The 72,089-nt window shown below is 34.6% G+C and overlaps 4 protein-coding genes and 1 long non-coding RNA gene across 11 annotated transcripts; 2 read left to right on the top strand and 3 right to left on the bottom strand.

Moving 5' to 3' along the window:
• Positions 1–14,072: 14,072 nt before the first annotated feature.
• On the bottom strand, positions 14,073–17,735 carry LOC122309743 (O-glucosyltransferase rumi homolog). 2 transcript variants are annotated; one of them, XM_043123364.1, is made up of 7 exons: positions 17,296–17,733; positions 15,461–16,008; positions 15,137–15,329; positions 14,984–15,048; positions 14,640–14,850; positions 14,174–14,442; positions 14,073–14,140 (listed from the first exon to the last, which is right to left on the bottom strand). In XM_043123364.1, the coding sequence occupies exons 1-6, from the start codon at positions 17,551–17,553 to the stop codon at positions 14,185–14,187; spliced, it is 1,533 nt and encodes a 510-aa protein (XP_042979298.1). In that variant the 5' UTR covers positions 17,554–17,733; the 3' UTR covers positions 14,073–14,140; positions 14,174–14,184. The 2 variants fall into 2 exon arrangements, with proteins under 2 accessions (XP_042979298.1, XP_042979306.1); XM_043123372.1 differs by lacking the exon at positions 14,073–14,140 and having other exon boundaries at positions 14,252–14,426; positions 17,296–17,735.
• An 8,299-nt stretch (positions 17,736–26,034) lies between these two features.
• LOC122304545 lies at positions 26,035–26,579 on the top strand. The gene is made up of 2 exons (XM_043116826.1): positions 26,035–26,104; positions 26,149–26,579. Exons 1-2 carry the CDS (start codon positions 26,035–26,037, stop codon positions 26,577–26,579), a joined length of 501 nt encoding a protein of 166 aa, XP_042972760.1.
• A 9,004-nt stretch (positions 26,580–35,583) lies between these two features.
• LOC122301736 lies at positions 35,584–37,549 on the top strand. The gene is made up of 2 exons (XR_006240220.1): positions 35,584–35,824; positions 36,933–37,549. It is a non-coding gene; the product is annotated as an uncharacterized LOC122301736 (long non-coding RNA).
• Positions 37,550–38,573: 1,024 nt separating this feature from the next.
• On the bottom strand, positions 38,574–42,453 carry LOC122309739 (O-glucosyltransferase rumi homolog). Its single transcript, XM_043123350.1, has 6 exons — positions 41,463–42,453; positions 40,116–40,663; positions 39,783–39,975; positions 39,630–39,694; positions 39,278–39,488; positions 38,574–39,102 (listed from the first exon to the last, which is right to left on the bottom strand). Exons 1-6 carry the CDS (start codon positions 41,640–41,642, stop codon positions 38,845–38,847), a joined length of 1,455 nt encoding a protein of 484 aa, XP_042979284.1. The 5' UTR covers positions 41,643–42,453; the 3' UTR covers positions 38,574–38,844.
• Positions 42,454–43,064: 611 nt separating this feature from the next.
• Positions 43,065–52,778, bottom strand: LOC122309709 (O-glucosyltransferase rumi homolog). 6 transcript variants are annotated; one of them, XM_043123337.1, is made up of 8 exons: positions 52,389–52,773; positions 50,244–50,506; positions 50,143–50,156; positions 48,335–48,903; positions 47,843–48,035; positions 45,116–45,180; positions 44,747–44,957; positions 43,065–43,472 (listed from the first exon to the last, which is right to left on the bottom strand). In XM_043123337.1, the coding sequence occupies exons 2-8, from the start codon at positions 50,344–50,346 to the stop codon at positions 43,104–43,106; spliced, it is 1,524 nt and encodes a 507-aa protein (XP_042979271.1). In that variant the 5' UTR covers positions 50,347–50,506; positions 52,389–52,773; the 3' UTR covers positions 43,065–43,103. The 6 variants fall into 6 exon arrangements, with proteins under 6 accessions (XP_042979271.1, XP_042979254.1, XP_042979228.1 ...); XM_043123320.1 differs by lacking the exon at positions 50,244–50,506 and having other exon boundaries at positions 50,143–50,243; positions 52,574–52,778; XM_043123294.1 differs by having other exon boundaries at positions 50,143–50,506.
• Positions 52,779–72,089: the final 19,311 nt, after the last annotated feature.

Genomic DNA, 72,089 nt, shown 5'->3' with positions numbered 1-72,089 from the left:
TGCTATAAATAGTCATTTTTACGTATTCTATTGATGTGATTGATCAAATCAGTTATTTTAAATTCAAAAAATTGATGCTGTCAATCATATCAGTGTAATACATAAAAAATACGTAAAAGTGATTGGATATAGAGTTTTTGTATTTATGGTTGATTTTATTTTTCATTCATGTGAAATATATATTTATTTTTTTCAAATTCTTTCATGACTAAAAAACCAGTTGGGCCAATCAAATGTGCGGTTGAAAACATGAACAAGACTTTCGTGTCTTTGACGTGGATGGACACATATTTTTTTGTATTTTTTTTAATAGAAATAGATTTTATTTCATTAAATGAACTAAAGTTATAATTATGACTTATTAATAAAAAAATTTAAATTATAATTCAAACTACGCATATATTATAGGGCATCCTTATATATATAGTGATAGATGTTGTCTTAACTTTTTAATAACTCTTTCCTAACAAAAAAAAAAATACTCTGTATAAACAAAATTAAATAGTCCCCTCCATCCTTTCATAGAGGCGGGACAGCGCTGCTAGGACACCTAATTAATATCTTATTGATTAGGATAATGCATTTTCTATGATCATTTATGTTGACTATTCAGCCATGTATAGGTCCTGCCAAACTGGGTTCTCATTATTAATGCATTATATGTGACTTATTTTATTTAAACTTAACTTTATTGGAAAGAGATCAAAAGCATTAACGAAAGCTTAAATTTTTAATTTTACGTACACTTATCCCTACTATCTTATCTGATCACTCGCTAACAAAAAAATCACAAATAATTTGTGCCAACCACATCTGTATATATATATATATTTATATATATATATAGATGTGATTGGCCTAATTTGTGCCAACCATAAAAAATGACAAATAATCTTATCCCTGGTATCTTATCTGATCACGACCAAAAGGTTTCAGGCAGCTTTTCCAATGATCGAGACGCCGAACATGTTATTACTACTCTGTTTGGAAAACGAGAAAATAAGATTTGAAATCTTTTTGAATATTAATGTTTAATGCAAAAGAACAATACTTCTTTAATGATCAGTACTGCATGCGCATTGCGCACAGCACAAACATTATCAATAACTTGCAATACTTGTATTTGCTTCATACGAACTCAATTTATGGAGGTTAAATACAGATCAGAACATTAAATTCCCAAAAAAAAAAAAAAGGGGGCCGTTAGTTAATGTTTCAGCTTATTTTTTTGACTTTGTCAATATTTATTTTCCCACGTTACCACTTGTTTTCTTGACCAATTACTTTTCGCGAGGAGGTCCAGTAAGGAGGCCGGATCATAAAGAGGAGGCAAAGTGCATGGGATTGAATCACTTGGAGACTTCACCATGGTTTCCGCCATGAATTTCTCCCAGGTACCATTTGCGGGGCAAGCCATTATTTCTGAACAAAACTTCAATGCTCCCGGAGGTATGGGTTGTGTGAATTTCAAAAGCTTAGCATTTTCATTTAATAAATGAAACATCTAGTCGTACACATTGTCCATCTTTAGATCCTCTTTTATGAATTTGCTTGGTGGCTTCCCAATGGCTTGAGCCTGCAAAGTTCACAATTAAAACAAAAACAAAAACAAGAACAAAACAGATTTTTATTTATAGATCTATTTTTATGAATTTATATCTATATCAATTTTTGAATTTAGAAATCTTATCTTATAAATTTACTGTATTCATGAGATGTCAAATTAAGACAATTTTATGGGTTATATGATGGACAAGTATATCGTATCTGAAAAACTATATATTAAATTAATACAATTCTTCTACATACAAGCAATTTGTATACCAATTGCGCAATGAAAAATGATATGGCAAGGGCATTTGTGTAATTGTAAAAATTAGAAAATACAAACTGAAGAAGAAGAAGAACAAAAGAACTGAGCTACCATTTTCATCTTCTCTCCATCTCCCCTCTCCCAAATTCTACCCTATTTTCGCTATTTTTATCTCTGCTCAAATTGGTCGATCTCCTCTGCAACCCACCTCCTAAGAAAACCTAAATCAAGAGTTTTTCTTTATTCTATCTCTGTCAACAAAGTTTTCCAAAAACAAAAGATAAAAGAAAGTAGAAAGAAAAATCAAAAGATGATGGAATCTCCATTTCAGCCCAGATTCATCTTCGCATTCGTCGCCTCTGAAGTTTCATAGCCCATTTTTATTCGGAATGGTGTGAAGTAGAGCTAAAAGATGAAAAGACGAGAGGTTGAAGACGATAGGCAGAGTGCTCAAGTTGAAAAAAAGCTTAGTTGTATTATCTATCGTATACATGATTTGTACCACTATATATAGATACAAGAATGAAATAATGTAAGACAAAATGAATAAAGAATATCCTGCCAGTGCATACTAACAAACCTAACAGAATTGGAAATGCATGCTTTATTTTCCTTTACATTTGTTTGGTGGAACCGTAGGCGCCTGGGTGTGCAATTCTTCTTTCTGCAGTGAATTCAATAGCCCCCCACAAGATGGAGAGTAAATATTGATTACTCCTATCTTGAGCAACAATTGATTGAAGGTAGGACAGTGAATCGGCTTGGTAAGAAGGTCCGCCAACTAAGTAGAGGAGGGAACATGTGTCGTGGAGATTTGTCCAGTTGATATTTGATCTCAAACTAGATGACAGTCGAGCTCAATGTACTTTGTTTGCTCATGAAAGATAGGGTTCGTGGCAATGTGCAGAGCAGCTAAATTATCACAATATAAAGTAGTAGGCTTGGAAATGTTGATGCATAAATCATGAAGAAAATATCACAGCCATGTGAGTTCACAAGATTTTGCAGTCATTGCTCTATATTCAAACTCGGCAGATGATCTGGATATGGTGGTTTGTTTCTTGGACTTCCAAGAGATGAGTGAGTGACTGAAAAACACACAAAAACCAATAGTCGATCGGCATGTGTCAGGAAAATTTGCCTAGTTGGCATCTGAATATGCAATGAGTTACTTAACGAGCTGTTGAACCCAAGGTTTCAAGTTTCATGTGATTATAAATCTACACATGGATTTTGATGATAACAAATGAATTCAAAGAATAAAGGAGTTTCAAACTCAAGTTGTTCACACAATGGAATCAAGCACATCAAAGAACCAAGCATGAGCAAGAAGGAAACAAGTTCACATTAAAGTCATAGAGTAATGTTGTAAATCTCTTAAAATTTGAAATTAGGATTAATGCTCAAAATTAATATTTTATTATAAAGCATTAAAATACATTTTCCACATGTGCATGAATATTTTTGAAAATTAAATTTGAAAATTTTGAAAGATGATTGATTGTCATCTTTTACATGTACATGCATTGATTAAAGGGTTAAACTTTGAATATATTAAAGATGATTGATTGTCATCTTTCACATGTGCATGTTTTATTTGAATATTTTCAAAAGTGATTGATGCTTTTTTAGACTTATACAAAAGGTAGATGATTTTATTTGAAAAATTTGAAAAGTAAAGTGTGCTCATTTTGTCATATACAAAAAGTAAAAGATTAGGTTTGAATTTTTTGAAAAGGAAAGTGTGCTCATTTTGTCATATGCCAAAAGTTAAAGATTAGTTTTGATTTTTTTGAAAAAGCGAATGATGTTGTCTTTGACAATTGAAAAAGAAGAACATTTTATTTCAATTTTTTTGAAAAAATGAATGATGTTGTCTTTGACATGTGAATCTTTTTAAATTTGAATATGAAGTCTCATATGCCTATAAATAGATCATTTGAGAGCTTCACTTTCACAACACCAAGAGCATACAACATTCATTCAAATCTTTCATTCTCTTTTCTCTAAGCATTGAGCCTTAATCCTTGTTCATTTTGAGAAATATAGGTTGCGCTGTATTGTTCTTATTTCACTCATTGAGGAGTGTTTTCTGATAACCTACCCATTATCAGCTTTTGTATCAGAAAAAGGGTGTGTATAACCCTTGTGCGTGTAGAAAGTATTCTACACGGGGAATAGTTGAATCACCACGTGTAAGGTGATTGCAAGTGTAGAGGGTGTTCTACACGGATCCTTTGTAGCGGTGTTGTTCAAATATGTAATAGGTTTCTATCTCCACCTGAAAGAGGTTGAATAGTGAATTTGGGAATCCTCAAGGGGTAGCTTGAGGTGAGGACATAGGCAGTGGGGCCGAACCTCGTTAACATACTGAGTTTGCTTCTCTCTTACCCTTACTATTTATATTTATTGTTATTTCATATTTTGTTTATATTTTATATTATATATTTGATTTATAATTGTTATTTTTTTAATACAACTCAATTCACCCCCACTCTTGTGTTAGTCATCTGGGCAACACAAGCTAATGTTATTAGCCAGTAACTTAATCCAAACCTGAACACTTCTCCAAACAGTCAAGCCGTGTCATAATTTCCATTCATTCTAGCCTTGCATATTCTCTTCCATAGGCATCACGTAATTAGACAAGGAATTAAGCCGACTAGAGTACCTTTAAAATAAGATTTCTTAGCATAAACAAACTAGGTAGCTACTCTATTCTTCCAAGGTAAATTGCGCCTACATAGAATACCCAGAGCAATACTAGCATAAGACAAGATGTTTAGAGCCAAGGTCCCCATAGAAAAAATATGTTCATTGTTTTCTATGCATCTCCTATCTCAACAATCACGTGCAGAGCCAAGAGACACACCTTTGCTTTGAACATGAGCATCCATTGGCAAACAGTCAAACCAAATTTATCACAAACATATTGAAATATGTTTAGGTAGCAGTTGCTGCCAAAATCAATCATGCATGTTAATTCCTGACCTCTTTTTCTCACCACCTCCTATGCTGTGCTGGTTGAAAAAGTGCCATCAAAGAAAGGCTTTTACACATATATATTCAAACCTTGTTTACCATTAGGCGGCAGTTGTAATATTTCCTCAATGATCTCCTCACCAATCAACTTCCTAAGGATACCCTCATCCCAAAAGTTATTGGATCAACAATCTTTAGTACACAATCTGTTTTTAGCAATATCTTCAACTCTCACCAAAAGGGGCCCGGTGCCAACCATCAATCAAACCAAAAGGAAGCATTACCACCATGCACCAGGACTTTCACATTGTCCATAACTTTCGACAACATAGTTATAATCGATCTCCAAAGTCTAGAATCAGTCGGTCTCACAATGTGAGATGAAATATGACCATTTCTAAGGTATTTGGCATAGAAAAATTCAGACCATAGATTATTAGTAGACAAAATCCGAAAGGCAAACTTCATATGAAGTTATTTTTGGACCTCTTTAAGATCTCTCATGCCCAAACCTCATTCTTTAGTAGGCATGCAGATTTTATTCCACGAGCACAAATGATATTTTTTTTTTTACCATTAATCTCTCTCTAAAGAAAATTAGCTAACAAAGATTTAATGCGAGACAACAAGATTGAAGGCACACTCATCATAGACAATAAGTGGATTGGCATACTTGATAAAACATGCTTGACTAAAATCAATCTACCACCAAGCGAGGATTGGCATACTTGATAAAACATGCTTGACTAAAATCAATCTACCACCAAGCGATAACAACTTGAACTTCCAACTGTCAACTTTTTCCTCACTTTTTCAATCAACGGTTCAAAAACCTGGGTTGTCAATCTACCTGAGATCAATAGCGCATCCAAATAGGTGATAGGAAAATTTATTTCCTTAAAACCCGTAAGGCTCAACAAACTCCTCTTCCATAATGTTGGAATCAATTTAGAAGGAAATATAGTAGATTTGTCTCTGCTAATGTTTTGACTCGACCATTTCTCATAAATTTCAAGAGTGTGCATCAAATTTCTAAAAGACCTCTTACGCCCATTAGCAAAAATAAGAATGTTATCAGCACATAGTAAATGTGAAACCAAAGGAGCACCAATTGGATGATGAAATTTTACAATCCGTCATTCCTCAAAATTTTTCCTGAGTAGCCTCGTCAATACATCTTCCATAATGATGAACAAATAAGAGGAAAGAGGATCCCCTTAGTGCAGTCCCCGTGCAGATTGAAAATAACATTTAAAGGTTCCATTCATCATAACATAAAACCACTGAGTCGGCACACAATTTGCATTAAGCCGGCAAAAATTTTTAGAGAAACCAAATGCTCGAATCACATTCACCAAAAAATCCCAATTCACCCTATCAGATGCTTTGACCATATCAGTTTTCACCAATACATTACCACCAACAGTTTTTTTATGCAGCGAACGAACCATCTCCTGCTCAAGAATAACGTTCTCGAAGATACTTCGCCTAGAAATAAAAGCACCTTGTTCATGCGAGACCAACTTATCAAGAATACAAGTTAGCTGATTCACAATAATCTTTGGAAAGATTTTATAAGCCACAGAACACAAACTAATAGGATGAAATTTGTCTAAACTAGAGAGTTCTGACACTTTCAGTATAAGAATAATAAATGAAGAAGAATAAAACCTAGTTAGAGGATCACCCTTGAAAAAATCTCTTGTAGCCTTCATAACATCCTCCTTGATAATATCCTAGTGGGACATATAAAATTTTGATCCAAAACCATCAGAACACGGGCTACTATTCTTTGGGATAGAAAAAACAGATTACTTCACTTCCATTTCAGAAGGTGCCGCACATAATCAATGGTTCTCTTCATCTAAAATTTTCTTCTCAATAAGCATCAACAAATCACAAGGTTCCACCGTAGGCAAATCGGTAAGGAATTTACAAAAAAATTCCGTAGCCTCCTCATGGACTTCTTCAGCGTTATTCAACACTCTCCCAACAACAAGGACCAATTTATTAATAAGACCCTTAGTGCGTCTTTGATTAATGATCAAATGAAAAAACTGTGAGTTTTGATCTCCATCGGTTAACCACTTCTTCTTAGCAATTTGGCCTAGGCGAGAAGCTTCATTTTTTCCCATAATTCAATCTTAGTTTTAGTAGCCACAAAATCACCCTTAAGCTCCTAAGAGAAATTCGTTTGAAGTTGGTTTTCCAGCAAATCTAACCTCCCCTCTAGAGCTCAAAGATTAGAATCCACCATAACAAACACTTTTTTATTCCATGCATGAAGAGCTATCTTAGTTATTTCCAGCCGAATAGAAAGCTTTAAGAGCCCAGTCACCTCATCCTGCATAGGAAGAACCAGGCTGGTCCAAAAATACTACCATCGGATAGTGAAGATTTGCAACTCAGATACTTAAAATTAGCTGAAGGAAAAAAGGCTTGCAAAATACATTATTCATGAGCGCTCTATCCAATTTGGCCCAACTTCTGGATACTCCCCCATGCCCATTACACCAGGACATACTCTGACTAGAACTAGATAAATCCAAAAGGCCACAACGATCTATGCAGTCATTAAACTCCGATATCGAAATAAGAGGCTGAGGATTCCCAACAATTCTTTATGAATCCCTACGAATAATATTAAAATCACCCATTACTAATCATGGCTGATCCATGCCTGGCCTCTCTTCTAAATCATTCCATAACTCTCTTCTATCAACATATGAGCACTTGGCATAGACAAATGTAACAATAACACTATGAGGATCCCACTTAAACCACCCAATATCAGTTTCGGATGTACAAAGCATAACTTCAAAACTATTTGGGTTACTTCAAAACACCCACAACTTACCGCCCTAATTAGCATTAGAAACATAATGATTAAAATCCCTAAAACACCCAAGAGCGGCCATACGGTTTTCAACAACAAAAGGTTTCGAAATATCAAATAAAGAAACCTTAAATTTATTAAGAAGCTTCTTCAATCTTCCTATAGAACTGCCTAGCCCTCTAATATTCCAGAAAAATATTGTATCAATCATAAATTTAATTTTTGAGATAGGGTATGCACCTGTTGTGATTTCCTCACTGTCTTTTCCTCCTCCATCTTTGATTTACCATTAGTCGAACGACGATCCACATGTGATTCATATAATTTTTCTTTTCCCATCATCACAGTAATTTCGCCCTTTTCTTGATCAGATTCATAGGCCCACGCCCTTTTCCCCTGAAGTACATGCTTTCGAGACTCCTCCATGTCATTCGGTACCTTTTCATTTGGTACTTGCACCTAGGAAGATAGTCCATCTAGAGGATCCTGCTTTTCACTATCACACCACACTTCCTCGCAATCATCATCACTGTTTTCAACACTATTATCAAACACTTTCTTCCCATAATCCACTTGTGGATCAACATGAACCTCATCAGCTTTATTCTCAACCACTAGCTCTTCCACTGTAGCCTAAGTAACAAGCTCACCTATGACATGTTGGGCAACAATAACCTCAGGAATGTGCTTCATCACATGTGTTTCTTTTTCAACAACCTTATTTCCCTTGAGAATACCTTACGAATTACTGGTACTAGCATCAGGAATGCCCTTGGCACCCCCTTCTTCAAGAACTGCATTATCTGCAGACACCTCTTTATTATTTTGCAGTTGCCAAACCTTTTTTCCTTTCACACGTTCATCATCCTTCCGTTTCACTCCAACCCTACAAACAACTGAAGTATGCCCTTGTCGAGAGTATTTCAAACAATAAAAACTAGGCTATTCATATTTAGCTAGCTACCAAATACAGTGTATCGTGGATAAAACGATAGGGAAACCTCTCATCGGCTCCATGTTCAAGTCCACTTCCACACAAATTTGCACCCCAGAAGCATGAGTATGATTAATTGTCGCATTTTTTGTGCCAATATAACAACCAAATCGTGTTGCTATAATTTGTAAAAAAATCCGTCCTATAGAGGTGCATAGAGAGACTAGGCAAAAAAATCCATTGGGGAGCCAAAGGAGACTCCCGAGTAACATCAAAATCCTTGATCTATTTAAATAAACGAAAAACATTCCACTCCATTGTTCTACCTTCATGTGCCTAACCACGAATAAAATTTCACTCGTTCTTCATATAAATAAGAATACGATAGTCATCCATAAAATTGGCCGTCAGAATTTTCGTTAATCTCCATGTTTTCACAATAAATAGTCTAAACTTTATCAATAGACAGTCAAACCCTCATAAACTTCATCACCAACGCAAAATGAAATTCCTCCATAGCTTTAACCATCTTTGACTCTGAAAAAATGAATCCCAATTAACCATCTTTCTCCATCAAAAATCGGATGGGAATTCTAAAAGTCGAATTCTCCACTTTCTTTTGTAATGCCTGTGCATACGATTTCATGTCGTTCCCATTAGAACTAGCGTTCCCTGCCAACAGAGAGGCCATCAAAGGGGCCTAGGGCATTGTCCAATGCGAGCCCTAGCAGCCGAAATCAACCTAACAACCTAATTAAGGAAATCTCACAAAATGCGGACTTACCAATACCAGCAAAAAAAAAAGACCCAACGGAAATTGCCAAGTGAATCACCTAGTTCTTGAGAGTTCTTCTGGGAGGACCACACAATTATACATTCGTGTGATTGACTGAGTACTCTACAATTGAATTATATATGATTGATCTTTCTTTTGCATGTCTATGATTATGTTAGATTTCACGTTCATATTCATATGAATAAAGATTTAATTTAAAAATAAATTTAAATTTTGAAAATGTAAAAAAATTATTTAACTCGATAGAATTTGATTTTTAACAAGCAAGTAGAACATGAGGACATCATGCACTCATATGTCAAAGTTAACAAAATATCATTTACAGAGAAATGTTGTATTTATTAGAGATTTTATCATCTTCAATCATATTGATTAATTTTCATATTTTAAGTGACTCTCAGTTTAAATTGTTAATATAAATAATCACTTAAAATGCCACACACCAACTTAATTACATAATGCTACAAAAGAGTTGTAATGTGTTTAAACATAGACTACTTATGTATAAATTGTTTATATGTTTTGGGTTTAAAAAAAATGGCGAAGGAGCTTGACGATGACACCACGGCACTAGCCCCACGGAGGGATTACACGCCTCTCCAAAGTGGCATATTCTTGAGCCGAAAGTGAAGTTTGAAGGGCTGGCAATGAGAGTCCTCAAAATTGGTAATCCTGGCTACGTATGATTACCTAAAAAAGATAACAATATGGAGAAATTGAGAAATGGAGAAATAATACTTGGATGTACTTGGATTGATAATTTGGAGAAATGGAAAAAATTGATATAATAGGGAAATGGGGAAAATGAAACGCACATTTAGGTTACGTTAGAAGAACTCCAAAAATTACTTTATAGATTAATCCTTGAATGACATGCAAAGAAGAAGAAGAAATTTTTGAAAAGGTGGTGTTTGACGATATTTATGTTAGTTTGTATTTACACACAAGTCTCATAATAAAGGATGGACCTCGACTTCATTGTGTGTTGATCTTTCTCTCAATGTCTGGGTATGTTTGGACACTAGACATATCTTAAAATTATGTAAATAATAGTGAAATAGTTTGAGTAAGGATGTTTATGTGAGTTTTGTCAAAGTTTGTAGGTCCCATTTTAAGATATGTTTGAATGAATATATGAGTTAAGATTGTTTCAATTGTTTACAGGGATTGAAAAAGTGATTCTTGAACCCAACGTTTCAAGTATTATATAGCTCTATCTTCATTTATGGATTCTGATAACAAAATAGCTCAAGTATAAATAAATATCAATTTGTCCACATAATGAAGTCTTGAAGATAAGAGGCATCAACAAATTAAGCATAAGTAAAAAAAATGAATAAGCTTACAAATGAAGCTCTGAGAGTACTTTTTTTTCATCAATTTCAAAATGTGAGAAAAGGTTAAGGCTCAAAAATATTTTTAATATATTCATGAAAAATTATTTTGCATTTTCCACATGTCTATGATATGGTTAAAAGTTTAAATTTTGAATTTGGAAAAATGATTAATTGTCATTTTTCAACATATGTATTGCATGATTAAAAATTTAAAATTTGAAATTCTAAATTTGAAATTCGAAAGATGATTGGTTAGAATTTTCAAGTGTGCATGATATGCTTGAAATTTGAAATTTATAATATGATTAATTATCATTTTTCAAATGTGCCTGATATGTTCTTAAATTTAAAATTTGAAATATGATTAATTGTTATTTTTTACATGTGCATGGTATATTTAAAAGTTTGAAATTTACAAAAAAAAGTCTAATATGTTAATAATAGCTTAATGGACATATTCAAAATTACACAACTATAAACTTTACACCTCAACAACTATAAACTTTATACCGATATTCATCAAAGTTTCAATCTCTCTATTCTAACATTGAAAAGAACTTATGATTTCATTTTTAAATATGTACTCATATTAAAGTCATATATAAACTTGCATATTTGAAAAAAAAAATTAGAAAACCACCTAAATGGGGACACAAACTATTTGACTCCACACACTGTGATGTGGCAAACCCAGTCTAGGCACCATGTCAGGGCTCTCAGATTTGTCTCATATCACACTCTTTCCTGTTTCACTCTCTCTCTCTCTCTCTCTCTCTCTCTCTCTCTCTCTCTCTCTCTCTCTCTCTCTCTCTCTCTCTCTCTCTCTCTCTCTCTCTCTCTCTCATTTTAGGTTTCAAGCTTGAAACCCTTGCAGAGTCCCCTCCATTGCTTCTCTCACCCACTGCTAACTAATCTTTTTTCCCTCTTTCAATTTAAGAAATCCGGCCAGCTTGTCCCCATCCATGAGTCCCTCCTCTTGTGTGTTCCTTCCAAACTCTCCCTTCAACCACACAATGTTCATTTGCAATTTAGATCCACCTATAAATAATCTCTCAATAGTTACTTCCAGTAAATTGTTATATAAAAACATTCACAAGTTGTCTAACAACTAGGTTTTTCTTTTAATTTTTTGTATAAAAATATGGTAGAACTAAACATATATTAACTTTTTAATCATTGTATTCAATAATAATTGCAAAAAAATTGAAAGATAAAACATATGAGCTGGTTTGGATTCAGAGATAAGATAAGATATTTTAGATGAAAAATTCAAGTTGAATAAAATTTTGTTTAAATTTTTTTTAATATTATTATTATTTTGGAATTTGAAAAAGTTGAATTGGAATTTAAAAAGTTAAATTGTTTATTATATTTTGTATAGAAATTTGAAAAAATTGTAATGATGAAATTAGATGAGATAAAACATTTTCAAATCCAAATGTTTTTTATTTTTTGTAATTTAAAAACTTAAAGAGATGAATGAGTATTTTATATCAACTTTATGGTTATGCATAAAATACTACATTTTCCATGTGTAAATAACTTAATGGTCTTTACATTTTCATATATACGGCAAAGAGATGTCTACTATTGAGGTTAAATACATAAATTAAATATTTATAGAAATTATTTATATTCATATCATATTTTTGTTAAAAGTAGTCAATAAATTTATATTTTATACTTTTTTATACAAGATATAAAATGTTTGAATTGTATCAACTATCAAATATGATTTTTAATACTTTTTATCAATATTGAAATGTTCAATTCAAAATTATATTTAATCATCCAATTCATTGAATCGGTCTTTACTCGATTTCGAGCCCGATTCCCATTTTTTGAGCCTTGGGTTAAAATGGAAACCTAAAGCGCACTGGTCCTTCGGCTTCAAACACATCTTTATCCAATACTACTAGTTTTCCCAATTCATCAAGGGAAATGATATTCTCACCGAGGAATACTACCGATAGAACCTTCCGATTGTTTTATTTATTTATTTAATGGTTAAGGTTATGTCTTTTAACGAGTTTGTGATTTTTTTTTAAATTTTGAAGGGGTTTAAAAAGATGTTTGAAAAAGAAAAAAAAAAATACAGTACAAACTTTCGGTGGCTTTCGTGAGTAGGTTTATATTGACCATTCATCAAACACCTCACCCTGTCCCTGATCACCACCATAAACCGCCTATATATTGAACATGCATCAAGTTGACAAGAGATAAGCATGTTTTGTGGATCGAAAGTCCAAGTTGTTTCCTTTATGAAGGGGCAATGCCGCCTATCTAGCCCCTCGCAAGTTATCAAAACATGCAAAGTCAAATGGGCAGACCCAATTAGTAATTCCAAACCCAGGTTTCACGAATTGGCCTGCATGCACCTTTTAGGATCAATTGATCAAATCCAATAAGATCATTTATTCCTCTCTCAATCTCTCAGAAATAAGCATCACTCATGTTAGTGAAATGCATCAACTTTTGAGCTGTTTGGATCACTCTTGAATGCATGTGCAGTACTTCAATTACATCTAAACCAGCTAGGCCGACCCTATATTCACGTACACGAACTATCAACTACAGGAAAATTTAAATCGGGAAATTGTCCCCTAATGATTATTTTCATATATTTACCTACAAATCCAGCTAACACTGTACATGATTGACATAAGTTGCCCAAGCTTATTAAATGTCTTAGCACAGTTTCCTTTTTCTAGCCGGACTTTGGTTCGGACCAAGCTCAATGACATTTTGTCTACACCATTGATCAACTTAGGGAGTTTATATCCAAGTGATAATTACACTCAACCAACAAATTAATTGAATCATCATGCATAAATAAACGAGATAAAAGCTAATGCATTTTGTTTTGAACATTAGGTTTGTACATATAAAAGAAGATTAAATCATTAAAAAAACTGATGCCCTGAAAAACAAAATTATGATTCATTATCTTTTTAATTAGAGAAATGATATTTACAGTCGTGGTTGTGCAAGTGGTATGCAGTTGCTTTGAAAAAAATGAATTAATAATATGAGACCCACATAAAAAAAAATTAATTTTTTAATCGTGGACCCTACTCTATTTCAAAGTGATTGTGCGGTATTTGCAATTCCATAACTATATGTAGTATTGCTGTTTTAATTATTATCCTTTTACTATCTCTTTACGTGGTATTAATTGATTGGTAGATAATATGTAAAAGTATAATAAATCATTTTATAATTCTGCAATGCACAAATATTTTCCCTTCAACTATATGTAAAGGGTTTGACGCCGCAAACCGACTTTAGTCGGTTTGGGCCATTTCGGATCTGTCGGATTAAACAGGCCAGGCCCTTTTATGCACAGGCCTACATGCAAGCTTTAAAAGGCCAGATTTCCTGCTCCAACTTCCCCCGTCTTTGATTTTCTTCAAAATCTAGAGCCCCAAGAATAGTTTCAAGAATAGTTTCAAAATCTACAAGAATAGTTTCAGGAGTTGAATAATCTTAACTAGGAATTGTGCATGGAAGCGTAGCCTTAGGGGAAGTCACCATGGAGTCCATCATGAATTTTCTCCATAAACCATCCCCTGGACATGCCAATGTTGTTTCCGAACATACCTCAACTGCTCCTGGAGGAATTGTCGGTTGATATTTGAAGAGCTTTCCGTATTCACTTAGCAAGTGAAACATGTAATCATACACGAATTCCATTTTCAAATCCTCTTGAATGAATTTGCTAGCCGTTTCTGCAATAGATTGTGCCTGGGTAAAGTTGAAGCACAACTTTATAAGCATATAATGTTTGAAGGTAATACATGAACATTTTGAGAAGGTTCATAAAAAATCCATCTCCCATATAGCCAGCTTTTACTGCATTAATTTGAAAAGGCAGAAAACTAAACTGTTTAAGGAAATAAAACTGAACATGTCCTTGGGGTTTGTGAGAGAGGTTTACATACCTTGTCAGTGTGGTCATTGCCCCAGTCGACGGCAGACTTAATATCTGTGCACATATGTGAGGTTCTAATCGGCCAGTAGTGTGTCTTTGAAACCAAGCTTCGCGTGAAAAAGTCATAGTACTTGGGGTCAACTAGCAAGGTCATGGAATCGCATGCCAATATGTATTTCTCACTCACCGACCATGACACTCCTTCTATGTATATTTTATATCTTCACTTGTAATATATGCATACAACAACGTAGAGAGTCTCATCAATAAGATCACTTGGATTGCGTGGAAGTAAAACTCTCATATGGTAAGAAGATGAAGAACAAAGAAGTTGCCGATCGATGAGAAAATTACCTGTGGGTGCATTGATCTTCTAGATTGGAGTGCTTGAATCCTTCTTGACGTTCCACACCCCAGTCCTGAATAAAAAGAAAGAGTCAAATGTTCAAAATGAAGAATTTGTAAACAAAGAACAAATGAAAATACTAATAGATATGAGATTTTTACTTCTCCATAGAGGCGAGCATTCCATTCATGTTTCTTAGAAAGATTGCATTTCAAAAGTTCTCTTCTTCTTCGAGACACGTATGGGTTTCCTCTCCAATAAGCATAGGGTTCTCTATCCTTCCATTTGGTATTGTTGTTGCCTTCTTTTAAGGCCTCCCGCATACTCCTCCATGGCTTTATATTCACCTCAATCCTAGAACCACCACAAACCCAAAAAATAAGTCAAATGAATATAAAAAATAGCAATGAAATAGTAGGCTTTTTACATCCCCGACCATACCCATAAGACTAGGCTAAAGAAATGAGAAGTTCAGGATGCTTTACCAACCCCAGTAGGACCAATCAGGGAATACGATGTCGTATGATTTGTCATCTCCACAATAATGAAACACCGGCGGCAGATGCTTGACATGATTATGTTCTCTCTTTAAGATCGCCGGCATGTCTCCACACCAGAACATCAGGTCCAAGTCGGGTACTTTCCCTGGGTACAACCTCAGAAGCTGCACTATCCCCCATATCGTAAAAACATCCCTAGTTTCGTACGCATTTTGGTATATCTCAACATACACCTTTCCCTTCACAATCACCACCCTAAAATTTGCAAAATCTCTTGCTCTGTCCACCATGTCCCTCGTGATTCCCGTCGTCTTCCACGGCCGTAAATCTTCTTGGATCCACCGAGTGTACTGGGTACATGTCACTGCAGACGAATTGTCGGTCTGAGATGTCACGCTCTGGTTGGATGTTGGGCATGTTATTGCTGGGTCTCTATTGGAGCAATTGAATGGGAAGTCGATTTTGATAGCGGGCCTTGGAGAAGTACTTGGTGGAGGAGGAGCCCAACAGAAGTAATTGCCTGCTATATCATACTGACATATATAGAAGAAAGCAGACATTAGAATGGTGAGTTTAATGGATAGATCGACTTTAAATTCAAGTGCTTGAATCTGTTTATTTGTATTTCTCACAGTACTGTAGTTTTGATTATACCCATGAAAGAAACCAATTCGTCATTTTACCAATTTTCAAACCAGAAATATATATATTAGGCCAAAAGCTTGCTTTTGGTGAAGTGACTCGGTTTCCACCAAGAAAAGGGAAAACCACGTTCAAGTCGCACGTTTACTCCATGAAAATGTAACAAGTGCAGCAAGTAATCATTTCTGAAGAAGGTTGGTGGTAATTAGAGAGGAGGGAAAATCATTCTTTAGCTGTGGAATTTTTTTTAGAGCAACACCAACTCTCAAAAGCACAAGTTAGAAGTAAAAGATATAAAGTGGACAAAAACATATTAGTGTTCATAAGAAAGCAGACCCCACAGTATATCTATATTTTATATGTACAATGATACCTTCCAACTTGTTAATAACCTATAGTTAATAAAATTAAGATAATAAAATTATTTTACAATTTTATCAGTTTATAGTTAATAAAATTGATAAAATTGTTTCCTTTTTACTGTTTTATTTTAAATATGCTTTTAACATTTTTAATCATAAAAAACATAAAAAAAATACATATAATTTTATTAATAATCATTTCTTTAATTACTAAGTAAAAACATTAAATAAAAATAAATAAAATATTCTAACGGTAATTTTAAAAAATAATATTGAGGAAGTTAAGTAGTATTTTATTTTACAAAATTTATAAAAAGAAATTTACATAATTATTTTATTAATTTATTAAACTTTTTTTTATACATAAGTTGTGAACCGATGGTAAACCAGTTGCATGGCCGTCGTTATTCATTTTATGAGTTTTATATGCATGATTGCAACAGAATTATATATCAGTAAAAGATAAATACAAAACAGTTTGAAGACAGAGTCATCAACTCCCATTTCAGCCCAAAAATGAATGAAAAAGCCAGTCTTTGAAAGAAGATCATCAATAATTGTGGAAGAGTCGGAAAACCAGAGTGAATAATTAGGAGATATGAATTTCATGCAACATCTTCCAAACTCAAAAGCAGAAATTCATATATCCAACAAAACAAAACAGATAAATACACACACACAGATATATATACACACACACACACACACACCATCACGAGCTAATTAACTAATTATTAGCAGAAATATTGAAATAGACAAAAGAAAGAGAGAAAGAAAGATGGAGGAAGAAAATATAAAGGGCCATAAGAGACTTACAACATCATTCCAATAGATGAAGACGCTGATGCAGAGGCTGACAAAGAAGAAGGCGGAAACGATGGCAAGAACCCATCTTTTTCCGGGAGGGGTAGCAGAGAAAGGACCCGTACAACAGAAGCGAGCTCCTCCTCCTCCTCGCGAGCAAAAAGAGCGAACTGAATCAAGATAATCTCCCATCAAGTATTGAAAACTACATACCTTACTAATTCTTCTTATCTTCTTGACCGACAACGGGATTATTATTAATTTGCGCATGCCTATGTGACGAGGGAAAACTAATTGCTTTCTGTGAATGCTAGCTGCACTCTATAAGTCAACCTAGACGTACATGAGATGATAACAAGGATCGAATGTGTAGATATTTCTTGTTGCTAGAAAATTCTCTGTGTTTCTTTGTTTTTTCCCCCCGGCCGGCCGGCCGGTTTGTATTAATCCAACAAGAGGTCAATTTCTACCGTTAGGCATTAAGTACGCGTCTTTTTTTTTTTTTTTCCTTTTAAGTACAATTTTATATATCGTATCTTGGATACATATATAAAATAAAAATAATATTTAGACAGTGAACTGAGCTGAAATTTTAACATGAATTTAAATATATTTATATATTAAAATAAATTTAAATATATTTATAAAAGATTATAAAAGAAATGAGACACCTATTATTTTATTTGTTTCAACAGAGCTAATCGAAAGTTTGCATTTGGACCCCACCAAATACAGCCTTGACAGCAAAACAACTCATTTGCGTGCACTGTACGCAGCCCCCAACGCCAGCGAAAACAATGCTCAAAAAGCAATTCGGAGCAGCCATGGGTTTATTTATTTATTTTCATATTTGGAGCAGCAATCATCCAAACTCATTTACGTTTTTCTTTTTTTTTTTATTTATATTTTTCACCACGCAACCTATTTACAATTCTGTTTTCTTTCAAGTGTTTTTCGTGTTACTTTTTCTTTAATTTGGGTAAAGCTGCTCGACAACATAAACAAATTTTGAGGCAAGATTTTTCTGGGTTACAGACGGCTCGGGGAAGAAGAAGATGCGAAAGAGAGAGGGAGAGGAAGAGATGGCGGTGTAGTTAACGGAAACAATAGAAGTTTTCAAAAAAGCGAAAGTCAGGAATATTTGTGTTTTGGCAGGAAGAATTACATCGGGAAACAGTAAAATCCACTTGAGTTATTTACCGACTGAGCTCAACTTTACGTTTTTTAATTTGAACTGAGCTGAGTGTGTAATAAATAGGGTACTAAATGAATTTGATAGTTCATTCAGTTAAACTCAAATCAAACTTTAACTTGTAAAAAAAAAAATTTTACTCGTAAAAGTAAATATTTACTTAATTTATAAATGATATATATTCGATAAAATTCGACTCAACTCGTTAGCTCGACTCGATTAAAACTCATTAATATATTGATAAATATATATATACATCTATACATATATATATATATATATTAGTTAATAATATAAGCATATCACTTTTGTAATTAAATATATAATATGTATTCTAATTACTTATATCTATATGGTAAATATATTTCATAGGTATATTTTATAATTTGTATAATAATTAGTCGATAAATTTTAATAATTTCATATATTACTATATGGAAACCATATATGAAATAGATATATGCTATCATATTAAGTATATGTATTTATAATATATGTAAGCATATAATAGATTGTTATTTTTGATAAATATTAACTAGTTTGATATTAATTATTTATAATTTTTTAAAATTTTGTAATTTAATAGAAGTTTTACTTGTTAGTTGTATAAATTTGATATTAGTTCTTTTTTTATTTATTTAATTTATTAATTATTAAATTTTATTCAAAATAAAAAAAAAACAGTTCAAGCTCGAGCTCGACTCGATTCGAACTCGTTTATGGGACGAGCTCGAGCTCAAGTTGAGATTTTAACTTATCGAATCGAGTTTGAATAAAGATTTAAAAAGAATTTCGAACTCGGAGTCGAGCTCGAGCTCGACAAGCCAAAAACCGGACCGGCTCGGCTCAGCTTGGCTCAGCTCGATTGCAGCTCTAACAATAAAAAACTTCTTGTGTTCGGTAGTGAGGGGTGTTGAGAAAAGTTATAAATAATAATAATAAATAAATAATAAAATAATAATAAAATAGTGAATAAAAAAAATAAATAATAAAAAAGTACGTAAAAAGTAATAATAAAATAATAAATAAATAATAGTAAGATACTCTACCCTTCCAAATGCAAGAGTGCGAAGTCACATATTTTATTTATTTATAAAAAAAATAATATTTATAATTTTAAAACTTATACACTCTAATATTATATCTATCTAGTTATTTTTAAATATTTTACTGATGTGATTGATCAAATCAATTATTTTAAATTAAAAAATGATGTAACTAATTTTATCAATAAAATACATAAAAAGTATATAAAAGTGATTGTATATAAACTTATATAGATATTATGGTTGATTTTATTTTTCATTCATGTGAAACATGTATACATATTTTTCAAATTCTTTCATGAGGGCCATTCTTATCCAGCCAGTCCCCCCATTTTCAGGATCACTAAAGCCAGTTAGGCAATCAAATGTGTGGTTGAAAACTTGACAAGACTTTCAAGTGTTTGACGTGGATGGACACCTAATTAGAATCTTATTTATTAGGATAATGCATTTTCTGTTATCATTGTTGGCTATTCAGCCATGCATTGGTCCTGCCAAACTGGGTTCTCCTCATCCATAAATGGTTCCTCATTATTTATGAGCTAATAATATTATTATATGTGACTTATTGGGTTCAAACTTAATTTTATTGGTTAGAGATCAAAAGAAATAACAAATCTTAAAATTTAAAGAATAATACTATATATAATAATGGAGAAAAGAATCATGAACTAATTCCCATGCATGTACCAATATTAATTATGGATGGTGACAAAAGAATCAGTAAAGTATAATGGCGCATGCATGCCGTCAGTTAATTAATCAACTTAAAAATGTTTTATTTAATTTTTAAAAATATTTAAAGATATTTAAAAAATATTAAAACAAAAAACTAAAAACTAAAAAAGTGAAATTTGCACTCAGGGGTTAGCAAGTGGGCAAATTTGGGTGGCATAGTAAGACAGCCCTTCTAAACAACTTTCTTAAGCTTAAGCTGAATTTAAACAAAAACTCCAAAAAAATTGAGTCAAAATCAAGAGATGAAAACAAATCTTAGTAAGGAGAGAGAGAGAGAGAGAGAGAGAGAGAGAGAGAGAGAGAGAGAGAGAGAGAGAGAGAGAGAGAGTCACTGTGTGTGATACCATGTATTTATGTATATATTTATTAAATGATTATTTAAATTATTATAACTAGTAGCACTTTTGTCTTAAATTTAACGTATTTTTCGTTGAATTATATTATGATTTCTAAGTTGTTGCAACTTATTTTAACGCGCTTTCTTAATATTAATAATTTCTTTGCCTTTAAATTACTCTCTGGTCTAAATTATCTTATTGTTGGAATTTAATTATTTTATTTCATTAATATTTAGCTGTAGTGTTTTTACATAACTTTTATATATTTTTATTGTGCTTTTTTTATTTCTTACACATTTATTTTTTGATTGGTCTTTTTTTAGTAGGTTTTTCCTCTGTTTTGGGGCCAGCCCACGTGCCTTTTGAAGCCCAGCCCGTTGGTCTTCATTTCAGCCCTCTCTCCTTCTTGAACGGTGCGTTTTGGGCTTGGCCTTAGGCTTTTCTTTCATTTCTTTTCCTTCTTCCTTTAGCCGCTGCTGCCGCCTTCTTTTTCTTTCTTCTTCATTTTATTTTCTCTTCTTCTCCTTCATCAATGGCTCCTTCTCTTTCATTTCCATTTCTTTTCTTCTTCTTGTATTTCAATTTCTTTCCTCTGTTTTTGTCAGTGGTATTGTTGCTCTTCCTCCACTGCTTCTTCTTCATTTCTTCTTTTTCTTTTTCATCGCCTGCTACTCTGTCCTTGCCGTGAGCCTCCGTGTCGTCCCTTTCTCTTTGTTTTTCCCTTGGTATTTCCAAAAATTTTAGCATGTGAGACCCTTGCATTTCCATTTCTTTTCCCCCATTTTCGTGCTCTGTTTTTGGCTCATCACCATGCCTTTGTTTTCGTCCTAAATCTGTGGGTTGCATTTTCGGTTTCTTGGTGATTTATCTCCTTGCTTTTCTTTTTTGTTTTGGTCCTTTTCATGTTCTATTATGCCCTTTGTCATGCCTTGTTTTGGTCTGAAATCGTGGGCTTCATTTTGGGTTCTTGTGGATTTTTGGTACTTGTCGTGAGTTGCATCTTCCAGCTACGATACTCTAGATTTATTTCAATAAATGAGCCCTTGTATTCTGAAAATATCACCTCAAAGATTTCTTTGATTTCGAAACTCATTTTTAGTCCCAAAAATTATAGTTTTTGGTGATTTTGATTTGAGCTCGCTTTTGACATTAAAACGGATGTTCGAGTGCTTGATATTTCATATATTGCCTTTAAGCGCTGTAAGTAATTTTTCAAATACATTTTTGACATTTAAATATATTTTACATTAATAATCTTTTGTGATCTGGTTGGTTTTGCTAGACATTGAGTCCAAGGAGTTTGGAGATCGATTGGATTGGAGGATTGAGTTTTTTGTGAGGTTGGATTGTGCTTGGTATTTTTTTATGTCTTGTTTGGGTTCATGATATACATTGTATAATTACATGCATGTTCATGTGTATAATTGGAAACTAGGTTTTCATGTAAGAAATTATTATTTTTGGATGCGTGTGTTTCACGACCCTAAGCCGAGATTGGGTATTATCTTGGTAGAGTTCCTCTAGTTACTCGAGAGCGTAATATATTGAGTGACGTCTCTAGGTTGCCCTTAGGTGACAGTATAGTAACGCTTTCATACCGACCCCGTGGCCCCTCTACTGGCGGAGGTTAGAGAATGTTTGGTCACGAAAGTGTTGGGGCGAAACTGAGCACCGCTTGTTATGAAGTCATACGCATGGTCGTTAACCGTGGTGTGGCGAAGGGAACTAGAGTGTGCGGTTGATTCCTATGGGAGATCATGGTGCATATGGGTTAAAATTGAATATTTGGTTTTGATAAATGGATTTATGTTAATCATTTTCGGGGAAAATTGTGAATTTTTATACTAGGACATTTTTTGAAAAAATGACAAATGTTATTGTTGCTTAGATGACTAACACAAGAATGGGGTGAATTGAGTTGTATTAAAAAAAATAATTATAAATCAAATATACAATATAAAATATAAACAAAATATGAAATAACAATAAATATAAAGAGTAAGGGTAAAAGAGAAGCAAACTCAGTATGTTAACGAGGTTCGGCCCCACTGCCTGCATCCTTACTTCAAACTACCCCTTAAGGATATCCAAATTCACTATTCAACCTTATTCAGGTGGAGATAGAAACCTATTACACATTTGAACAACACTGCTATAAATGATCTGTGTAGAACACCCTCTACACTTGCAATCACCTTACACGTGGTGATTCAACTATTTTCTGTGTAAACACTTTCTACACGTACAAGGGTTATACACACCCTTTTACTAGTACAAGAGTTGATAGTGGGTAAGTTATCAGAAAATATTCCTTAATGAGTGAAATAAGAACAATATAGCATAAACTATATCTCTCAAAATGAAAAAGGGTTAAGGCTCAATGTTTAGAGAAGAGAGAATGAAAGTTTTAAATAAATGTTGTATATTTTTGGTGTTGTGAATGTGAAGCTCTCAAATGATCTATTTATAGATATGTGAGATTTCATATTCAAATTTAAAAAGATTTACATGTCAAAAACAACATCATTCACTTTTTCAAAAAATTCAAATAAAAGATTCTTTTTTTTTTCAATTGTCAAAAACAACATCATTCATTTTTCAAAAACATCAAACATAATCTTTCACTTTTGGCATATGACAAAAGGAGCATACTTTATTTTTCAAAAAATTCAAACCTAATCTTTTTATTTTTTGCATATAATAAAATGAGCACACTTTACTTTTCAAATATTTCAAACAAAAACATCTATCTTTTGTATAAGCTAAAAAAAACATCAATCACTTTTTGAAAGTATTCAAATAAAACATGCATATGTGAAAGATGACAATCAATCATCTTTAATATTTTTAAAGTTCAAACCTTTAATCATGTAATGCACATGTGAAAGATAACAATCAATCATTTTTCAAAATTTTCAAATTTAATTTTTAAAATATTCATACACATGTGAAAAATGTATTTTAATGCTTTATGATAGAATATTAATTTTGAACCTTCATCCTAATTTTAAATTTTTAAGAGATTTACAATATTATTCTATGATTTTAATGTGAATTTGTTCCCTTCTTGTTCATACTTGGTTCCTTTATGTGCTTGCCTCCATTATGTAAATAATTTGAGCTTGAGATTCCTTTATTATTTGAATTTATTTGTTATCATCAAAATCCATTTGTAGGTATATAATTACACAAAACTTAAAACATTGGGTTCAACAATCTCTAGTTCGCGAGTTAGAGTTCGCTATCGATTTGGAACTTGGAGTGGCTCCTGTGTATAAGGCTCATTACCGTATGGCACCGGCTGAGTTGAAAGAGTTGAAAATTCAATTACAAAAATTGAAAGATAAGGGATTAATTCAGCCTAGTACTTCACCTTGAGGAGCTCTTGTTTTATTTGTTAAGAAGAAGGATGGTACCCTCACAATGTGTATCAACTACCCAGAATTCAATAAGGTGACCATCAATAATAAGTATCTGCTCCCTTGGATTGATGATTTGTTTGATCAACTTTAAGAAGCAGTTGTTTTTTCAAAAATTGATTTGAGATTGGGGTACTACCAATTAAGGATAAGAGATAAGGATATACCCAAAACTGCTTGTAAATCGAGATACGGGTATTATGAATTCAAGATGATGCCTTTTGGACTAGCTAATACTCTTGCAGCCTTTATGGACTTGATGAATCCAGTGTTCCGACCTTATTTGGATTCATTTGTGATGGTATTTATAGACGAAATTTTAATTTATTCTTGGGATTCAGAAGAGCATTCTTATCACCTTCATCTGGTGCTTGGGAAGTTAAGAGAATACCAGTTGTATGCAAACTTAGCAAGTGTGAGTTTTGTTTGGGAGAAATCATATTTCTTGGACATGTAATTTCTCGATATGGTGTGGCCGTAGATCCTAGCAAGGTGGAAGCTATTTTGTTGTGGCCACGTCCTTCGACGGTGCATGAGATTCAGAGTTTCTTGGAACTTGCTGTGTATTATCGAAAATTTGTAGAAGGATTTTCTCGGTTATCTAGACCTATCACTGCTTTGACTAGGAAAAATACTAAGTTTGTTTGGTCAGACAAGTGCGAGAGAAGTTTCCAAGAGTTGAAAAGGAGATTGACAACTGCACCTATGTTGACACTTTCTAAATCACATAAACCGTTTGTGGTTTACAGCGATGCATCCAAGTTTGGGTTAGGGTGCATTCTCATGCAAGAGAGGAGAGTTGTTGCTTATGTGTCCTGTCAATTGAAAGACCATGAGAAGAACTATCCCACACATGATTTGGAATTGGCAACTGTAGTTTTTGTCCTTAAGATCTGGTGACATTATTTGTACGGAGAAGTTTGTGAAGTTTACACTAATCACAAGAGTATGAAACATCTATTCTCATATAAGAATCTCAATATAAGATAGAGGCAATGGTTAGAGTTAATCATCGATTATCAATGCGAGATCAAGTATCATCCAGTGAAAGTGAATCTAGTTGCATATGTGTTGAGTCGGAAGTCTCAATTGGTGGATAAAGTTGAATTGTCAAGATTGAACTCACTTCTTTGTGGAATGAGAAGACTTCTTATCTAGAGCTCTCGCGAGAAAAAGTGTTATCTTCAATTTTTGATGTTTGAATGATCGATTTTGAGGACTTGAGGACTCTCTAAAGAAAAGACCCGAAGTTGTTAGATATCAAGACGAAAATCAGGAAATCTAAAGGACTTTTGCATTACAGTTTGGATAAAGATGGTATTCTTTAGTTTTAGAAATGTAGAGTAATTCCTCAAGATGCAGAATTTAAGAAGCAAATTTTGGCAAAAGCTCAAGCGACTCCCTCTTCAGTTGATCCTAGAAGCACGAAAATGTATCGAGACTTAAAAAGAAATTATTGGTGGGAATGAATGAAAAAGGATATCACCATGTTCATTGAGAGATGTGACACATGCCGTCAAGTTAAAGTTTAGCACCAGAGACCCGCTGGTATACTTCAATTTCTCCCTATTTTTGAGTGGAACTGGGATGAAATTGCTATGAATTTTGTAGTGGGCTTGTCGAGGACACTTAGTGGAAACAACTCGATTTGGGTGATTGTTGATTAGTTAACCAAAAGTGCCAATTTCTTACCTATCAATAATACTGAGTCCTTGGGAAAGTTGACTCAATTGTATGTTAAAGAGTTAGTGCGGTTGCACAGGATGCCCAAGAGTATCGTGTCGGATCGGGACCCGTGGTTTATGTCTCATTTTTGGAAGAGTTTGCAGACAGCATTAGGCACTAAATTGAAGTTTAGTACAACGTATCACTCTCAAATCGACAGTCAATCAGAGCACATTATTCAGATCTCTTGAGGATATGTTACGGGTTTGTATTATGGAATTCTAGGGATATTGGGAATATCATCTGCCGCTTATAGAATTTGCTTACAACAACAGTTTTATGTATCCATTCAGATGACACAATATGAAACTCTTTATGAGAGAAAGTGCATATTACCGTTGTATTGGGATGAAGTTGGCAAGAGTAAGTTAATTGGGCTCAAGATTATCCAAGAAATGAAAGATCAGGTTCGGGTTATAAGGGAAAAAATGGTGACAGCGCAGAGTCCTCAGAAAGATATGCGGATACAAGGAAAAGAGACTTATCTTTTGAGGAAGATGATTGGGTTTATTTCAAAGTCTCTCTTATGAAAGGCGTTCAGCATTTTGGTAAGAAAGGAAAACTTAGTATGAGGTATATTGGCCATTTTCAGATTTTGGAGAAGGTTGGGTATGCTGCTTATAGAGTTGCATTGCCAGATTATTTTGGAAAAATTCATGATGTATTCCATGTGTCATCATTGAAGAAGAGCTTTAGACAGCAAGAGTCGAGTTTTGTTGACCCAGAGCTCATTCAGCTACAGCTATATCTTATTTATGACGTTGCCCTAATGCAGATTGTGGATTGGAAAGAGCAAATGTTGAAATCTAAGTTAATACGTTTGGAGAAAGTGGCATGAGAAGCGGACATGAGAGAACAATATTCGTATTTGTTTGGGTGATTGGTGTTATGTTTCCTAAGCCTGCTCTTCATCAAATCTTTTGACTTGCTTAGGCGTTAATGTTTGACCTTGCCAAATTTCGAGAATAAAAATTTCTTTTAAGGGGGAGGATGTGATATCTCGTATTTATGAGTATTTTTCTTAGATTATTTAAATTATTATAATTAGTGACTCCCTTATTTTAAATTTAACGTATTTCTCGTTGGATTATTTTATGATTTCTAAGTTGTGTAATTTATTTTAATGTGCTTTCTTGTCATTAATAATTTTCTTGCATTTAAATTACTCTCTAGTCAAAATTATCTTATTGTTGGACTTTAATTATTTTATTTTATTAATGTTTAGTTCTAGTGTTTTTATTTGGCTTTTATATTGTGCTTTTTTATTTCTTGGACCTTTATTTTCGGACTGGGCTTGTTTTTAGTAGGGTTTTCCTCTGTTTTTGGCCCAGCTCGTGTGCCTTATGAAGCCCAACCCATTGGTCTTCATTTCAACCCTTTCTCCCTCTTGACTAGTGCATTTTGGGTTCGGCTGTAGGGCTTTTATTTAATTTATTTCCCTTCTTCCTCCAACCGCTGCTGACTTATTCTTCTTTCTTCTTCATTTTATTTTCTCTTCTTCTCCTTCGTCGATAGCTCATTCTCCTTCATTTCCATTTCTTTTCTTCTTCCTATATTTTGGTTTCTTCCCTCTGTTTTTGTGCGTGGTATCGCTGCTCTTCTTCCCCTGCTTCTTCTTCATTTCTTCTTCTTTTTTTCTTCGCCTGCTACTCTGTACTTGCCGTAAGCCTCCATGCTGTCCCTTTTTCTCTACTTTTCCCTTGGTATTTCTAAAAATTTTTGCATGTGAGATCCTTGCATTTCCATTTCTTTTCCCCCATTTTCATGCCCTGTTTTTGGCTCTTCACCATGCCCTTATTTTCGTCCCCAATCTGTGGGTTGCATTTTTGGTTTCTTGGTGATTTATCTCCTTGCTTTTCCTTTTTATTTTGGTCCTTTTCATGTTCTATTTTGCCCTTTGTCGTGCCCAGTTTTGGTCTGAAACTGTGGGGTTCATTTTGGGTTCTTGTGGATTTTTGGTTCTTGCAGTTTGTTGTAACTTCCAGCTACCATGCTCTAGATTTCTTTCAGTAAATGAGCCATTGTATTTCAAAATATCACTTCAAAAATTTCTTTGATTTCAAAACCCATTTTAAGTCCCAAAAATTGTAATTTTTGGTGATTGATTTGAGCTCGCTTTTGGCGTTAAAATGGATGTTCAGATGCTTAATCTTTCAGATATTGTCTTTACGTGCTATAAGTAATTTTTCAAATGCCTTTTTGAGATTTAAATATGTTTTGCACTAACAATCTTTTGTGATCTGGTTGGTTTTGCCAGACGTTGAGTTCGAGGAATTTAGGAGTCGGTTGGATTAAAGGATGGAGTTGTTTGTGAGGTTGGATTGTGCTTGGTATTTTTTTATGTCTTTGGGTTCATGATATATTGCATAATTACATGCATGTTCATGTCTATAATTGAAAACTGGATTTTCATGTAAGAAATTATTATTTTTTGGGTGCATGTGTATCATGACCGTAAACCGAGATGTGGTATTATCTCAATGGAGCTCATCTAGTCACTTGAAAGCGTAATATATTTAGTAACATTATAGGGTTGTCACTAAGCAACAATGGGATCGGACGAGATGGTAACACTCTTGCGCCGACTCCGTGGTCCCTTTGCTGGCAGGGGCCATAGGATGTTTAGCCACGAACGCATAGTCATTACTCGTGGTGTGGTGAAGGGAGTCAGGGTGTACGGATGATCCTTAAGGGAAATCATGTTGCATGCAAGTTAAAATTGGTTATTTGGTTTTGATAAATGGATTTATGTAAACTATTTTCTAGGAAAATATTGGATTTTTATACTGGGTCATTTTCTGAAAAAATGACGGATGTTACTTTTTATGGACTTGGTTTTGGGGCAAAATGGGATTTTAGTGTGTGTTAGAAAATAATTATTTTTGGGTCCCATGCATATTTCATCAAATACACGCATAATTGTTGTTGCATAAATGTATTTTCATCTCTTGGATTGTTTGGTTTATTACTTATTAAGATTCATAATCTGACGGTATTCAACACTCTGTGTTATCATTTCATAGTACTGTAGATTTTAATGTAGATGATGACGTAGAGCCTGATGATGCGCCTCCGTTAAAGGAGTGATCTTGGATCACTTTCTTGTGTACCGAGATTTGTTTCTCGGTTTTGGTTATTGTATTTTGGCTGTATCATTTTTAATAGGACAATTGTAATATTTTTTGAAACGCTTGTATTTAAGTGAATTTGTATTTAACAATTCTAGTACTTAGTTAATTGACTTTAACTTATCCGTTGCATCTTTTGTCTTACACATGTCGCATGTACACATACTTAGCACATGTTGTTGGGGTTTATGACCTATGTTGTCATTATTCTAACACCTCGATTTTCGTGTATCTGTACGTGAGAATTGACGGCATTATATATATATATTATATATATATATATATATATAGAGAGAGAGAGAGAGAGAGAGAGAGAGAGAGAGAGAGAGAGAGAACCTTTAGTGTGTAGTGTGTGATTGTTGCCCCATTAGACAACAAACTTAAGAGAGGTATACTTGGTGTTGTCCCTAATGGGCCAATAATAGTGTAATGGAGCCATTCCTCGAATAAAGAAATCATAGTAACAAGGTGTAATGACCAAAGTCTTGGAGTGACATGCTAGAATGTACTTCCACTTACAGAGCATGCGCATCCTTCTATATCTATCTATTATAATAAGTGTCTATCCCATATGAACAGTAATGAATAGTAATTTTCTAATTTTATTATGTAATTACATTTTTACCCTTGAGTTATAAGCAAAATCACTAAATTATATTACACAATTTGATTTGCACGGTTTTCACAACCGACAACATTACAAACACAACTTTACAATCTCATCCACCTCACTTCTTCTAAGTTGAGGAGTACAAATCTGCCCAATACTCAAACACATTGACATCCAAGTACACACACAAATCTTCCCAATACTCAAAACACATTACAAGCATCCAAATAAACATAGGTTGAGAGAACTCTCTTCATGAGTTTCACTTTGGTGCCATGTCGAACACTACTTGAGTGAACGATCTCTATATGAGTTTTGCTCGAGCGCAATATCAAGTAAACTCACTGTATGAGTTATGCTCAAGCAACTTGTTGAGCGCATATCAAATGAACTCTCTTTATGAGTTCAGCTCAAGAGACATGTCGAGCGAGAGTTCAATGCACTCTCTGTGTACATTACACTCGAGCAAGATCACAAGCGTATATCTAGTTTTTTAAGGTGAAAATATTCATCATTGTTCAACACTTCAATATCCTACATAACTTTGCTTCGTATTACACAGGTCTATCTACATTATAACGTGCAATATATATATATATATATATTCGTCATAAGCAAGTCATTGTTTGTCATGCATATTAATATTGAAATCACAATTCGTAGCAATTGTAAAAATTTGGAAAATCTGTGAAATACCTAGAGGAAAAATAACAGTATACACCATCACAAAAAAAATAACAACGAGCATATATATATGCTTGACCCCATTAATTACACCATCAATGGCCAACCCTAACTGACAACATAATATTGCCAATCTCATCTATTATTGCAACCAGAGCTTGCTGCCCTTCAATTGTCATGTCAAGATTACGAGATGAGGATGCCCCATCCCCAACCTTAGGCTCAATAACAGGAAGACACTGCCTGGGCCAGCGATGAAATAGCTAGTCATTGGGAGTCACTATTCGAATGAAGTTATGTAGTGCACAACGCATTGTAATAATAAGTACTTGACTTCCAACCGAATATGCAGGCATTAACTTAAAATTTTAAAACGTTCTTTTAGCACACCAAAAGTGCATTCTATGATATTGCGAATTGAAGAATTGTGGTAATTAAAGTATTGTTTATACCCTCGAAATTAACGCTGGTCGTTGTGATATTCACTATTGCAGTAGCTCTCTCTTGGATAGGGGTAGACATCCCTTAGTGCATGGGAAAGCAGAATCAACAAAATAATAGTGACTTGGGAAATCCATTCAAATTCAATAGCACACAGTTCAATTTATTATAGCAAGTGCCACAAAATCACTTTTAAGGGTAAATATTTGAAAGGCAAAAACATAAGATTTTACCCTCAGGCGGCCATGGAAAATGGGCATATGAATCACTGCACGCATGATGGAAGACATGAGCGCCATGTGCTGATCCCTCCCATCCAGTGTATACAAATGTAAACTTTATATTGAAATTAACTATACACAGTACATTTTGTGAAATTCTCTTGTAACGGTTTCTAAAGGTCTCAACTCTCACGTACCTCACATGGTACAGTGGCATCCATCATGGTGCCATCCATCGCACCAATGCAACCCTATCAATAGAACAAGAATAAACTCAAATGATAAAAAACTACCTTAGATATGTTTAAAATGGTCTCAATCTTATTAAATGAGTTTTAACTCTTTCTATATCAGTATAAGAAGATTGAATTTGATTTCTTACTTGAAACCAAGGAAAATTTTGAGTGTTCCTTTTGACATGGGGGTGGACACCGTCTCCGTGTGCTGGCACAACCAAACGTCTCCCAAGCTCATAAAGTGCATTCATCACCCGTCTCACATATTTATTAATTGTTTGGTTAGAATACTCAAACATGTCCCCAACAAGTCGTGACCCCGTAACATTGTGCATAATGCGCGGAATGTGGGTACTTCCATGTGGAACAAGTTTTTACAATTATCAGGATGTCCATTCAAAATTTGTACAATATATTGATCTCCGTGAAGGCCTATATTATGTTGTGGCATTGGGCGATTCCTTCCCTATTGGGATGACAGGATCCTATGTAGGTTTATGACATCTATTGGCTCCAAAGGATCAGCCCCATCATCACTATCACTCTCGACATTGTGATCATCCATTAATCTCTAACACTACAGTGCATATTGTTTGCAGAAAAACGTAAAAAGTCATACATTGGCAATATATTAATAATATTAACAATTAACCCAAAAAAATATAATATTCACAATGTCAAACTATCAATAAACATTAACAATTAACATAATACCATCAGGTCGACTGAGTTACAAATCAAATACGCTTATAGAAAATTTGATAAAATTTCTCTCAATACATAGCAATGCAATGGAAAAATAACATCTCAACATAGCAAATGGCACAATATTGTCATTAATAGTCGTGGAAAAGAAACACATAATCAACTATGCATGGCCCATGCTCGCCTATGCAGATGATTCACGATCAGAAAGCCTCGCTGACACATGGGATCAAGTAATTAGTTGAATGCATAGGAGAAAATTTCATCCAGTGGTGAAGGCTTAAGTTCTATAACAATACCACACACTGCCCAAACAAATTCCAACTATCATTGCTGACCATGGTGGGTCCCGATCCTTTGCTATGCTTTACCCCTACTAAGTCATCTCTACCCTTATAGTGCTTCCATCATGCCTCATAGGAATGCGTGATTGCATCAAGGCATTTCGATATGTCATCATCCACCTGCTTGCTTTGCCCCCCCTTTTGAAGCCATCATGAGGTTCGACTCGATGGTCCTAATGAAGGTATCCCGAGGTCCATGGAATATTGCGACATGCTATCAAAATGAAATAATAGACTAGCTTCAATCCCCAATAGCGGGGCCCAACATTGCAGCGCTGCATCAAGATGCCGCTCGTCGTCCGAAGTTGGAGTTGGTTCGATGGACGTGTAGTGGAGTGTAGCAGTGGCAACTGAAGCGCCAAAAATAGTGCAAAGCTCCGCATACTTTGGGTAACCCATGGTCTGAAGCCTCTTCAATTGTGGTTTTGCCTAGTCCAAATATTTCAATATCTTATATATATTAGAGACCCATTAAGACGACATAAGATATTAAGAACACGTGGTACAATAGCTAAAAAATGGTATAATATTTTCAAATAAATGGCAACATCTTTCTTACCCTAATGGCATTTGCCCAATGCTCATCACTTCCTATAACCATTTTTGTATTGAGGTCCCCTCCCATACCTGTTTGGCTCATTAGGTCGGTGAAAAGTCGTTGCATCATCTTTGGCATAAGTAGTTTTCCCTTCATTTGGTTCACATATAACGGCCTTCTGCCCAGAGCTATAAGGCGTTCAACATACAAAGCGTGGTCCCTACTTGTGATCTTCCTAACCCTTAGTACACCAATAAGGGTGTCCCCGTACAACATCTCAATGAGAACGTCCTCCATCCCATCTGCTCATAACTCACGATCAGTATGTGAAATTTCAGAATCGTCCATGTGAAAAAGCTAATGTATGACATAAAAGATGTATGCATTTAAGATATACCATAAGTCAAAATTAATATTTGCATTAGTTACATGTGGGTGTACACAATCCATGGACTATGTGGAGAATTCCACCAGGTAATCATCAAATATTGATAGCTAAAACTTGAGAAAAAGTGAAATATAAATTGTGTGGAAAGTGGGCTATACCTGCCGACGGTGAGATAGGCTAGAGGAGCATAGATAGTAACGCTAACAAAACAAAAAAATTTGTTCAAAGTTTCAGAATATAGGATGTGGCCATTGAAGCTGAGCTGAAGTGAGATAATAAAATCATATGTGCCACATATATATATATATATATATATATATATATAATATGAGTATCAAATATAGCCAAGTAAACACTTCTAAGAGAGAGAGAGAGAGTAGTAAGCTGTAATAAAACAATGAGATATTTGTACATATCTGCATACCCACAAAGGCAACTAGCTAGATAAATAAAAGCCAATCACCACTGGTCATAATATTTTTAGAAAACAGATTACCAATTTCATGTAGCATGTAGCATTTGATCGAACATGTAGCATAATATTTACTAATTTACCAGGTTTAATAGTTTTTGACATTTGATCGCACAAGCATCAGGCAAGCAAGACCACATAGTATAGAAACATATACATTCATGTAGCATGAATCCCAAGCAAAATTAGTAAATACCTTTGTCTGTAAGTGTTTTGGATTTTTTGTTCAAATGGTCGTAGTTTTAAATTTTAAGGAAATAAAAATATGCATATACAGTAAGTAAGCATATATTATTAAGCAGAAACTGCAACTTACATCCAAATTTATGTACATCTAATCGGTTTGTTTATTGAGCTGAGTAGGGGTTACCTGGTACGACTGCATTTCAGACCCGTGCTCGCCTTTGAATGGGTGCTACGCTGTCGACTACGACAATTGAGGAGAAGTGTTCCACGGTTGCAGATGCCAATAGTTGTGGACATTGTGATTCTCATGGCTTTAGGTATGTTTTATATTTGTGGAAAATTTCATAGAAGGTTTTTGAAAAAAATGAATTCATGGGAGACGGAAAATTGTAGCAAACACAAATGAGAACACTGTGTGTTGCAGTCTCCGCTCGCTTCTCGACTTTTGTAAAACCATGTGACCTTTTGGAATTGAAAATAGGGGAGAAGACCATCGGTTGGACAGCATGGGGCACTCCCTGGTGGGCAGGTGTCGAGGCCACAAACACAGTTCGTATATTAGCCTATCCAAAGCGAGGACAAGCGATCGGTATGCAGATGCCACCCACACGACCCTCAACTATTCTTCGACTTGGCTTCCAAGGAACTGGGATAAGGGCTAAGATTGGTGCCGAAAGTGAGCTGTACACTTCGGGGCTAGGTAAATACAGGAGAAATGGTATTCGTTCTTGCAGGGTTGTGCTGTCAGTGTCTGATCAATGTGTGGGGGGGAGGTGAAATCAGTGAACAGTGCAGAGTAAATGAGAGATTGAAACTGCGTTCAAATGTTGAGCAAATTGTTTACGAATGCATTCAATGGTAAAGGGCACTCTCAATAGTTTATTTATCTTATTCTTTAAAATATATTATTAAACTTAAGTTTTTTATTTTATATAGTAACTTTTACAATATATCATACATCAGCTTATCTATTTTTTCTTCATATCATTTAAATAATATTTTTTTATTTTTTTTTAAATATTTCTTTTCTACCAATAAATTTACACTATCCATATATTTTTTTATATTTTCAAGTTGTTTTTATATACAATGTAAAATAATTCAGTCATATACACATAAAACAAAAATATATAAGCCAAATAAAAAATTAAAAAAAAATTGGTTTAAAAATATTTCCAAAATATGTTTTAGAAGAAAATGAAATATATGTGCTTTAAATGATGACCAATAAAAAGAATTTACTTACATGGTAAAAATCAAAGTAAAATAAAATGAGAAAGTAAATGAAATATAAATGATATAAAAAAATTTTATAGGATGAACAATATCCGCTACATGTAGTAAATTTTATTTTACAAATTCCTTTTACATAATCGGCTTAAAATCCCTTTTAGAGCAATTCTTTAAATAATTTATATTTTTTGTATAATACAAAAGCCATTAAGAGTGCTCAGAGTACTCGCAATATGGATGCTTTATGATATAATTTTCTTTAAAATATAAAGAAATATTTTCAAAAGTGCAATCCAATAAATCTTGTATTCCATCTTTTATTTTACATTCTGCTACAGGAACTGCTAGATATAGAGAGACCTGTTTATCATTGTAAACATTTTAAATTAGTTTCTCTCTCCTGTTGTTGATTTTTTATTGGGAAAAAAATATTAAAAAGTATAATATTTAAATGATAAGAAGAAAAAATAGATAAGCTGATGTATTGTATATTATAAAAATCAGTATATAAAATAGAAAAAAGTGAGTTTAGTGATGTATTTTAAAGGATAAGATCAAAAATCCATTTGAGTGATAGATGGTAGAGCAAAAAATATTGTTTTAATAATTATAAAAACTTGATACAATAATAATTGTATACGCAGAAGATACAAAAAATGGAGCCAGTAAATTGAGCAGTTGCTCGATGAACCGCTCGACTCTCGCTCGTTTTGTCTGAGGCGCTCAATGTGGGTCACTTGAGGGTTTTGAGCACTGCTATATAAGCAATACAAACCCATGCCGCTCCAGCCATTTGAACTATTCCCCCAAACATCATTCCTCCGTGCGATTTTCCTTCCATTTCTCACCTCTCATTAGTCGAGTGATTTCTCTAACAAAATCAGAAGTCCACTCACGGTAAGCATATCCTCTTCAAATCTTTTTACATTATTTTTTCCACGTTGTCTTCCATTAGGGATCGATTTCACTTTGGACGGGATTGATTGTGTTGGGCATGCATTTCGGCTTTTCATTAGGATTTGAAATGTCTTAATGGATTTTCGGGATTTATTTTATGCTGTAACATCGGTAATTAGAATATTGTTGTACTTGGGAAACATTTACATGGAACAAGGCGGTTTCAACCCCAAGCTCGGCAGTGCATGCACACCAAGTGCTCGATGCGTTGCCTAAGAGAGTCACATGTGTGGCTGCTTTTAGTATGGTAAAAAAGATCTCGAATCCAAGTTTGGAATTCATGATGAGCATCAGACAAAGATCATGCATGATCAAACCAAAACAAATGATCTATAAACAAAAACAAAACTCTATAGAACAAACTACATTTGACATCGTGGACATATATATATATATATATATATATATATCATGGATTAATGAGCCATTTAATCCAAAAAAATATCTTCATCCCCACTGATCGCCAGAGTACAAAGCATGCATGGCAGCTGTTTTCTTCCAACCATATCGATCTTATTATATGTTGGTAACGCTGGTCAATCCCTTGAAACAACATCACGATCAATCTCCACCGAGACTGTTTTTTATCTTTTGTCTAATATCTAACTTTATTTGTTATTCATTATAATGTATATAATATAATCATTTTATAAGCTTATTGAAATGAAAATTGTATGGTCTTAAAATCACAAGAAAATATGCACACATTTTTTAATAGTAATACTGATCTATCACCTCTAACTCACCTAAATCTGCATTCAAATGATCTCCAATGAAAAAAGGAAAGATATTTGGGTAAATAGCACATGCATTTACATGGTTTTTCCATTTTATTCATTGCATTGAGTACTTAGGAGAGTCATATAGCACATGCATGAAGTTAATGGGCATGTTTCTTTCTCCTTATTTCAAGGAAAGATTGGGCAGGGAGCACTCAATGTAATAACAGGAAGCACTTTGGGCGCCTTATTTGTGTTTTAGGCCTGCATACATTGTGAAATACCACATTAATATTTGCAGTATCTAATTGTCATTATTATGCTTACAGACATTGAGCCTGCGATGTGTACAAGGACGGACAACAACTTTTGCTCCAGCCAAGCACAATTTCCATGAATCGTGTGGGTACATATTAGACAGCCATTGAGCTGAAACTCGTGGGTCTATATGTATGTTTATATATACCAGATGAAGAGGACGTCAAAGATAGCAGAAGAGAACTTACCACAGGAGGTTGCGGACGGCTTGGGGCTAGTTTAACAACACGGTGGGGTAGCCTAATCATGAAGGAAGAGAGAGAGAGAGAGAGAGAGAGAGAGAGAGAGAGAGAGTTAGAAAGATCAGTTGGAGGAGGGAGATACGTGCCTGAATTTTTAAAGGCGAAGATGCAATGATGCGGCAGCAGGCTCATGGTGATTGTAGTGGTGGCAACACTTTCACAAAGGAGAGAGAGAGAGAGAGAGAGAGAGAGAGAGAGAATCGGGGTAGCGAAGCAAAAATTAGACAATATTTCAAAGCGTAGAAAATAAAATATGAGTTTTATCGGCGATATTTCACACTGCAATATATATATAACCTTAGCCAAGATTACAACGTTCCCTCATGGTGATTAATGTACTCGATGGAAATTACATATATTTTTAAGCGAGTTTATTTTTGCCGCGATATGCACTATCTCTAAAATTTAAACTAAATTAAGTTGATGTCAGCAACGTTTTAAAAACCGTTCCGTTCCGGCCGGAATGATCGGAATTTTTCGTGCCGGAATGGGATAGGTATCTATTCCGTTCCGGTCAAATTTCGGCCGTTCAAGTCAATTTCGGCCGGAATTTCGGTATTCCGGCTGGAATAGTAATTCCGGTCCCCAAAAAAAAAAAAAAAAAAAAAAAAAAAAAAGATAGCTCTCTTGTAAATAAGTTGAAAAATAATGAATAAAATTGTACTTTTAGAATTCAAATACCCCTTTCCGTGTACTAGAAGTATTGTTACTTTTAATAATCTGTCTATTCTTTAATTTTTTTCCTTTATTTTTGTGTCTTAACTCAAATTTGTGATTTTTTTCAATATATATTCATTTTATAAATCTTTAATTCTTCTATATATATATATACACATATACATATCACACACTTATATATATATGTATTTATTTTATTAATTGTTAGTTTATATATACATATAAATATTTCTATATAATATATAATTAATCCCGAAACGGTACACTGAAACGTACCGGTATCAAAATATTTCGTTTCAGTGCCTCAACCGGAATGGTCTCCAGAACGGATTTCAAAACTTTGGATGTCAGTGCTTACCAACAACCAAACAGGATTTAAATCATTATAAAAAATGGCTCTCCTGAAAAATGAAATTAAGATTCACCATCTTTTTAATTATTATCATTTTACCGTCTCTTTATGTGGAATTAATTGATTAAGATAATAAGTAAAAATATAATAAATCATTTTATAATCCTGCAACGCACATGAAGAGAAGATATTGGGAAATGTAGTTAAAACGATAATGAGAAACATATTCTCCTAATACAATAGCCAGCTTCTTTTCTTTTCTTTTCTTTTTTTTTTTAAGAGTAGAAGGTCACATGTTCAATAATGAACCCATTTCATCTTTATTAAATAAAACTCTCACATGCGGCTGAAAAATACCGTAGTAACAAAAACAAGGTCCATGCACAAATATTTTCCCTTCAAGTATATGCATGCAAGCTTTAAAAAGGCCAGATTTCCTGCTCAAACTTCCCATTGTCTTTAGATTTTTCTTCAAAATTTAATCTAGAGCCCCAAGAATATAAAAAATACAAATACAAACAAAAAGACCCGTTATTATAGATTTTGCCAACGTATACTCAATCGGCCACATGATCGGCCTTCACTCCCATTATTGTCTCTTCAAAATTTTGCACGGATCACAAGAATAGTTTCAAGAGTCGTTGAATAATCTTAACTAGGAATCGTGCATGGAAGTGTAGCCTTAGGGGAAGTCACCATGGAGTCCACCATGAAGTTTCTCCATAAACCATCCCCTGGACATGCCAATGTTGTTTCCGAACATACCTCAACTGCTCCTGGAGGAATTGTCGGTTGATATTTGAAGAGCTTTCCGTATTCACTTAGCAGGTGAAACATGTAATCGTACACGAATTCCATTTTCAAATCCTCTTGAATGAATTTGCTTGCCGTTTCTGCAATAGCTTGTGCCTGGGTATAGTTGAAGCACACAACTTTATAAGCATATAATGTTTGAAGGACATACATGAACATTTTGAGAAGGTTCATAAAAAATCCATCTCCCATATAGCCAGCTTCTTCTGCATTAATTTGAAAAGGCAGAAAACTAAACTGTTTAAGGGGTTTGTGAGAGAGGTTTACATACCTTGTCAGTGTGGGTATTGCCCCATTCAACGGCAGACTTAACATCTTTGCACATACGTGAGGTTCTAATCGGCCAGTAGTGTGTCTTTGAAACCAAGCTTCGTGTGAAAAAGTCATAGTACTTGGGGTCAACTAGCAAGGTCATGGAATCGCATGCCAATATGTATTTCTCACTCACCGACCATGACACTCCTTCTATGTATATTTTATATCTTCACTTGTAATATATGCATACAACAACGCAGAGAGTCTCATCAATAAGATCACTTGCATTGCGTGGAAGTAAAACTCTCAAAGGAAAATATTGTAAGAAGATGAAGAACAAAGAAGTTGCCGATCGATGAGAAAATTACCTGTGGGTGCATTGATCTTCTAGATTGGAGTGCTTGAATCCTTCTTGACGTTCCACACCCCAGTCCTGAATAAAAATAAAGAGTCAAATGTTCAAAATGAAGAATTTGTAAACAAAGAACAAATGAAAATACCAATAGATACGAGATTTTTACTTCTCCATAGAGGCGAGCATTCCATTCATGTTTCTTGGAAATATTGCATTTCAAAAGTTCTCTTCTTCTTCGAGACACGTATGGGTTTCCTCTCCAATAAGCATAGGGCTCTCTATCCTTCCATTTGGTCTTGTTGTTGCTTTCTCTTAAGGTCTCCACCATACTCATCCATGGCTTTATATTCACCTCAATCCTAGAACCACCACAAACCCAAAAAAAAAAAAAAACGTCAAATGAATATATAAAATAGCAATGAAATATTAGGCTTTTTAAATCCCCAACCCCACCCATAAGACTTCAGGCTATAGATATGAGAAGTTCAGGAGGCTTTACCAACCCCAATAGGACCAATCAGGGAATACGATGTCGTATGATTTGTCATCTCCGCAATAATGAAACACCGGCGGCAGATGCTTGACATGATTATGTTTTCTCTTTGAGATCGCCGGCATGTCTCCACACCAGAACATCAGGTCCAAGTCCGGTACTTTCCCAGGGTACAACCTCAGAAGCTGCACAATCCCCCATATCGTAAAAACATCCCTAGTTTGGTACGCATTTTGGTATCTCTCAACATACACCTTTCCCTTCACAATCACCACCCTAAAATCTGCAAAATCTCTTGCTCTGTCCACCATTTCCCTCGTGATTCCCGTCATATTCCACGGCCGTAGATCTTCTTGGATCCACCGAGTGTACTGGGGACATGTCACTGCAGACGATTTGTCGGTCTGAGATGTACTCACGCTCTGGTTGAATGTTGGGCATGTTATTGCTGGGTCCCTGTTGGAGCAATTGAATGGGAAGTCGATTTTGATAGCGGGCCTGGTAGGAGTAGTTCCCGGAGGAGCCCTAAAGAAGTAATTACCTGCTATGTCATACTGACATGTACAGAAGAAAGCAGACATTAGAATGGGGAGTTTAATGGATAGATCGACTTTAAATTCAAGTGCTTGAATCTGTTTATTTGTATTTCTCACAGTACTGTAGTTTTGATGATACCCATGAAAGAAACCAATCCATCATTTTACCAATTTCAATCTATATATATATTAGGCCAAAAGCTTGCTTTTGGTAAAGTGACTCGGTTTCCACCAAGAAAAGAGAAAACCACGTTCAAGTCGACTTTTACTCCATGAAAATGAAACAAGTGCAGCAAGCAATCATTTCTGAAAGAAGGTTGGTGGTAATTAGAGAGGAGGGAAAATCATTCTCTAGCTGTGGATTTTTTTTAGAGCAATACCAACTCTCAAAAGTACAGGTTAGAAGTAGATGATATACAGAGGACAAAACATACTACTGTTCATAAGAAAGCAGACGCCTACAGTATATCTATTTTTGTATATATGATCTCAGCAGAATGATCAGTGAAAGAAAAAAACAAAACAGTTTGAAGACCCAGTCATCAACTCCCATTTCAGTCCAAAAATGAATGAAAAAGCCAGTCTTTGAAAGAAGATCATCAATAATTGTGTGGAAGAGACTGAAAACCAGAGTGAATAATTAGGAGATATGAATTTCATGCAAGATATTCCAACTTAAAAGCAGAAGTTCATATATATACATACACACACACCATCACGAGCTAATTAATTAATTATTAGCAGAAATATTGATATAGACAAAAGAAAGAAAAAGAAAGATGGAGGGAAGAAATAAAAAGGGCCATAAGAGACTTGCAACGTCATTCCAATAGATGAAGATGCTGATGCAGAGGCTGACAAAGAAGAATGCGGAAACGGTGGCAGGAACCCATCTTTTTCCCGGAGAGGCAGCAGAGGAAGGACCAGTACAACAGAAGCGAGCTCCTCCTCCTCCTCGTGACCAAAAAGAGCGAACTGAATTAAGATAATCCCTCATCGAGTATTGAAAACTACATACCTTTACCACTTCTTATCTTCTTGATCGACAAGAAGATTATTATTTTATAACTACATATGTAGAAAGATTGGAACTTTGCGCATGCCCATGTGACGGGGGGAAAACTAAAATGATACCTGCACTTTAGAATCTTATTGATTAGGATAATGTATTTTCTATGGTCATTGTTGACTATTCAACGATGGTCCTGCCAAACTGGGTTCTTATTATTAATGAACTAGCGTTAAATATATATATATATATTATTGTTCCTGCCAATATATATTATATATTGGTCAGAGATCAAAAGAAATAAGGAAAGCTTAAATTTTTATCCCTGGTATCTGTCTGATTACTTGCTAAAAAAATGACATAATTTGTGCCAACCTCATGATCAACATTACGTATATACACGTTGTACAGTCTTTTATGACAGCTTTAAGAGTCGGTGGAGTATTCTGAGTATATTTTATTATTATTTTTTATTATTTATTATTTTGTATTATTATTTAATATTATTTTACATTTTATTTTATTTTTACTTTTTCTTCTATACCATTTACAAAATATCTGAAATATCTCAATACTCAAATGCAAGCTATTGCTACAATCCAAAGGTTTCGGGCAACTTTCCTATGATCGAGAAGCTAGCATGTGATTACTACTCTGTTTGGTAAAAACGAGAAAGTAGATTTGAGATCTATTTGAATATTAATGTTTTCAAAACAACAATACTTTTTTAATGATCAGTGCTGGATGTATACAGCACAAACGTTACCAATAACTTGGAATGATTGTATTTGCAGCATCCTTATCCCATTCTTCATCTCTATTCTTATAATTTAATTCAAAATCATATTTTTTTAAATTTTTTTTTAAATTTTATTCATCTTTTAAAAACTTCCTATATCTCATTCCTCATCCTTATATCTATTCTATTAAATAATATTTTTTTATTCTTTTTTTATTATTTTTTTTCACTTCTATTTACAAATTTAATTACTTAATATTTTTTCTTATTTTTTGAACTATTACTCTAGTGAATATTTTAAACAAAAATTTAAATTATTTTTTTGTGAATATGATAATATTTTTAAAATTAATTTTTATATATTTTCTTAATTAATTAAATTATTTTTAAAATTATTATTTAAAACTATAATAAATATAAGTATGAGAGAAAGTATAGATGATTAGAAAATTATTTATTTTATATATTAGAATAAAATATTGATAAAAATGATTTAGGGAATGAATAGTGAGTCCCCAAATATGGAGACTTACTGTTTATTCCCTAAACCTTTTTCCTAAAATGGGAATCTAGATGTGGGGAGTATTTTGATCAAAACCCCATAATAAACCCCAAATTATGAGGAATACATTGTTTTGAGAATCGGATGGGGATGCTCTAAGAGCTCAATGTATGGTTAAACACCGAGAATATTAAATTTCCAAAAAAAGTTAATGTTTCAGCTTATTGTTTTGACTTTGCCAATATTCATTTTCCCATGTTTCCACTTGTTTTCTCGACCAATTGCTTTTCTCGATGAGGTCCTGTAAGGAGGACGGATCATAAGGAGGAGGCATAGTGCATGGGATTGAATCACTAGGAGACTTCACCATGGATTCCCCCATGAATTTCTCCCAGGTACCATTTGCTGGGCAAGCCATTATCTCTGAACAAAGCTCCACTGCTCCCGGAGGTATGGTTGGTGTGAATTTCAAAAGCTTAGCATATTCATTTAATAAATGAAACATGTAGTCGTACACGTTGTCCATCTTTAGATCCTCTTGTATGAATTTGCTTGCTGCCTTCCCAATGGCTTGAGCCTGCAAAGTAATTCACAATTAAAACAAAAAAATATACAAAAAATAAAAATAAAATACAAAAAAAAAATATATTTTGTATATATCTTTTAGGTGCTTAAAAACTATTTATTAAGAGAAAAGAAGAAGAGTTGAGTCTCTCTATTTTTACATGTTGCCATAATAAGTGATGGAAAAAATCTGCATAACTTATTCTTGCAAATATTATTTCTCATTTCTTACACTTAAAAAAAATTACATTTCACAAGCTTATCAAATATTTGATGCTATGGTACAAAAACAGTACCCAAAGCAACCTTCAGATGTGGTAGTACTAAGGTTATGTTTAGATACTGAAATGATCTCATATATTATGTTAATAGTAATAAAAAAGTAATAATAAAATATTGAATAATAGGGAATAGTAATTAGAAATAGATAAAAAATAATGATAAAATAATTAATAGTAGTAGAGTATTATCAAAATACTCTAGTACCTAGACTAGCCCTTAAAAACTTCAAAAGTCAAAAGTCAAAATAATTTTTAAAATGAAAATATACCATATGTTGTCTAAGTTTGCCTCTTTAATTTGACCGTTAATGAATTAATTTTTCTTTTGAATTTTTTTAGTTAATGGTTAAAGAAGTAACTATTAGTATATTGTTATTTTTTAATTTTTAAAAATGTTTAAAGATGTTTAAAAATATTTATAACAAAAAATAAACAAGTGTAATTTGCACTAAGAGGCCCACCAAGTGGACAAATTTGGGTGGCACAGTAACACAGCCCTTCTAAAAACCTTTCTTAAGCTCAATTTAAACAAAAACCCAAAAAAATTGAATCAAAATGAAGATATGGAAACAAAATTTGACGAGTTATCCCTTAAAACGCTACGCATTGAACTAGCTAAAATTAAAAAGTTAGAGGCTTTGAGCTACAGGAAAGCTAATGATAAAGTCATCTTTGGCAAGTTACTGTTCACAACTCAGAGCATTATTCTATCGAAAACAATTGCTAAATGTTGGTGCAAATATATTTAAATATATTGTGTATTTGTTTAATGTTGGTGTAAATATATTGTGTATTTACAAAACGTTTCAAAAATAAAAGAAAATAATTATTATTAAAATATATAATATTATATTATTATTTTAATTTTAGAATGGCTAATCCAACATAGATCTATATCTCTATTGGTTTGAATTTTAACCAAAAGTTTTAATTTTAGTTAAAATTTGGATTTGATAATAATTAGACCATTATCAATACTCTTAATAAGAGGAGGAAGAGAGAGAACCTTTAGTGTGTGATTGTTGCCCCATTGGACCGCAAACTTAAGAGAGGTACACTTGGTGTTGCCCCTAATGGGCCAGTAATGGTGTAATGGCGCCATTCCTCGAATAAAGAAATCATAGTAACGAGGTGTAATCAGCAAAGTCATGGAGTCACAGGCTAGAATGTACTTCTCGCTTACAGACCATGCCCATCCTTCTATATATATCTTATATCTGTCCCCATATATATCAAATCAATTCTTCATTAGATCAAAATCATCAGACACCCACAGATCAGATCACAGATCACTCATGCAGAATATTAATCCAATTAAATTAATTATTGATGAATTCATAATTCAATTTCATATATATATATATATAACTACTACCTGTGAGTGCATTGGCTTTCTAGGTTTGATTGTTTGTACCCTTTCTTGGATTCTTGCACCCAGTCCTAAAATTACAACATGCCATCAGCAGTGATCTTACTATATATTAAACATGAGCATTTGATCAAGAAATGACAAGAAAAGTTTTATGTGACCTTGGTACAAACAGAGAGAAAAGAAATACCTTGGACTTCCTGCTATGGTTAAAAGATTAAAGTTCAATACTTTTAGAAATCTTAAAAAAAGAATATGGCAAAAAATGACAAGTTGGGAAAACAACTTTATATCACCAGCTAGCAAAGAAGTATTGATTAAGGCAGTTCTGTCAGCCATACCTACGTATACCATGTGTGTTTTCAAACCACCCAAGAACTTGTGTCAAGAGATCAATGGCTTGTTTTCCAAATTTTAGTGGGGTAGACAGTAGAAAGGGAAGGGCATTGTGTGGAAAAAATGGGATAAAATTAGGGGTGGGCACCAGAGCCCCGTACCCCACTAACCCACCCTCATCCGCCCCACCTCTGCATGGGTAGGGTAGACCCTCATCCGCCAAGTGCGAGTGGCAGGGCCACCTGCATCGCATCTAGCTCCCTAGTAGGGGTAATTTATAAATATATATTTATAGTTAGAATTGTTATTAGTCCCACATTACTTAATTAAGACTCTTGTATGGCCTTGGAGTCCTATATATGATTGGCCTCCTATGCCAATTTATTGCATACTCTTGCTCACAAGTCTAACACTCTTGTGAACAAGTTTAAAAAATTTTAAAAATATAATAACATAGTTTTATGTTATCAGTTTTTAAATTATTGTTACATCTATAAATTTTAATTTATAATTTTAATTATATAATAATTTGGGTCCAACAATATTTTTTAGATCCAATAGGGTATTGATATCCTAGAGGTGTGCAGGGTGTAAGGTGGATGGGATGTCTGCCCCTGCCCCCCGACACCAGGGAGGGTACCCCCCTTATATGCGGGGGCGGGGTGTAGAGAATGGGTGACGTCGCCCCCGCATATGCGAGGATCACCCCTAGATAAAATTAGATTACAGAAAGATAGAGTTGGCATGGGCTTTAGGGACTTAGAGAGGTTTAACATAGCTATTCTTACTAAACAATGGTGGAGGCTACTTAAATTCCCTAATTCCCTGGCAGCTATGATATTTAGGGAAAAACACTATAGAAAATCTAATTATATAGAAGTAAAATTGGGTTCACAACCTCATCTTGTATGGAAAAGCATATGGTTACTTAGGTAACTTTTAAAAGAAGGGATTAGATGGAGAGTAGGTAATGGGAGAGACATTAAGATCTGGGGTTCTAAATTGCTTCCTAGCCCTTCTTCTTATGCTATTCAATCTCCGATGTCTTTGCTGCAGGAAGACTCAAGGGTTGAAGCTTTAATTGATAAACAGAATGGTGAGTGGGATGAAAAATAGATTAGAACTATTTTTCACAATGAAGAGGCTAAGAAGATTCTTAGCATACCCTTAAGTAGAGGTAGAGCTGAAGATAAGATGTTTTGAGAGCCCTAAAAAAGGGCAGTTTTATGTTAGAAGTGCATAATTTTTGCATGTGGACAGAAGGGAGAGGAATAAAGGAGAGAGTTCAAAAGAAGTTAAAGATGATGAAAGGTGGAGGAATATATGGGACTTGGATGTGCCAAGAGTAACAAAATTGTTTCTTTGGATAGCTGAAAATGACCTGTTACCTACTGAAGTGAATCTTTATAAGAGGGGAGTGTAAGTGATAAAATGTGCCCTATGTGTGAAGCTGAAGAAGAGTCCCTTATGCATGTGTTGTGGGAAGTGATAATAGCTATATTAAAAAATGGGGCAGATATTAAGGAGATTTTTTGCTGTTGTGTGAGAAATTCATGTCTTCTTTGAAAAAGAGTCAGTTGGAGGAGTTGGCAGTGATATTTAGAAAGGTGTAGCTACATAGAAATGGTTTTATTTTTTAAAAAAGAGTGGAATGTCCTAGGAATTTAATCATATCTGCTAAGGCTACCCTAAAAGACAATCAAGCTACTTAGAATTCTAGTAAACTTGGTGGACAAGTGCAGAATAATGTGAAAAATAATCAGAGGTGAGAAAAACCAAAAAGAAGATTTGTAAAGGGTGATTGGGATGCTTCTTTGGATCTAAAAATGAAAATAATGAGAATTAGTATTATGATTAGAGATGAGGAATGAGCGCCCTTGGTTGATGTGTGTGATCAGAAAGCAAATGTACAAGAAGTAGTTGTGTCAGAATGCTATGCTTTGAGGAAAGCAGTGGAGTTGTGTTGTGAACTTGATATTCAGAAAGCTAGATTCAAAGGGGATGCAAGGGAAGTCATCTTGGCAATGTGCAATGATGAAGAAGCATTGACATGTTATAGCTAAGGATGTCAAATTCTATTTCAAGAACATATTAAACTGGGCTATAAAGTTTGCTCATAGAGAAAAGAACATGGTTGCTCATACTTTAGCAAAAAAAAAAAAAAAAAACATTGGTTATAGATGAAGAAAAGGTGTGGATAGAGAATGTCCTAGATTTTATTTTGGGATGTCTAAATAGTGACAGTAATTGTATTACTTGATTTCCTAATGAAATGCAAAGATTCTATTCAAAAAAACAGAGAAAATATGTCTAAATAGAGACAACAATTGTATTACTTGATTTCCTAATGAAATGCAAAGATTCTATTTAAAAAAACAGAGAAAAGTTTAATGTGACCTGTATATACAAGCGGGTGTTCCAGTCATCTTTGTCAGAGACATTGCACTTCAGAAGGTCTTTTCTAGTTGGAGCCACATTGGGATTCCCTCTCCAATAAGCGTAGGGTACCCTGTCCATCCATTTGGTTCTTTTGTTCCCTTCTTTTATGTCCTCTAACAGACCTCCCCATGGCCTTATGTTGGTCTCAGCCCTATATTATTAAAAGACATAAGGCAAGGCAAATTACATTGTTTCAAAAATAAAACAAATCTTGGATAAACAAGCAATAAGTCAAGATAATATTGAATTTTTTAAGAGAAATATTTTAGGAAGATGTTACATAATTTAAGTAAATTAAAGACAATAAAATTTAAGATAAAGAGTATCGTGATCATGCAAAGCTATTGAAACTTAAAAAAAAAACAATTAATAAAAAATAAAAAAGGAGAGAGAGAGAGAGAGAGAGAGAGAGAGAGAGAGAGAGAGAGTGCATCTATATAATCACTTTACCAGCCCCAGAAAGACCAATCCGGGAACACAATATCCAAACTCCAGCCGTCCGAACAATACCGAAACAATGGAGGCGGGCGTGCATTTGGGTGGTGAAAGTCCTTCGCTTGAACGACCGGCCGATCGTCACAGTCGAACATGAGGTCCAAGTCCGGCAATCTCCCAGGGTACCATCTCAGAAGCTGCAGAATCCCCCACAAAGTGAACATAGCTCTTGACTGTATCGACGGCCTGTACATCTCCACGTAGGCTTTCCCATCCACGATCACAAGCCTGAAATGGGCAGTCCTCCGGGCCCCTTCCACCATGTCCCTCGTGATTCCGGTGCCCTTCCAGTGCCGGAGATCTTCGTGGATCCATCTGAAGAATGATGGGCATGTTTTGTCTGATATTGGTACTGGACGGTCAGGATTGGTACTGGGTTTGTGGGATGTCGGGTAATCTCTCGGACATGTTTTTGTTAGGTTTCCTCTGGTGCATTTGAGTGGGAATTCTTGCTTTTGTGTTGATTTTGATTTTTCTCTGCTCAGGATTAATGGTTTCTGGGTGGAGGTATGTGAAAATACAGACTGTCATGCATGCACGCACACAAAAAATACCAGTTCATCAATGAGATGTGAAATTTGGGTTTAAATTTATAGTGTTAAATATCAAATATATATATATATATATATATTTGTGTGTGTGACAACAAGAAGTGTGCTCTTTCTTGGAAGAGCTGTTACATCGAGCTCGGTTTCAAAAAATCAATTTTTTCATTTTTTTTATTTATTTTTTTATAAATTCAAATATCTCTTTAAAAATAAAAAAAAATTATAATATCATTTAAAAAATTATTCTTTAATTATTAAATAAAAAATAAAAATAAATAAATAAAAAGATAACAGGGACACAAATTCGAGAAAACATTAGATAAGTTTAATATTTTTGTTCTCAAAAAATAAAAAAGCGTTTCTTTACATTAAATACTTTGTACAAACTCACGATGTACCACCTAACGGCAACGACATAGACAATTAAACCATGTGTCACAATAGGCAATAAGTACATGTTTCGCATCAATCAACCTAAATGATAAAAATAAAAAAAAGTATGACTATTTTTTTAAAAACATTTAGGGCTAATCAGGGTTTACAGAATATTTTATTATTATTTATTATTTTATTAATATTTAATTAATTTATTTTATTATTATTTATTATTATTTATAAAATATATTAAATTACTTGACTACCTCAATACAACTTTTCTCTCGTCCATTTGAGTGATTGATTTGACCATGCATGAGACAAGATTGGGCCATTCTACGAGATATATATGGACAATGATGAGTCACCATGATCAATCAAATTGGTCATATCTCATAATTTGTCTGGCTCATTTGGATGACTGGCCACGCATGCACCCTCTTAATTAGGACCATTCTATGAGATATGACCAATTTGATTGACTACGGTGACTCATCATGGCCGTGAGTCTACACGCTCATAACCGATATGATCATCAGCTTCCGTCACAATTTTTTATAATTTTTTTATTACAAATATTTTTACAATATATATATATATATATATATGTAATTAATACTACCAATGCTATTTTTAATAGGTTATTAACCATCTAAACGCTTTGTTTTCAGATGGCTCGTGTTTGAAATAAATTCAGCTTCATCCTATGATCTAAGCGATGCCAAAAAAAAAAAAAAAAAAAAAAAAACAACCATGTACAGCATTATCTTGATAATTATGCCTAGATATATAAGAATATACTATGAAAATGTATGGTTGAAAATGATCAAAAGGACTTACAGCATCAATCCAGCCTGCAAAAACAAAGAAGGACACAAGGATGAGGAACATCACAGCAGCTGTTGCAACTGATCTTTTCTTTATAACCATGGGTTGCCAACCTGTTGCAGTAAAATGCATATTATTATGAATTGCTCCATGCCCATTATTCCACAGCATCATCATCGTATTAGGTTTATGTTGTTTCCTATTGCTCCATTCCATGATCACCCTTTTACAGTCACTAATTTCTAAACCCAGCTTCAAGAAAAAAAGCAGTCTGTGATTGCAGCAGCTAGCGCTCCTAAAACTGAATGTTACGGCCTTCAGGTGTGCTCAATCTTCGTGTATTTTGGTGATTTCCTCGATCGAGCCGACCTCGTACCTTCATATTTATAAAAAAACTCAATATATATTTAAAAGAGAACCCAACAGTACTGTGAAAGTCCCAAGAACAAGCATCAACTACATATGTTGGTGTTTCTGCATCTATATATATGTCAGGTCGAATCAGCTGGGGAAATTATGATTCCTAGATAGTAAGGTTAAATTCACGTGACACGTTTCATCTCATTCCCATGATTTGCTCCCTGATGCATGGATTGCGTGCAGGGGTTTCCATAATAGTAAGAAGAAGATCAGAGTGCAAGCTAAGCTGCATGCATGCCTTGGACTTAAACCGCGAGCAAGGGACTAAAATTAAGGTGCCACTGATTGCGGGAAGAGGACGCTTAACATTGCTGACTGCTGAACCCCGTCCAATGAGAAGCTAGAAATTGTACTTGTTTTTCTTTTCAACTATATTACATATATACATATATATATATATATATATATATAATCTGATCCAATAAATTGATTTGAATCATTATCGTTGATTTTAAATACATAAAAGATTTAATTAGTCAAACATAACTGGCCCTTTGGCCACTTTGAAAGAACATCATTTGCACAAACCGATGCATGATTGCTAGCTAGCTAGTTGATCGAGTCACTATCTAAGTGAGCGTTTTCATTGAAATTTGTATTTGTAAGGTTGTCACACTTTACACGTTATTGATATTAAATTGAAATATTTAGCAAAAAAAATATATATCAAAGTTTTTTTATAGGTAAAAAGTATTTATCAAAAAACAATTCATAGGTAAGAATATATATATTTCAAATTCTAGAAAAATAAAATTTTTATAATTTAATTATATAATTATAATTATATTAATGAAAAACTTTCAATTCTGGAGCATAGGAAACTGATGATCTAGAAGTAGTCAGGAAAAATATTGTAAAACATTAATGGATTTTGAAGAATAATTATTTAGGTGATCAAGAGGGTTTCTAATTCTAAGATAGACATACATACATACATATATACATATATATATGATCCATCAATTCGATCGTCATCATCTCTGGACACTGTTTGCATAAAGAAAAAAGTGACCATAGCATGCATATGGTTGAAGATGATCTAAAAGTAGCTAGAAGTCATCATCATGTACGTACACGGTACATGACATAATTAACTATATATGCATATGGTTGGGCGTGACCTTGTGACATAAATTAATTGGACCAAGAATCGAGCCAAGAGGTTATTATAAATAAATTAATATTCGTGAAAAATAAAATATTTAAAAAAAAAAAGTGTTCATCAACTCTCATATTTCTGGAATAACATATATATACATATATAATATATATATATATAAAATATGATAGAGCTGAAGTATTTGTTGCTAAACATATGACAATAGTTTAATTAATGACTAAATTTTAGAAATTCCACCTTCTGATCATCGCTTGACCCCTAGCTTATTAAAACTTATAATTAAATTTTTTTTATCCTCCCAAAAATTGTAATTAAACATGTTTTTTTAAAAAACCCACATCTTTAGATCTTATATAAATAATTTCAATTTTCTTAAAATCATAATAAACTTTCTAACAATATTTTAAAAACCAAAAAAATATATTTTATTGAATTAGTTACTTATCAATTTTCCAGCTTGTTCTTTTCTATTTTTTAGACATGGATATCTTTTGATCTACACATGATGCATGCACAGTACGTACCTTGCTAATTAATTAGAAGCTGCATGGGAATTAATTGTTGAATATATTAAGTTTGCGAGTATTTGTAAATATTAATTGTGATAGATGCATGATGAATTACCAGAATTAAGTAGATGATCAGCTGGAACTGGAAGAAAGAAAATGTGAATAAAGATGATGATGACTGTTAAAGAGGATCTTAAAGACTAGAGAACCTGGATCGAGGAGATCATGCATGTCCTGATCATGATATCCGTTTCATGATGATCATGCACAAAGGAGGATATGATCAGTTTCTTCACTCCGGCGGAGGGATTAAAATCGTGAAATCGATCCAGACAGTACTACTTGTCGTAGAAGTGATTAGCAAGAAACGTGAATACTATTACTCATGAATCACCTGCATTTTGATCGTCGCCATTGAAGAAAAGACCAAAATCAGCCATGTTTTTAGTCACTCAATCCCCCGGCTGGCCTACCTTTTGAATTCTCAGTACTTTAATATATATAGATTGCAGAGACCATCAGATCGTAATAAAAGGGGAAAAGGACCATCTCATGATCTCTAGTTTTCTATTGATCTATGTTCTAAGTTGCAAGAGTCAATATCTCTGCCCAGTCTTCACTTCATGAGCAGCTAATTTTGACGTACCCGTAGGGATCAGGTTAGATTAGGCTCAATTAAACAATATTTACCCAAATATATAGTCAAATGTTAGAAAAGGCCATATGAAAATAAAAGTAATACAATTCCTTATTCTTATCATTTATTTTATTGACCTTATGCTTAATGAAATGTGAAATAAAAAATGAAAATTAAATATATAATTAAGTGTTTGAGTATGTATGGAAACTTAAAACAGTTCATATTAATGATTTGTATAAACTTTAAATAAATAAGTTTCGTGTAGTTTTTTTTATAAAGAACATAGATCTCATTGTAAAAAAAACATATAAAAAGAAATTATAATAAAACTTACTTGATCTTTTCTATATATATATATATATATATATAAAAACCAATACAAAATTTGTACCTCCAAAGGAGAAATGATATTTTGGAAAGTCGAAAGTCTCCGTTAAGCTTAGATGTTGAATTGAGTTGAGTTATTTATCAATAGTATTGAGTTGAGATAGTAGAATGAGTTTTATGGAGTCCACCTAAAATGACTTTAGATGTTAAGATGAGTTTAAAAATATTTATAGAAAGTAAGAAAAGTTGTAGATCTCATGTATAAAAAAGGTTTTGAGTTGAAAAATATTATAGATTCTACATGTAAAGAGATTTTAAATTGAGATAAGTTTAATAATTTGAGTGTTTGATATTTAAATATTAAACTCAAGTCAAAATTAAATTGAATTAGATTAATCTCAATTGAATCTTACAACTAAACAAGTATTCAATGGCTAATTAAACTGATTACACAATTTACAAGAAAGTTTACCCAATTTTCCAAGTATTAATTGGTGCATTAATGCCAAGAATTACTTAATTAATTAGGACATTCATTAATAATAAATAGAGTTTTATTACATATAAGTAAAGTCGTGTATTAATTTATATATTAATATTAATTTATTTATATTTAAAATTTAAATTAATATTATTTTTAATAAAATTTATTTTTAACTAATTATATTATATTAATACACTTATTATTAATATATAGTTGTATTTGTAATTAAATTATGGAGACTTTGGATTCATTATCTGAGAACGTTTTCAGCACGTAAAGCCACAGAACAATCTATTGAATATCAGGAAACCAGAGTGGGTGCCAAAAGCACTACAGTGACTACACATTCACCGTTTGTCGTACACGACTTTCCGGCTTTCTGTACTTAGGCCGCCTAACCAGGCTGTCATATACGACGCCTCAAAACAAGGAACTAACATCTCTCTTTCTGTCCTCCAAGTAGTAAATAGTATTTTCGAAATTTGTTAAATATACATACTTCGAATGTTTTTTATAAATTTTAACTGTATAATTAATTAAAATAATTATTTTATATTAAAAAAATATAGTCAATTATATTAATAAAATATATAAGAAATATGTAAAATTAACTACACATAAATTTTTTGTATTTATTAAAGATTTAATGTTATTTAAAAGTCTCTCGCTCAATTATTAATATTTTAAAACTTATTTCTTGGATCTGTTTCTCTTTATGTTCCAAAATACGGAATTAAAAAAAAAAAAAAATCATCCTAAGAACAAGATCTCGCATCTGAGCTAGGAATGCAGCCACCCACTGAAAAAGGAACGCCATCCACTAATCTTTTGCATAAATTCTTGTAGTGTCATCTCAGTGGGTATTCCATTTAGGTTGAGTTGAAAGTCCAGTCATCATAGTTCCAACAATCAAGAAAAGGATAGGAAATTGAATATTTCTAATTCCCGGCCCGCGTCCCCATTGCGGCAGCTTGTCCTATGTGGCATATTACAAAACGAAGTCGTTTGTATTTTAATTCTCAAACAAAGACAACGCAATGGATTCGGAACTTGACATGAAGAACTACGGCCCCTGAGTTTTTTCCTTGCTTATTATAAACTTGTTCATCTGATTCACTGTACTGCAGCTCTCATTTCTGCAAATCATGTTGAATTTGAGTGGGTTCATGGATTTGGTTTGTGGGTTTGAGGAGAAGATGAAGATTGACTGGCTCACTAGGCCGGCATGTGAATGTAGTGGTCGGCAAGGAGAAGAGGCGTTCTTGGTGGATCTGTTTGTGTTAAAAGGAAAACCCATTTCGAGTATTGATCGAGATGTGAAGAAGGATGATCACGAGGAGACTTTCAATGGGGAAAGCAGCAAGAAAGGGGTGATTTTTTGGATGTGGATGCCATATTGTTTGTGCACATGATTTGGTTGAGAGTTAAACACGATTCAAAGTGAAACTTTGTATAGAGAAGGAAACTAAAGAGTTCATTTTTTGAGCCATAAATTTTGAGTATTGAAGGGAAACAATGCACCCAAATGGCTCTAGAGATTTTGATTAGATTCCTAAATAAAAGATAAGGGTTCTTGTGAAGTTTTTTGAAAAGCAAATATTTAATGAATGTTTTGGTTGAGCATTGAGAAAAGGGAGAGAGGTTATGAGTGAATTGTTGACTCAAAAAGTCTGGTGTGAAGATTGAGTTATATTCCTTAGATTGTTCAAGTGAAGAGTGGGTTGGTAGCAGAATATTTTCTAGAAGACATCAGGACCTCATTCTTTCAGCAGGCTCTCCAGTCTCCATCTTCCTATCTGCAAGTTAACAACAACTCTGGAAAAAATCAAATAGTAAGTGGAGCATTCCTAAAAAAAAATGAAACGAGTATGCACTAGTAGAGTTCTCTGGGTTAGGAAGGAGGAGGGATGTTGGGTGAGGTCTTTGATTTGTTCACCGTGGGTTTCTTGGGTAGGAGATTGTTTTGAATGTTTTGTTTCTCTTTTTATCATGTATTGAAACTTTTCTTGAAAAACTTTTGGAATAGATTTGTGTAAAATCGGTCACAGAATTTTTGGCAAGCTTTCGATTTTCCTCTGTTTTTCAGATTTTTTTTTTTTTTTTAAATAAGACAGTGCTGCCGTAGGGACGTAAGCCGGTTGTTCCTAGAATTGTTCTCGCTCCAGCGAAGGGATTACCATCGTGGAATCGATCCAAACAATACTATTTATCGTAGAAGCGATTAATAAGAAACGTGAATACTATAACTCGTGAATACTATAACTCATGAATCACTTGCATTTTGATCATTGCCATTGAAGAAACGATCAAAGTCAGCCATGCATTTAGTCACTGAAGTGTAGTTTAGATATTGAAATGAGATGAGATAATTTTAAATAAAAGTTTAAAATATTATTAAAATATTATTTTTTAATATTATTATCATTTTGAATTTCAAAAAATTGAATTATTTATTATATTTTATATAAAAATTTAAAAAAATTATAATGATAAGATAAGATGAAATAAAATATAATATTTTTATGTATCCAAACTAATCCAATCCGCTGGCTAGCCTACCTTTTGAATTCTTAGTTTAATATATATAGATTGCAGAGATCAGATCATTATAAGAGGGGAAAAGGGCCACCTCACGATCTCTAGTTTTCTATTTATCTATGTTCTAAGTTGCAAGAGTCATCTCTTCCAACTTCTTGAGCAGCTAATTTTGACGTACCCGCGTAGGATTCAAGCTAGATAATTAGGCTCAATTAAATTATTATATTCAGTATCCCTACATATTACATACCAAAACAAATTAGTTTATAAAGAATTAAATTAAAATTAATTAAAAAAATTAAAAAATAAAATAAATATAATGTATAATATACGAAAATAATAAATAGCAAAACTTATTATCCAAACAGACAAATATTATATAATCATAGATGTAAATTTCTTTTAATGAATAAATTAATAATGACATTTTCCTTTAAAAAAATAACAAATATTAGAAAAGGTCGTATAAATATACCAGTAATATTATTTTTATTGGTAATGAAATAAACAAAATATAATTCCTTATTTCTATCATTTATTTTATTGACCTTATTCTTAATGAAATGTGAAATAAAAAATAAATAGAAAGTTAAAAAAACGAAAATTAAATATATAATCAAGCGTTTGTATGTACGAAAACCTACCAAAATTAAGAGCAATAATTTGTTTAAATTTTAAATAGATAAATTTGGTATATTTTATTTTATTTTTTTAAATAGATCACATCATAAATAAAAGATAGAAAAAAAAAAATTAATAAAGACCAATACAAAATTAGTAAAGAATTACCTGTAGGTTACACGATTTATAAGAAAGTTTACACAATCTTCCAAGCTGTATTAATTGCAGCATTAATGCCAAGAATTACTTAATTAATTAGGGTATCCGTTAATAATAAATAGGGTTTTGTTAGACGCAGTTGGTAAATACAATCGACTGTATGAAATAAATAAAAAAATAATAATTTTTTTCATGGTTATACAGAATGAATAAAAAAAAAATTTTTTTCATATAGATTCCATATTAATTCATTTTTTTCAAAATGATTGCACGCCGACTGCATTTACCGACTGCACAAATCATTTCTCATTTTAAAAAAAATTATTTTTATACTTTTTTTTATTTATTCTGTACAATTATGAAAAAAAATATATTTTTATAATTTTTTTTATTTATTTTATATAACCGTTTATATTTTAACTATATTTATCGACTGCATATAACAAAGTCCTTTTATTTAAGTTGGATTAATTTGAGAGTTTGAATTCCTGATCTGAGAACGTTTTCAGCACGTAAAGCCACCTAACAATCCATTGAATATCAGGAAACCAAAGGGAGTGCCAAAGGTGCTACGCATTCACCGTTTGTCGTACACAGACTTTCCTGATTTCTTTCTTTAAGGCCGCCTAACCAGCCTGTCATGAGTGTCATATACGACCCTTAAAATGAGGAATAGGGAACTAACATTCCTATACGTACGTACGTGCTATATTGTCCGACTCCTAATATCATAGCATTAGCATTACTCTATTTCGTTTTTTATTTTTTCTTTGGAAAAATGATAAAAATGATATAACTACATCTATATCACAAGGGCCTTCTATAGCTTCCGCTGGGCTTAAAAAATTATGTCTTTTTTTCACATTATTTTTTAATATTTTAAAATATTTTAAAAAATAAAAAAAAAATTTATATTAATATTAAATAATTTTTTTAATCATTAAAAAATAAAAAAATAAAACTAAGAGCGGTAGCTCTCAAGTCTCAACGAGATCTCCAAGCAAGATCCCTAACTTTATTCATATCACTTTTGGTTTATAAGTATTAAATAATTATTTTTTTCTTGTAATTGTTGCTAGGACAATTATTTTGAATTAAAGTAAAAAATAATAATTTTTTAATATAGAGTTGTAGGCAAATTGTAGAATAATTGATGGTGTATCATTCTCCTTTTTTTTATTTTTTATTTTTTTTGGCCTAATATCATCTTTCTTCTTCTTGACTACTCCATCAAAGATTGCCGGTTCGGTTACTCAGTAGAGATAAAATAAGATGAAATATTTTGATAAAAGTTAAATAAAATATTATTATAATATAATTTTTTTAATGTTAGTTTTATTTTAAAATTTGAAAAAGTTAAATTATTTATTATATTTTGTGTGAGAATTTAAAAAAATTATAATGATGAGATGAGATGAGATAATTTAATTTTTGTTAACAAACCCTTAACCCCTAACTCTAGACTAATTTATATAATAATAAAATATTATGTACTTTTAACTCTTTCACTATTTGTTTAGAATTTTTTTCATCATATTTTACCCATCTATGTACGCATGAACAAATAAACTGCCTGCTTGAACTGTCTAGATTTTTCAACCCAACCCGACCCTACCCATTCGCATGTAAAATCGGAACCGGATTAAATCGTACCCCTTTTTGTTTCTGATCGGGTAATACGCAATACCCGTTTTAAACGAAAAATGGCGTCATTTGTATATCAATTTGTTCATCTCTCTCTCTCTCTCTCTCTCTCTCTTCCTCAACACTCTAGCTCCAACTCTCCTCTCTCTCACTTGGTCTCCTCGACACGTAGCTCTCCTCTCTCTCACTCAAGTCCTTGACACCCAACTCCAGCTCTCATCTCTCTCACTCGATCTCCTCTCGAGTCTCAAAAGGTCAGTTTCTCTCACATCTCTCTCTCTCTCTCTATAGCAACACACAATCCCTTGTAACTCACTCTGCAAGCACGGAGCAACATATCGAATGTAATAAAACTTGATTCGAAATATATTCTATATGGTTGCAACTGCTTAATCATGTTGATGTGTATGATTCTTTGTTTATGATCTACAGAAAAATATTGTATCATTCATGAATTTTACAGTGTTTGATGAATCCATCAAAAGTCAAGATGTTTAGCATCCACCCAATACAAAACTTGACCAATTTTGTAGGAAACTAAAGATTTGGATTTGAACATTTTGACTAAAGCTCAACACCTGACGTCAAGAAACATTACACCCACGTAAATAAATGCATGCAGCCTATAAATGTTTTATGTCAACTCTAATTTATTGATCAGTTTTGACCAATGACAGTGGAAGACACAAAGCAAAATCAATTGGTTTTCTGACCAATTCCTCCCTCTTTCTCGCTTTCGGCAATTGGGGCTCCACTCAGTGAACAAAACCCAACCCAAAAGTTTTTCTGGGTTTGTAGCCAAGTTAAAAGACTTTAGGCCGAAATGAATTTTACTGTAAATAGGGCAGTTATTTACACTGTAAAAAATAACTCATATATATAATAAAACATCTGCGTCACATGGTAAAAAAAACTGACAAAAATACCAGTAAGTGTGACATGGAGATGCTTGTAGCATTCAAATTTAGCTATCACGTTAATTTTTTAAGCTAATTTGAATAATCCAGATGGTTTCTAGATTTTTTTAAAGAAGATCCATTCTGGCTTCTATCTAGCTAGTCATTGAATGTAATAGGAACAAAGATCCTCTTGTTTATCTTCTTGTTTCATGCACAATGCAGTAAATTAAATCTCATTTCATGGCTATACATTGTAGTTTAACAAAACTGAGTGACAGAAAAATACATTTCTTCACCTACATCACCTGCATGAGAGAGAGAGAGAGAGAGAGAGAGAGAGAGAGAGAGAGAGAGAGAGAGAGAGAGAGAGAGAGATAATAGCAGGATTGGTAAAGAGACTCAAAAATCCTAAAAACCATCACCATCAGCTATTAACATACCCAAAGACTTGCTTATATACTACATATATAGTAATATACTACTCTTACGGAATGTTAAACAACTAGAAGGCCCAATGATATCATTCTGCCACAATAATGAGGGAAAAGATAATAGATGGTAAGATAAAAGATAATTGTTCCGCCATGTTATAGAACTTATGGAGACAACACATTTTGAAGCTGTATAAATTATATCTGTTGATACATAACTCATGTAGTTCTTTTGGTTGTCTTCCTATTTTGTAAACAAAATTATGTTGTTAGCATAATTTAATAGTAAAAAAAAAAGCAAAATCTTATGCATTTGCTTTATGTCAAATTGCAGTTGAACCATATGGAACCTAGTGCTGCTATGCCTTCATCAGGGTATGAATCAATGTCAAATGATTCATTTGGATAGCACTCTGCCTCCAATTTTGGATAACTCTCTCCCAACAACTAGTTCTCAAATTCGCCCTCCTATCACAAGAAAGCGGGGCAAATCAGATGTATGAAAACACTTTACAAGAATTGAGAAAATCAAGAATCCCAATGAGCCCAAAGCCTTATGCAATTATTGTGCATAACAGCCCATTTTATTGATGATGATTGGATCTTGTATAAGAGAATTATAGATTTTAACAAAGTTCCTGATCACAAATGGATAACAATAAGAAAAGATTTTGAGTCATTCGTACTTGGATGGGGCATAAAGAAGATATTTACAATCACAGTCAACAATACATCCTCTAATATTACGACCATCGATTATTTAAGGAAAATTATCAAACTTAGAAACTGTATGGTATTAGACAATGACCTTATTTATGTAAGATATTGTGCACATACTTTGAATCTCATTGCCTGGGTTGGATTGAAAGAAATTGATAAATCAATTGTTAATATTCAAAATGTAGTGAAATATGTGAAGTCTTCCCCTGCAAGACCTAATAAGTTTAAGTCATGCGCAAAGAAACAACATATTTTAGATGGTGAGCTTCTTTATTTTGAGGTTCCAACTAGGTGAAACTCTACATATTTAATATTGAATGCGGCTCTCAAATATTATACAGCGTTTGAGGTGCTGCAAGATGAAGACAATGAGTTTGGCCCATATTTACTTAAGGTTGAATAAGGAATACCAACTTTACATGATTGAAAAATCATTAAGGTTTTTTGTACAATTTTTTAAACTTTTTATGATTATAACTTTGTGACTTTCAGGCACAGTTTATGTAACTTTAAATTTTTTCGTTAAATAAATATTTACAATTTATAACCATTTAAACAAATTTTCTATGAGTGAGAATAATATGCTAAAAACCATGTCAAAGAGGATATTGTTGAAATATGACAAATATTAGAGAGATTTTGAGAAATTGAACAAAATGTTGTTTATTGCATCTATGCTTAATCTGTTCTTCAATTTGGAAGTTTTGGAGTTTTGTTTTACAAATATTCTTAACTATGAGCGAGCATTTGAACTTGTTATTTGGTTATGAACGATGATTGAGCGGATGTATAAGCAATATTCAAAATATAATATAGATTCAAATATGGGTCAGTCAAGTATTGGTGAGACCCAAAGCCACATTTCTTATAATAAAGAGGCACCAAAATGTTGTATCACCAATATCAGTATCTATCACCAATATCAAGCATCAAAATGTTGTAGCGTCTAAATCAGAATTGGATAATTATTTCATGAAAAGTTTTGAAGAATTGACACCCGACTTTGATATTCTAATTTGGTGGAAGGTGAACTCAATCAAATATCTAATCCTTGCCAATATAACTCGAGATATGTTAGCTATTTTCATATTTAGTTTTTGCTTCTGAGTCAGCATTTAGCGTTGGAGGATCTTAGATTCATTTCGTAGCTCATTGGTCCCAACAACAATTGAAACTCTTATTTGCACACAAAACTGGTTGATGGCTCTCTCCATTAATTATGACTCCCAAGATATAATGGAAGATGCTAGAAGCTACAAGTTAGAAATTGGTAAGTTCATATTTGAAGAATATTTTTCTATAATCCTTTCAATTAATTATATGTTTATCATAGGGGTTTTTTTTTTATTTTTTTTATTTTTTTTTATGTAGAGATAACTTTAAAAAATATTTTGAATGAAGTCGATTGAAGATTATTTGAATATTTTTGAGTTGGATACTTGTTAGATCTCAATTAATATCATTGTATATTTATTGAACTAATATTATTAAAACCCAAGATGCATATTGCATGGCTAATTCAGATTTGGATGAATTAATTACCTTATTTTGTTGAAAGATTTGGATCAATTTCTCATTTGAAATTGGGAGAATGCATTTAAACTATGTCACAAAAGTGAATCTCAGGGGCTCTCGGGCTTTGACCTTCTGGTCACCGGTACTTCTTTTCTGAGTTGTTTGAGTACTTGGGCAATTCACCTTTTATTTCTTGAGTTAGTACAAACTTTCTTTCCGAGAAATGATGAAGTAATAAAAAGAGACGAATGACTGGAAATAAGACAAATGAGTAAGTAGATTAGAACGATGACTTCATGATTTGGTCGCAGAGTAAGTATAGACAAACCCAAATCAAAGTGAAATATAAGAATTATAAAAGGTATTCGTACTCTTATCCAAAAGATAGATATATACAGGAAGTTAGTTCTATAATATTTATTATAATCATTTTTTGCAATTAAATAAATATTGTAGGTTTGAGTACTGCAAGCGTTTGTTTCTCTCTGTTAGCGTAAAGCGTTTGAAATTTTCAGATTCGAATAGGATCAGTTCAAAGAGATTTATGTCAAGAGAAAATAATTGAAACATGTTAGCGTAAATTCTTGAAAATAGTGAATAGGGCTTAATTTGCAAATAGTGAAGGGCTCATTTTGCGATCAAATTTTTTGTATAGAATTGTAATCAAATTTTTTAAAATTATTCCACACACAACTCCCAAAAAAAAGGGGGTCGGATCAAAATATCCTTTCTTTCGAAAGAATTTTCGAATCAATTAATCGGCCAAACAGATACCTCTATATCGAGTCAGGTCGCAATTGTGACGCCCCCAAATCTCCATGTCCGAACACGGGGAAATCGAGACGTCCGGATGGTGACAACCCGGGGTCACCATCCCATCGACGGGTGCCAAGTGTGTGCAAGAGCAACAAAGTGCACAAGATAAACGCAGCGAAAAGCAAGTCAATAAATAAGTACCAGAATTTTTCTTAACGTAATACAAGCTGTTTGAAACATACATAAATAAAATATTACAAAAACACAAATACAGGTTTAAAAAAAAACAGATATAAAGCATAGCATCAGCAATCCGGCGGAGCCGCATCCTCGGGCTCAGCCTCCTCCTTCTCGTCCTCAAACTCTGCACCAAAAGCTACGGAACTAAAAATGGTTCCGCAGGTAAGTATAACCCAAACGCTACCAGATAAAAACACATATAACTCAAACAACATGCATGCAAGAACAACCAAAACACATGCCCCGCAAAACACATATTACCACGCACGCCAAAAACCCATAAGGCCCACAAACATCCATAAAACCAAACCTCGCCATTATTCCCGATAATGGCCCAAATCACCATTTTCCCAGAAAATGGATCATAACCGAAAACCACACCACAACCTGCTCTGTATGCACCATGATCTCCCCTAGGGATCATCCGCACACCCTGGCTCAGTGCCACATGTGACGCCCCCAAATTCCGTTTGGGATTGGACGGACATTTGAAGCGTCGAGACATGCAACACAAGGTTACCTGCCCCCGTTCATGACATATAAGATGCAATAATCCTAACATGCATCTAACATTATGCAATATTCGCAGCGGATAATTTTTTTCTTTAGCAATACTATGCACCAAACTGAAAATATCCCAAAGTATTGGAGATGCAACTCCATCGTACAAGTAGTAATTTAACTACTATATTAACATTAACGACGCACCGTCCTTCAGTCGACTGTGTCTAGTTGGTCAGCTCCTGATCTTTCTTCAGGTCCTGTAACAAGATCTACCATTCGGGGGGAATGGTAGTTGGGACTACCACAGTGAGATTTGATTACAAATCTCAGCAAGTTAACAAAAAACTTCCATACAGACTAATGATGCATGTATGACAGTAAAAGCATAAATGCATAATCAAATTCACAAGTAATTAAATCATAACTTAGCGTACAACATAGCATAATTGATATAGCTTAAATTGAATCATGAACTAAACTTGACTTAGCATGAACTTGCTCTGAAACTTGAATTAACATGAAAAATACATACTCCACAGTTGTTGTGGCCCCATGTATTCTACGTGTAAATACATACTCCACAGTTGTTGTGGCCCCATGTATTCTTCACAAACTTGACTTAACATTAAAAATACATACTCCACAGTTGTTGTGGCCCCATGTATTCTACATAAACTTGACTTAACATGAAAAATACATACTCCACAGTTGTTGTGGCCCCATGTATTTTACGCATCACATTGGTAGTTAAATACATACTCCACAGTTGTTGTGGCCCCATGTATTCTACACAACTTGACTTAACATTTAAAATACATACTCCACAGTTGTTGTGGCCCCATGTATTCTACGTGTAAATACATACTCCACAGTTGTTGTGGCCCCATGTATTCTATACATCACTATGCAGTTAAATACATACTCCACAGTTGTTGTGGCCCCATGTATTCTACATAAACTGAATATACTCAAGATGAAACGTGACTGGAATATGAAAGGACTGAAGGCCTGACGTAACATAACGTGACTTGAACATAATTTGAAATACATAACCAACTTGAGATAGTAACATTTCGTAACATGGCATAACATATAACAAACAACATATTTAGCATGACATATTTGTAATGTATAGTAATACATGACAGAATAAATTCTGTATAATAGACAATTACATGATAACTTGGCATGGCATGACATATATGATAACATACATACATACACTGTAATTCTTTTACTTAGCACACATACACAGTAGACTGCTAGTAAGTTAAAAGCTAACTTACCTCGATCTCCGCGTTTCTTATAAAACTTCAAGCGCGATCACGAGGAACTGTAATTAGTGATTCTAAAAGTTAGAACTAAATCACTAATAATTTGAAATATGGAAAATACTAACTTAAAGAGTAAAATTTTCATTTTACTCTCTACATGTGGGAAAATGACCGTTTTACCCATAACTTAAGGATTTTGCATACTAACTCTAAAAGTTTCCAACCAATCAATTACTTTAAACGTTAATAACTATAGATAGAGGTTTATACCATCACGATGCACATCACACGGTGCATCGCCATACAACACGGAGTACACTCCACGTATACTCCCTTCCTTCTACGCCACACATCACTACAACACACGTCACCCGACACGTCGCTGCACTACACAGAATACGCTCCACGCGTACTCTCTTCACATATCATGCCATATCACAATTACGGCATCCATCTCATGTCCACACTTCATAGTACAATCCACAATTCTACAATTCAAGCCCAACACTTCACAACTACATTTCGCTTCACAACTACGCAGCGAACTCCACAATTATTAATTACGCATTCTACGATCCAATCAATCAACTATTTTAAACGTAAATAATTAGGGATAGAGGGTTATACCATCGACGGGCTAACCCGTGCGTCGCTCGCTGCTCGTCACGGTTAAGCGTCAGAGGAACGTACGTGGCGGTAACACCGCGTACGGTGGCTGTCCACCACGTAAAGTGGTAGTTTGAGCTTGAGAAAAGCTAGGCGTGGCCTTGGAAGGCTCATGGTGGCCTCGTGGTGGTCGAAGGTGGCGGAGCACAGCGGCATCATGCCGTGAACAGTAAATCCGAAAGCTAGGAGTTCGCTTGAGGTGGATGAAAGCCATAGAACTTCATGGGAAGCTAGGGAAAGGTAGATGAACATGTGGTGGAGCTGTGGTGGCGAGGTGGTGGCCATACGGTGGCTCACGGCGGCGGATCGGCCGTTTGAAGCCATTTTCGGCCTTGGAGAGTGAGGGAGAGTGAGAGCTCCACATAACTCCGTTGGCTATGAAATTTCTTGGGGAAGTTCGTGGTGATGAGAGGAACAAGGTGGTGGTGGTGAAACACCATGGGTGGCCGTGTACGGTGGTGCACAGCGGTGCAACCGAACGTGTGTGTGTGAAGACCCATCGGAGAAAAAGTGAGAGTTAGGGAAAAAGAAGGACATGGGGAGGAAGCCCTTGACATGGTGGTTCTAATGGTGGTGCTTGGTGGCCGTTTCAACCGTGTATGGTGGTCCAAAGAGGTGAAAAAAGGTTGAGGACCCATTTCTTTGAAGGGAGATAGAGAGAGACTCGGTGGCCGGAAAAACACACCACCGGTGCAGTTCTGGTCGCCGGTGAGAGGGGGTCACGCCGGTGTGGGAGGTGAGGCAAGGTGGCCGGAGGTGGCGCCGGCTGGAGCTTCAACCGATCGGACATGGAGGTCCATGCACAGTGAAGAGCACGGCTGGACGTGCACGAGGGAGAGAGAAGAGAGAAAAAAGAAAAGAAAAGAAAAAGAGAAAAGACTGAAGGGAAAGGGTAGGGGCCTGGGTAATTAATCTCAGTCTTACACTTCGGGATCCTCAAAAGGATCTAACGATGAGTTTAAAACACTGATTTGAAAATGCGTAAGTATTTTATTTAAAATAAACACTTTAATAAAACACTAAGAGAAATTAAGATAGAATATTATTTTATAAACTAAGGTTTATAAAATAATATTTTCTTCATCATTATATAAAATGATAAAGTATCATTAATTAATCAAAGTGCATAAAACACTTAAACAAAACACTGAGAGGAATTAATATAGAATATTATTTTATAAACTTTTAGTTTATAAAATAATATTTCTTCATCATTATCTAAATTGATAATGTATCATTAATCACTCAAAGAGGATAAAACCATTTAATTTAAATAAGAGTTTTTAACGTAAAGTTAAACCTCTTAATATTTTAAAACAACTAAAATATTTAATATAAGATATTATCCACAATTATAATATTTTCAGAGCTCATTAAAATATTATAATTGTGCTACATTAAAATATATTTATCTAATAATAATGAAAATATATCCTATAGATATTTTCATAATATTTAAAATATTCGTAAGCATTAAAATATCTATCTTATTTTGAAATCCGCAAGATAGTTTTCAGAACACGTCAACGAGATACAGTACGTAGAATAAGTTTCAATACGTAGATCGAGGCTCATAAAGAAGAAGAAGAAAGGAGCGGATATTACAATAAACTAACTTATAGAGTTTTCACGGGGTTCCTAAAGTCAATAGAAATTCCTTAAATTAAATTTCTAGCGGGTTGTTACACCACACCGCAGAGAACGGCTACGCGTGTGACACCTAAACGAGTGATGCCCAGACTCACGTTACACGCGCGAACCATCTGGGCCATCCTCTAGCCCTCGCCAGCGAAAGGCCACGGAGCCAGTGAATAGAGCGATGCCTAGACTCGCGCCTTGCGCGTATCGGGCTAGACCCATCCTCTAATTTCTGCTCCTGTCATCGCCCAGCGACAACTCAGGGGACGTCACTCAGTATTAACCACTCCCGAGTGACCAGAGGAGTTCCGATTACGCATACACTATGATCTCCCCTAGGGATCATCCGTATACATGGCTCTGTACCACACCGCAGGTAACGACTGCGCATGTGGCACCTAAACGAGTGATGCCCAGACTCACGACACAAGCGCGAATCATCTGGGCCATCCTCTAGTCCCCGCCACTAGAAGGACCACGGAGTCGACACGACATCGTTACCGTATCGTGCGATCCGGTCGTCGCCCTGCGACAACCCAGGGGATGTCACTCAGTATTATCCGCTCCCGAGTGACCAGAGGAGCTCCACCGTGATAATAACCCATCCCGGCTTGGGCTCGTGAGACACACGCAACCAACAACCAAAAACGCCGATAAACGTGAGACACTCAAATAAAATAAAATGCACATGCACGCAATTAAAATGCATAAATATCCGATATGCAACGCACGCCACACGGCACAACCCAAATCAACCAAACACAACCAACCAAACAAACACTCCGTCCTCAATCCATCCGACCCCCGAAACTCCTCGGACTCAGTCCGGAATCAACAACCAACAACAGATAAATAATTGAAAGAGCAATATATATTAAAATCTGAAAATAGGGTTTGGAAAATATTTACAGCGCTATATGGCAATTTTAGAAAACAAGCGGCGTTGCAAACGGCGGAAAAACAACAACGTCACAGTGAAAATTCACTGTGGCCGTGGGTTTGAAAAACCCACTTTTGAACGGGGACAAACTAGGACACGAGATTGATAGGGGATGGTCAAGGGATGGTTGTGAAGCTATTGGAAGCGACGGACGGCCGTGGGTGGCGGCGGAATCGCCGGAAATGGCCGAAAATAGCAAATCGGAAAACAAGCTCGTAGGAGCTGCTCCGGTGGTCGTTGGAGGCCGGAAATGGGTGGGTTAGGACGGCAAGGGACCGGTGATGAAGTGGTGAAGAAATGGTGGCCGGAGGTGGAGCGACGGCGGCGGATCGGAGTGAAATCCGTGCGGCCTTGTTGGGCTTTTTCCGGCCAAATGGACGGCCGGTTGGGGGTGGCTTTCGGAGGGGTGGTGCGCCGGAGGGAGGGGGAACTTTTGGGACCGGTGGGGATCCGGTTGGTGGCCGGACGGCGATGGGCTGGAAGAGAGAGAGAGCCGGCGCGAGGGAGAGGGAGGAGAGAGAGAGAACTCGGGGGCGGGGGTTCGGTCGAGCGGGAGAAGAAAAGAAAAAAAAGAAAAGAAGAAAAAGAAAAAGAAAGGAAAAAGAAAAGAAGGGAAAAAGAAAAAGAAAAAAGAGAAAAAGGAAAAAGATGTGAAAAGAGATGAGGTCCAGTCCTCACTCCGGGAAAACGAAACAAACCGCCAAAAAGATTAAAACCACAAAACAACTAAAAGAAATAAAACACTACCTCAAATAAATTAAATTAAATTAAAACCCAATTTTTAAAACGCAAATAAATTAAAATAAATAGCTAATATATTAATTAAAATAAAAACAAATATTTCAGCGAAAATACACCCAAAAACGGGTCATCACATCCTCCCCTCCTTAAAAACAATTTCGTCCTCGAAATTGCAAGATTACCACCAACTTAAAACAAGCCACACAAACGTACATAAACCAACTGAGATCAAGATTAAAATACATACCTTTATCATTCGAACAAATACGGGTACTGCTCCCTCATGTCCGCTGCTCGCTCCCAAGAGAAGTCTTGTGCTAACGGATCTCCCCAAGCCACTTTAACCAACGGTATCGTCTTGGACCTCAACTGTTGCTCCTTCCAATCCAAAATCTGCGACGGAACAACTTCGTAAGTGAGATCCGGTTGCAACTGAATACCTGCTGGGTCGACGAAACGTGGCTCTTGCTGTCCAAAGCTCTTCTTCAGGGATGATACGTGGAAGACATCATGAACATCTCCAAAATAATCTGGCAAAGCAACTCTATAGGCGACGGACCCTACTCTCTCCAGAATCTGAAAAGGGCCGACGTACCTCGGATCTAGTTTCCTCTTCTTACCAAAACGCTTAACACCTCTCATGGGAGAAACTTTAAGATAAACCCAGTCACCAACTTCAAAAGACAACTCTCTCCTCCGGGTGTCAGCATAGCTTTTATGGCGACTCTGAGCTGCCGCCATTTTATCTCTAATGATCTGGACTTGGCTTTGCATTTCTTGAATTATTTCGGGTCCAATTACCCTACTCTCCCCAACTTCATCCCAACATAAGGGCGACCTACACTTTCTTCCATAAAGAGCTTCATATGGAGCCATCTGAATGGTCGCATGGTAGCTGTTATTGTAGGCAAACTCAATGAGCGGCAAATGATTTTTCCAACTCCCTTGGAATTCCAGGACACATGCTCGCAGCATGTCTTCCAGGGTCTGTATGGTGCGCTCTGACTGGCCGTCTGTCTGCGGGTGATAAGCAGTGCTGAATTTCAACTTAGTACCCAAAGCTGCCTGCAAACTCTTCCAGAACTGCGACGTAAACCTCGGGTCTCGATCCGACACTATACTCTTTGGTACGCCATGTAGCCGCACTATCTCTTTGACATACAAACGGGTCAACTTACCCAAAGAGTCGGTGTTGTTAACAGGCAGAAAATGAGCGCTCTTCGTTAACCGATCCACAATCACCCAAATAGAATTCTTTCCACTAGGTGTTCTCGGCAAACCCACTACGAAGTCCATCGTGATGTCATCCCATTTCCACTCAGGAATTGGGAGGGGTTGGAGCATACCTGCAGGTCTTTGATGCTCGGCCTTTACCTGTCGGCATGTGTGGCATTTCTCCACATGTAAGGCGATGTCCTTCTTCATTCCATCCCACTAGTAATTTTTCTTCAAGTCCCGATACATCTTTGTACTGCCGGGATGAACTGAATAAGGGGCCGCATGAGCTTCCGCCATGATCCGTTCTTTGAATTCTGAGTCTTTAGGGACCACTCTGCGATCTCGGAACCGAAGTATCCCATCATTATCCATGCTAAAATGCAACGGCCCTCGAGATTTTCGGACTCTTTTCCTGATGTTCAGCAGCTTCGGATCCTTTCTTTGGAGAGCTTTCAATTCTTCAAAATCTGTTACCCGAATGTCAAGAACTGAAGACAAAATCTCTACTTGCTGCGAACTCTCTATAAGGAGTCTTCTCATCCCATAAAGTAACGAATCCATCTCTGACGGTTCGGCTTCATCCTCCAAATGAGACTTCCAGCTCAAAGCATCAGCAACTATGTTAGCCTTCCCCGGGTGGTACTTGATCTCACACTGATAGTCACTGATTAGCTCCAGCCAACGCCTCTGCCTCATATTCAAATTTATCTGGGAAAAAAAATGCTTCAAACTCTTATGATCAGTAAATACCTCACAAGCTTCCCCATACAAGAAATGCCGCCAGATCTTGAGTGCAAAAACAATCGCAGCCAATTCTAGATCATGCGTCGGATAATTCTTCTCATGGTCCTTAAGCTGACGAGATGCATAGGCTACAACCCGTCCTTCCTGCATAAGGACACAACCCAAACCAAACTTAGACGCATCACTGAAGACTACGAATGGCTTATGCGGTTCTGGGAGTGCTAACACTGGTGCCGTTGTCAACCTGTTCTTCAATTCCTGGAAGCTTCTCTCACATTTCTCTGACCAAACAAATTCTGTATTCTTCCGAATCAAAGCTGTGAGAGGTCCGGATAGGCGAGCAAAACCCTCTACAAATCTTCGGTAGTAACCGGCGAGTCCCAAGAAACTCCTGATCTCGCGTACTGTCGTTGGGCGTGGCCATGACAAAATGGCTTCTACCTTACTAGGATCAACTGCCACTCCGCCCCGGGAAATTACATGCCCAAGAAATTTAACTTCTTCCAACCAAAACTCACACTTGCTGAGCTTGGCGTATAGCTGGTGTTCTCTCAATCTCTCCAGTACCAGACGAAGATGATACACATGCTCTTCGACGTCTCGGGAATAAATCAGAATATCATCTATAAATACTACCACGAAGGAATCCAGATAAGGCCAAAACACTCTATTCATTAAATCCATGAAAGCAGCAGGGGCATTAGCTAACCCAAATGGCATCACCTTAAATTCATAATGCCCATACCTTGACCTGAAAGCAGTTTTAAGCACATCCTGGTCTCTGATTCTCAGCTGGTAGTATCCCGATCTCAGATCAATCTTAGAGAACACGGCTGCTCCTTGAAGTTGGTCAAACAAATCATCAATCCGCGGGAGAGGATATTTATTCTTGATGGTCACCTTATTCAATTCCCGATAATCAATGCACATACGAAGGGTTCCATCTTTCTTTTTAACAAATAAAACTAGAGCACCCCACGGCGACGTACTAGGCTGAATAAATCCCTTCTCTACCAATTCTTGCAACTGAGTCTTCAACTCTTTTAATTCAGCCGGTGCCATGCGATAAGGAGCTTTATGCACAGGAGCCGCTCCAGGTTCCAAGTCTATAGCAAATTCCATCTCCCGAACAGGGGGTAGTCCGGGCAAGTCATCCACAAACACATCGGGAAATTCTTCTACAACTGGAATGTCTGCCAAAGACCTCTTCT

This window comes from Carya illinoinensis, chromosome 1 (assembly GCF_018687715.1).
Source record: "Carya illinoinensis cultivar Pawnee chromosome 1, C.illinoinensisPawnee_v1, whole genome shotgun sequence".
In the NCBI taxonomy this organism is placed as follows: domain Eukaryota; kingdom Viridiplantae; phylum Streptophyta; class Magnoliopsida; order Fagales; family Juglandaceae; genus Carya; species Carya illinoinensis.
Note: the sequence above shows the minus strand (reverse complement) of the source record. Positions and strands in the feature narration are given on the sequence as shown.

Excerpts from the sequence above, each read along its gene's own strand:
- LOC122309709 (XM_043123294.1), bottom strand. The coding sequence starts at position 50,346 with ATGGAATGGAGCAATAGGAAACAACATAAACCTAATACGATGATGATG. Across the intron at positions 44,958-45,115 it reads GAAAGCCAATGCACTCACAG|ATATAAGATATATATAGAAG; the intron begins GTAGTAGTTATA and ends ATATGGGGACAG. Across the intron at positions 43,473-44,746 it reads GCAACAATCACACACTAAAG|GCTCAAGCCATTGGGAAGGC; the intron begins GTTCTCTCTCTT and ends ATTACTTTGCAG.
- LOC122309743 (XM_043123364.1), bottom strand. The coding sequence starts at position 17,553 with ATGCGCAAATTAATAATAATCCCGTTGTCGGTCAAGAAGATAAGAAGA. Across the intron at positions 15,330-15,460 it reads GATTGGTCCTACTGGGGTTG|GATTGAGGTGAATATAAAGC; the intron begins GTAAAGCATCCT and ends TGGTGGTTCTAG. Across the intron at positions 14,443-14,639 it reads GCAATGACCACACTGACAAG|GCACAATCTATTGCAGAAAC; the intron begins GTATGTAAACCT and ends AACTTTACCCAG.
- LOC122309739 (XM_043123350.1), bottom strand. The coding sequence starts at position 41,642 with ATGAGGGATTATCTTAATTCAGTTCGCTCTTTTTGGTCACGAGGAGGA. Across the intron at positions 39,695-39,782 it reads ATGCTCGCCTCTATGGAGAA|GACTGGGGTGTGGAACGTCA; the intron begins GTAAAAATCTCG and ends ATTTTTATTCAG. Across the intron at positions 39,103-39,277 it reads GCAATACCCACACTGACAAG|GCACAAGCTATTGCAGAAAC; the intron begins GTATGTAAACCT and ends AACTATACCCAG.
- LOC122304545 (XM_043116826.1), top strand. The coding sequence starts at position 26,035 with ATGACACAATATGAAACTCTTTATGAGAGAAAGTGCATATTACCGTTG. Across the intron at positions 26,105-26,148 it reads TTGGGATGAAGTTGGCAAGA|GTTCGGGTTATAAGGGAAAA; the intron begins GTAAGTTAATTG and ends ATGAAAGATCAG.